At 39.9% G+C, this 72,089-nt stretch overlaps 3 protein-coding genes across 3 annotated transcripts in view; 1 reads left to right on the forward strand and 2 right to left on the reverse strand.

The window, feature by feature from the left end:
* Window positions 1–8,078, reverse strand: part of LOC137286353 (ubiquitin carboxyl-terminal hydrolase 2-like) — a 23,662-nt gene extending 15,584 nt beyond the window's left edge. Inside the window, exons 1-2 of the mRNA XM_067818166.1 lie at window positions 8,015–8,078; window positions 2,498–3,394 (exon numbers count right to left, since the gene is read on the reverse strand). Coding sequence (XP_067674267.1) covers window positions 2,498–3,298 — 801 coding nt within the window. The 5' untranslated portion in view covers window positions 3,299–3,394; window positions 8,015–8,078. The remainder of the gene's footprint in view (window positions 1–2,497; window positions 3,395–8,014) is intronic.
* Window positions 8,079–13,835: 5,757 nt separating this feature from the next.
* LOC137286339 (uncharacterized) lies at window positions 13,836–18,916 on the forward strand. Its single transcript, XM_067818140.1, has 3 exons — window positions 13,836–13,906; window positions 14,599–14,727; window positions 15,397–18,916. Exons 2-3 carry the CDS (start codon window positions 14,612–14,614, stop codon window positions 15,668–15,670), a joined length of 390 nt encoding a protein of 129 aa, XP_067674241.1. The 5' UTR covers window positions 13,836–13,906; window positions 14,599–14,611; the 3' UTR covers window positions 15,671–18,916.
* Window positions 18,917–29,025: 10,109 nt separating this feature from the next.
* On the reverse strand, window positions 29,026–57,760 carry LOC137286345 (HMG box transcription factor BBX-like). Its single transcript, XM_067818153.1, has 9 exons — window positions 57,625–57,760; window positions 52,310–52,510; window positions 50,604–50,769; window positions 44,806–44,948; window positions 41,921–43,179; window positions 40,937–41,056; window positions 39,632–39,786; window positions 38,895–39,050; window positions 29,026–31,517 (listed from the first exon to the last, which is right to left on the reverse strand). The coding sequence occupies exons 2-9, from the start codon at window positions 52,508–52,510 to the stop codon at window positions 30,538–30,540; spliced, it is 3,180 nt and encodes a 1,059-aa protein (XP_067674254.1). The 5' UTR covers window positions 57,625–57,760; the 3' UTR covers window positions 29,026–30,537.
* Window positions 57,761–72,089: the final 14,329 nt, after the last annotated feature.

Consider the following 72,089-nt stretch of genomic DNA (forward strand, 5'->3'; position numbering starts at 1 on the left):
GTTGCTACACAAGAACAAGGCCAAGAGTAAATGAAAGTAAAGAGTAAGTAGCAACAACTTGCTACCTGTAATAATAAATGAAACCGCTTAAGTTCATCAGTTAGACATTATTTTCAAAGTACAGATCTCCAGTTGTGCACTTTCACTTGCAAACTTAACAATAGTGGTAATGGTATTGTAATTTTCAAAGAAATATTGCACATCGGAGCTTTTGTTGGTCACAAACATAATGTAAAACTCACATAATTGCTACAGAAAACTAGTAAAAATATACATGATATAACATTACTGCTTCCTATGTTTCATAACGGACATTCACCATAACATGAAGTTGTGCGGTGTAGTTATGTATGCATCTTCATTTTAAACGGTAAATCTGTACCAAGCAAAGTTCTATTTATTCATGAGTAAAATGTTCAATTATTTTATTTTACAATCAAAGTTCATGAATAAAAATTTTAGTTTGGTACATTTTGGTGGTGTTACAGACAATGACAGTTGCAATCAAAATGATCAGACTATTTCTTACTCAGTCACTAAAAAATAAAAATCTAATTCAATCTAACTTATGATGGATATCCAACATTCATGTATCTGAAAGTGGATGAATGGCAGGTTAAGGTAAAGGATTTTGCTACCTATTTTTAATTCAAGTAGCAAGTACTTGCAAATTGCCAAAAAAGTTAATTTCAAACACAGCAACTGTATACCCTATCCTTTAAAGATCACATATACCCTAGAGGGGTACAAATACTTAAATCATTCACTGACATTGTTATCAATGAAACACTATCATAAAAAACTATACACCTCAACATTTAATTACCTTCAATCAACCCACCATCTTGTCAACAGTGCACAAATCTCTCCCGCGAACGAAATTTCAACCAATGAGAGGGGCACACCTCCATGACGTAATATGAGGTCTACCTATGTGGTTGCTGTAGTATTCATGTACATTTCCAGGGTAGATTATCTTGTTTATAGGTTTGTCTAAAACTGCAATAGTGACAACTGTTTTGAAAAATGAAAGCTTTATGCTTACAATCTACAGCCATTTAATTTTTTCACCTGCTTTGCATATTTTCCAAGATATTTTCCAACTTGTTTTCAGAGACGATTCTATTAAAATCGCTTGATATCATAATGGTTATAAATCGTTCTGTTACAGGCAGTATCATGCAAAATCTGTTTGGTCATGATTCAAAAACATATTTAATTAAGAGTAGTAAGCAGTTTTGATCTTTTAACTTGATGAAAACAAACCGTAATCTAATCGATTCTCAAACTGACTTTAGATTGTGATGACATGGTTTCAAAAACTGGCTGCACCCTGTCATGAACATCCACCAGTCTGAGAATATATGCTATTTAGCACTGCTTTCACCAAGTTACAAAATCTAAACTACTCTCTACTAGTAGTAAAATATGTATTTGGTTGATAGACAACAGACTTTGCATGACATTGCTCACATAGTTACAACATAACAATTTCACTCTTGGAAGCGAGGTGGATGTTTACTACTTTCAAAATTATTGTTACTTCAAACAAAACCTTGATCGCTTCCGAGGATGAAATCCTTATGTTCCAGTTGGTGGCATGCAAAATCCTTTTGGTAATCAATCATGTACTAGTAACAAATTTCAATTTTTTTAACTTGATGAAGACAAATCTAAACAGCACCCTCTATCTTGAAAGCGAGGTAGGTGTCCAACCACCGAATTGAATACATACAGGCTTCCACAACGCTTGCTTCGCACTCACAAACATATTTAGCACAAACTGAAGGGTCCTGTGGAAATCTGTGCATGGTGACACCATCACCTGATATCTGGGAGCATCTGATGGCAAGCTAACAATCTGACATTTCTTTGTTGACTTAAAGATATCAGCAAATTGGCAATCTTATTACACATTTTAAACAAACTAACTGGAAAGCCTTCCTAACATGACATCACTGCAATTCGCTGCAGTGCTCTGATGACATCCACAACATGTCTGTGGTTTTGTTGGCGGACAAGAGTGAAGGAGGCAACTTTTGGGCAACTTTTAATTGCTCGGTATTAATTAACAACACTTTTTGCAATAAAAAAAATTGGTGTTCCTTACGACTAACCACAAGTCTTTCATATGTAATGGTTAAGAGAGTATGAAAATGCGAGTTCATTCATTCCTTAAGTCTGGCACTACACAGACACTGTAGTAGGTTGTACAAGCTGAATACAGATACCTCACTGGGAATAGTTTTACTGATTCCCTGGCAAACATCATTTACATGTATGGTCTTGGATGCACTAAACTTGTCTGAAAATGTATCTTTAGACACACAAAAGGAGGAATGGCTGCATTTTCAATATGCAACCATGGCACCATACTAAGCAATCTATCCTGTGACATGACAGATTCTGATCCTGGTAACCATGTCTATCTCAGGACCTATGTATTCAAATTACAGTTTCTATGAAATAAAAAAAAGAAATGTCTTCAGTTACTTACTGACAGAGAGTTATTTGAACTTTGCCTTGAGACAGATTTGGTGGCGGAAGGACTTTCACGAGCATCAGTGCTGTATCTTCTTGTTGGAGTTGATGCACGTTCCCGTACAGGGCTTGTATCACGTGACACATTCCGCGACAAAGTCCGTTGCACATATCCAGACGAATTCAAATTCTCCCGATCAACAGAAAGTGAAGCCCGGCTTGCTCTTGATGATGTCCGACTCGCCCCAGCAATGACATCTTCATCACGGTAATAGCTGCTACGTCTGGGAGTTGTAGCATAAGTGCTAGACGTATAGTCCCTTTCATTACGAGCATTATATTTACTTGTCTCACCAATATGCAAGTTTTCTATATCATTCAGATTGGCCAAGCTGGCAGACCTCCTTCCAGACAATCGACTCGATGTCCCAAACTCCTGGTTGGAATACCCTGTCCTCCGGTTTGACAGCGTACCGTACAAGTGGTCACTATCTCGAATAGTGCTGGGTGAATAATCAGCTTTGAGTGGACCATTTCGTGTGCTGGAAGGGGTTCGAGTCCGTACACTAAATTCCGACAATTTCCTTCCGGAGGTATCAAGTGGGCCTGGTCCAGCTGGAAGACGTCTCCTGTAGTTTGACGAGGATGAGGAGTCAAGGTTGAATGATGGTGTGCCATATTTGCGGGTGGTGCTTGGCGTCCTGGTGTAGGTGGAGGAGGAGGAGGAGGAGGTGGGACGGTAGGAAGAGGCATACGTGGAGACATATCCCTTGTTGGACACGCTCGGCATCCTGTCAACCAGAACGGAGGAACGCATTGGATACGTCAACAAGAGCAGCCTGTGCAAGCGACTGGGTGGAGGCTTGGACAGGCACAGGTGCTACATCCTTTCAAGATTCTCGTACCAGTTCATCTGGAAAGGCAAAAAATATCTTTAAGACATCTTTAAAATAGGTTGAGTATTTTCTTAAACCAAAGCTATGTACACTAATACAATGACATTTACTATGATCCATTGACTATTGGCATGAAAATCTTTGTTAGAGTTCAGTAAACACATCACAAACATTGTCAAAAAGGGGGCAGTGTCCTGAATGTTAGCATACCTCAGAACAATGAGCGAGGGGATGCTTATTAATACCACAGCAACTTAAATCTGTGGTATGTGAAATAGCGAATTTCAAACTTAAGAGGTATAAAATAATTGTCAGCAATAGTTACTTGGTAATTCTAAGACCCAAATGCTCACTGCTGGTTTATGGTACAACAACACCCATAAGAAAACATATGTTGCCGTGTAAACATTTTGCAACTATAGGAGAGGGTAGATGTATCTTGTGGTCAATCTATACGCCAGCCAAGGGGAGCCTGTAGGAGCATGCTGAAGCTGGGTGTGGGCCATGGCCTTTCTAGATAACACTGAAATCTATGATCCACAAACTGTCAAACAATTTAGCAAAAATCATCTACAATAGCTGTTCAACTGAAGACAGAAAAGATCATGTAAGTGTTGTCAAAGTGCTAGTTATAGTAGAGTAGGCCTTTCAGTATGTTCACTGTGAGTGACAGTGTGACCTTGACAATGGCAGGCTCGATTTCAGTCCCATGCTGTCATTTGACATACTTCAATAGTGCTGCAAGATGTTAACTCCTTGACCTTCAACAGGGATGGCAACCTTTCTTCACCATGTTCAGTAACATGCAAACATAAAACATAGGCTACAACCTGGTTTTAATGAGTCCCAAACTCATGAACACCACAAGCAAGAAAACGATGCCCAGATAAGAAAAACATCTCACTGTAGCTGGCAAATAAACCTTCACAACCATAACGATGACCTTGACCTCATAACCGCCATGAATAAAATTACAGGAAAATATTAACCCAGATTAAAATTGTCCTAAAACAATGTAATGTTGAAAAGAAAATGCACCTGCCAAACGGAAAGGTTGATCAGTTGTGCTAAAGTGTATTTTCAAGGTACTCAACGAATATCAAAGGAATGCAACACTTCTGAAACCAGGTTGTCAAGAACACCCAACAAGTCTTCTAGGTAATGCCTGGCTCAAGCCAAGCTGGGCAAAATCACATGTAGTTACTCTGAGGCTGTCGCCCTAATTATACTGTCCAGTCTGACGATGACCTGATGGTGTTAATGCCCAGCATAAGGAGCCGATCAGCATATGTACAGCTAAACTTCTGCAGATACATGAAATTTAGAATTAATAGTGTATCATGTACAGGATCATATACGTGTACAATAAAATTCAATAATCATGTAACAGCACAGTATATAATTACCCATTGTAGTCTTGTAGAATGATGACTACTACTGCAAGTATTTACTTACTGACTGATGCCCACATGTCAAGTATCCTGCACTGAATAACATACAGATGTAACCAGACATGCAACGTAGTTCTGAGGTTACGCTACATGTCACTCACCTGGGGCAGCACATGAACAACTTAATTACATATCACCTGAAACAGCTTGGAAGTAGAACCAGTTTTATATAAAATCCACTTTTGTAATCCGACTGACGAGATCCATGAGGGTAGAAACATACTTAATATAGGAAGAACTCTGTGATATGGCTCCTGCATTAAATGCATCCAATACAACCTGTGTACGTCTATAATATCTGACAGACTACTGGAGCCTCGGGACTCCTTCCTTCTATGTTTGTCAAGATTTCTTCTCTTATTTACCTACTTGGTCTGCAAAATCATTCTGCATTACTGACAAGACATAAGCCAAAGCCAAAACAATCACCCAAAGTAGACAATATACCTACATTGAAACATTATTTCATATGACTGTTTAGCAAACAAAACTCACCTTTGACAAGAAATAATTATCAAGACCATAAACTTGGTTAACAAAATTATTAACTGGCACAAGCTGCTAACATGCTGTCTGTTACCAAGTCATGAGGAAATTAGTAAACAATCTCACATTAAGGTGTGGCCTTGTTTCATCTGCCTGGTCACATGACATATCTGGCAAATCAGGACGTACAGCACATTTCATTTCATCTCCCACCCACCCCCTAGGTTTTGCATTCTTTCAAGTCAAAAATAAGTGTTTGGGATACAAATATATTAGACATGAACATTTCCAGGGCATTTAAGGACATACCATGTTCAATCCTCATTCAAACGTAAAAGCATTTTGTTCGTGTTGTCTATCTGATCAGGGGAAGTGAGCTGGCCCAACTGCAAAACTATCACATGGTACAGGTACACATGGTACAAGTACACATGGTACAAGTACATTCAACTATCCATGCAACTGGTGAAGCCCATTTCTGCTGTCTTTTCAGTATCTAGATATAGCTGAAAACCATATACATTATATGATTAAAAACTGAATTATTCCAGATCTTAGGCGAAAGAGCAGGTGAGTTCAGCTTCCAAGTCATATCATTAGTATTTGGGGCAATATTATGACTTAAACATCTATTACATAATATCCTGTTAAAAAATTATCGCAACCTTGGTAAAACAAGGACACAAGAAAAATTTGCCTTCAAACCAGCACCAAAGATACATCACCATATTTGATACCATTCATAGTAACCCAGTAAGATTTACACCACCTTTCTTGTTCTAGGCCACTGTTTTAAGCTAAGCCAAGATTACATACCAAAAAGAACTAGTTAAGCATGTACGAGGAAAACTATCAAGAGTTTAACCATATCAATACAATTCTTGTTTATCAGCTAACAGTTATCACTGTTATATCAAAATTGAATAAAATTTGAAAAGTATACCCTCTTCACTGGTCACTTTACACAAAACAACATAACAGTGGGACTAACTGTGGATTTGCTAGGCTAACAGTAACATACTATTTCCAGCATTATCAAGATAATGGCAATGTTTTTACACCAGGAAACAAATGATAAAAACTCATTATTTGCATGAAAAATATGAACACTCTTCCTCATTCCAAGTGGGCAGTTCTCATTTCCAGCTGGGTGGTACAATAGACAAGTGGTCTGAGCATTCACTCATCCCAGTGATAACCCTTGCTCTCTTCCTGACAAGACTACATGCGAATCCTATTTATTAAAATGTTCCCTGCAATATGTTACTGTAATATTCCTAAAAGAGTTGTAAAACCATGATCATTGACTCCTTTACCTGTTATTTTTACTAAAAATAAAATATTAAACTTAGGCACATGTACAGATCATCACATAAAATGTCAAAAATTACACGCTGTATGATCTTATTAGATAATTAATAATTCATTTGGATGGACTTTTTGGAACATGATATTCCATACACCAAACATGCATTCATTTCTTTACATGGAACATGCTACCTGTAAACACATGCCTTATCATATTACAATGTCAGTAGACAATGTTTGCAATACTTTAATTTAATAGCTGGCCATCAGGGCCTGCTTCCATCTGCAGGGTTTAAATCTACAAGCCCTGAATAAATTCTGCAACAGGTCCATTTTATTAAAGTCAATCCAATAAATACCTAAATAGACTACCTTGTGCACATTTTCACACTGTTCCTACAAAATTAAGTTAAGACTATGGCACACAGAGGAGTTTGTATTTGTTAGCCTGGTGTTGACATTCCTAAGCCAAAGTGTAAGTCATCATAACATGATGGATCGTGGCTGATTCCCGAACGTTAATAAAGAAACAACGGGAAACAGGCAACATTCCACATGAAATTGACCAATAATTTACTGAAAGCCATAAAGGCCTAAACATATTTGAAACTGCCGGCCCGATATGATAAAAACCAGCGCCGGGTCTCCAGGGTGGCGGTTATTTCAAACACTGTAAGTAGGAACATTTCAACTGGTTGTTGGGACCTTTATGTTTGAAATCTGACTGAAATCCAGTATCTCTCAATGCCATCTTTAGTGAATATCTTAACACTCAACAGTCAAACATCCGGTCACACTGTCACACTGTCGACTACTGGTTTGACATCCTTTTGAAAGGAAATCCCAGCAAGTGTATTTTAAGAGTATTCCTGAGGAACAGTTTACAATAGTTATTGTTATCATCTTTTATTTTCAGTGAATTTGCTCTAAATTTTGTACCAATTGACAGTTTGAGTCAGTGCCTTTATATCAGGGATGTTTAGACATCAGTGATGCGAACTAACGAAGGCCTGTATTTGACATTGGCACTGTCAGTTATAACAATCCATCTGCGAAGTTGAAATGTTTACAAATTTAACTACAAACTAAGACATAAAACAGAGGGTGTAGAACAGCAAATGTCGAGATTCAAATTTCTATGAAGTGAAACAAGGTTGTGAGGTGCACGAAACCACCTGCATTCCATGTTTGATTCGGTGCCAAATGTCAGAATTCGCTACCAGTACCACTTGGCACTTCTCAGCACTCGACAAGTTTGACGTTTCTTCTAATGTATCAACAACTACAACCTAGAAACGAACCACGGGACCAATATCTTTTCATCTTAAACGCAATACAAACACAAAACCGTGACTAAGGTTACATTTAAAAGCAGACATGATCCTTACTTACTAACAATTTTGGGTCGAATTCCATTTACCGAGTCCTTCTCTGTCAGTAATCTAACACCATCCCTGAGTACACTGCTTCACTACAACTTATGATTTATGGGAATAATCTAGACGGAGAGTTTAAGTCACATAACCATAAAACACATTTTGGGTCTAATTATCATCAAATGTATTATTTTGTACATATGTGGTTATCTTTGTTGAATTTCTTTCGACATTATACCTCAAAAGACAGACATAATTAATAATTGACCTGTTGGACGTCAATAGTGGTTACACAGATAGCATCTTAAGCGGCCATTTTGAATTTCTCCGCAGAATATTTTCCAAAGTAGCTATGGCAACGAGTTGCCATATAGGTTGCAAATAAAAATATAAAGACCTTCTATTCGAGTAGCTATAAATGACATTTCATTTAATTAGGCGAAAATGTACTTTTAGAAGTTGCGATTGATATATATATAGATTTATGCTTCTATACAAATTTCAACCAATCCACTCAATCGCTTAATTAACTGCAGTGTGAGACGCGACTAAAATGTTTTATTCTACAATTAATTGCAGTCTATGCACAGTTATAACAAAACGAACGTAAAATACTTGTATTGGAGCGTATATAAACATAAGCTCATGGCGGTTATGGTAAATGCCAAGAATTAACCGATTCTACAAGTATGACTCTTATGTTTGGATGTTATATAAATACGTACAGAGAGAGAGAGGAGAAGGGGGGGGAGAGTGAACAGAGTAAGAAAGAGAGAGAGATTTCCATATTTGTACCGAATTTAAAATTATATTGTTGGATTGGGAGGGGGGGCACCTGTCAACAAGCCCATGCTGAAAATGGATCGACCCTTTCTTTGTGAAAATATAATGTACATGTAAATCGTCAGAGGTTTGTTTCATTCATATGTCCGGACACAAAATAGACGAAGCGGTTAGGAATCAAAAATGGATCTATGGATCTTTGACCAGAGCTCACAATTGTCAAAGCTTCTGAAAGATGCCCATGACAATTAAACTGTATCAACCTGTATAAACTCTAAAGAGGCAACTGAAGGGATCTGGTGTTCAGACTCGCTGTTATATACATACAGTGTACTTGAATGACTTAAATGTGATCGCTGCTCAGTATTAGATAGCTGTTCACGAGGTCAACCACTGGATTGTTCGGTCCAGACTCAATGTATTCGTCATATATAGACGAAAACTTGCTGAGTGACAACATGTTGCGTATTTAATAACGAGGACTGGTGTATACAGATGCTGATAAAGTTCAACGGCGACCTGGGCCAGAAGTAGGGTCGATTTGCGCCCAATACACTGCCAACGACTGGACTGCCAACGATTTGAATTCATTTGCTGGACTGCCACTCAAGGAAGAAACAAAGCTAGATACATTGACAACAAAACTGTTGCTGGCTCCCACGGAACACCATACAATGTACAAGTCACTAGGCAACGTTCTTCTGGATAGGGAACTCTGTCAGCATATCTAAAAGATATTATGTCAATCAGCCAGTCCGCCGGTTTGTTACACATCTCAAGGAGAATATAACACCCAAGCTCCCACACACAGGTGACAAGCCCAGCCGCAACAGGGTTAACTCTCCCCCATAGTCTGGGACCATTGCACGTGTGCCAAACAGACCAAATGAAAACTGCCGGTCAAAACTACTCTCTCTCTCTCTCTCTCTCTCTCTCTCTCTCTCTCTCTCTCTCTCTCTCTCTCTCTCTCTCTCTCTCTCTCTCTCTCTCTCTCTCTCTCTCTCTCTCTCTCTCTCTCTCTCTCTCTCTCTCTCTCTCTCTCAACAGCTGATTACATTCGCTGAGTGTTGTCACAACTGAAAACCTATATGTAGAAGATAAGTTAACTATTTTGTCAAATAATTGTTATTACTGTCAGTACTGGGACAGTAGATTTGTAGTAAAGGGGCACTAATGCGGAGCGAATAACGTTTCCCGCCAACGGTCTAATTACGAAACCAAGCAGCAAATTTGTCTGCACCTGCTCCCTCGACAGTGACGGACAAAGGAACTGGGCTCCTGTCCACATTAGCAGAATTTCTTCACCCTAAAAAGTGAGGAGGCCGTTATTTAAAAATGTCCATGGTATTCCTTATCTGATTGTAACAAATTACCCCCTCAGTGTAGTTTTTTCCTGATGCCTGGATGGTATAGTGACTGATCCAATTTGATCCTATTTCTGTGTTTTTTACCTCGATATTTAATCATGTCATGTGAAAATATGATGTGTACATACACGTAGCAAGCCATTTGCTTCATAGAAGTCCGAAAGATTGCAAAGCTTTATATTTAGATAGTTTTGAGGGTTGGCCCAGCTGTCATAAGAAACATCATACGTAAAATGTGGTAGCTACGGCCCTGGTTTATTATCTACGATAATAAAAAACACACAGTTGATGTATCTGAATTTGTAAACTAATAACAACTCTGCCATTGGTAGAGAAATCTGAACATTTTCTTACGTAAAAAACCTGATTATACCCATATACCCAGCACACAGCAAAAACCTATATGCATTTCTTATGTAACAACGAAGTTCCGTTGGTATCCTCAAAATAATTGTGGCCCATAAGTGTTTTCAGGCTGCATGCGACACAGAGATTACATCTTCCTTGCTGTAACTCGCGTTTGACGGTATAAACCTACACGTGTTATTTGTCATCATTCACTTGATTGTCAGTTAATGAATTTATAACGGGTATAAATAGTGGTAACACCACTAAAATTATACGAGATAGGTTCCCATTAGGCATTTCTCCTGTCTGGAGTAAATACTCAACATTATTAATCAAGGTCTGCAGTGGCAAATGTATTGTATGTTATGTAATATGTGCATGTAAGTGATGCAAGAGGGTTTATCAGCTGAGTTACAAAAACAAACATCCACCGATCAAAGGATTAACCGATAACACACTGATTACTTCCACAGCGGATTTGTCAAAAAGGCAGTGTTTATGAGTGTAGATTTACGTAACTTATACTGAATACACCCTGTCGTAAAGTACGAATGTAAAAACAACATCCTTCCTACAAAGAATTAACCGCCACTGCCTTGATTGATTGATTGATTGATTGTTGCTCATTATTGGCTAACTAATGGCGGTCATCATACAGTTAGTTGTCAGGTGTGCTGTCCTGGGTGACCAGTGAGATTATGTATACACCAGTGTGAAAATGTCTCAAATTATGTCAGCTTTTCGCATGTTAGACTGTTGAAAGACACAAGATATAGAGCAGGATTATTTAGCAGCTCCAGGTGAATGGAATATCGTTCTTTTATGTGGATATTGATGGATACATTCCTGAACGAGGCAATAGACTGATATTGTTGCTATAACTTTCGTCTGTCTTAATTAAAGGGGCACTGATGCGGAGCGAATAATGCTTCTCGCCAACGGTCTAATTACGAAAGCAGACCGCAAATTGGTCAGCGCCCACTCCTTCGACCGTGACGGACAAAGGAACTGGGCTCCTGTCCATATTAGCAAAATTTCTTCACTTAAACAGTCAGGAGGCCGGATACCCATCACATGCCATTTGTTTAAAAATATCCATGGTATTCCTTGTCTGATCGTAACCATATATCCCAGCAGTGTAGTTCTTTTCGGATGCTTGGATGGTATACTTACTGATCCAATTTGATCCTATTTCTGTGTTTTTAACCTTGATATTTAATCATGTTACATGAAAATATGATGTCTACAAGCACGTAGCAAGCCATTTGTTTCAGTACGGAAGATTGCAAAGCTTTATATTTAGGTAGTTTTGAGTGTTGGTTGAGCTGTGATAGCAAATAGCATACGTAAATTTTGGTAGCTATGATAGCTACAATGGTTTATTATTTATGATAATAAAACACACAGTTGATTTATTTGAATTCGTAAACAAAAAAACGATGACCTTGGCTTTGGTAGAGAAATCTGAAAATTGTCTTACGTAAAAAACACCTTATTTCACTTATTTACCAAAGTACACAGCAAATGCCTGTGTGTATTCCTTATGTAACGAAATTCCGTCGGTATCCTCAAAACAGTTTCGGCCCATAAGTGTTTTCAGGCTGCATGCGACACAGATATTACATCTTCCTTGCTGTAACTCGCGTTTGATGGTGTAAACCTACACGTGTTATTTGTCATCATTCTCTTGATGGTCAATTCATGAATTTATAACAGGTATAATTAGTAGCAACACCACTCGGTTACTCAACAAAGGTTCCCATTAGGCATTTCTCCTGTCTGGAGTAAATACTCAACATTATAAATTAAGGTCTGTAATTGCAAATGTATTGTATGTTATGTAATATGTGCATGTAAGTGATGCAAGAGGGTTTATCAGCTGAGTTACAAAAACAAACATCGATCAAAGGATTAACCGATAACACACTGATTGATTAATTACTTTTATCTTCTAGCGGATTTGTCAAAAGGCAGTGTGTGTAGATGACTATACCCTGTCGTAAAGTGTGAGTGCAAAAACAACATCCTCCCTTCAAAGAATTAACCATCCTTGCGTTGATTGATTGATTGCTCAATATTGGTCAATTAAATTACTTAGAATAGTGGACATCATACAATTAGTTGCCAGGTGTGCTATCTTGGGAGACCAATGAGAGGTTTATCTAGTTTTCACCAACGAAAGACGTGAAACGATGTGTTACTTTTTCGCAAATGAGACAGTTGTAAGACACGCGACACAGAGCAGGATTATTTACCAGCTGCAGATGAATGGACTACGATTTCTTTTACGTGGATATTGATGGATACATTCCTGAACAAGGTAGTAGCCTGACACTGTTGCTATAAAATTAGTCTGTTTTACATTCATTATTTGCATTTTGTTTTAATTTATTTGTTGTAGCATTCAGCAGAATCTGTATGACAGAAAACACACACTAGATCGCGTATGTGTGTGAAATAGGATCCACATTGGCAATCTATACAATGTATAAATGTGGCTGTTATGTTAGAAATTTACTATGAGTATAAGCAAATCGTGTGTTCTTTTATTAATTTTCAGAATCATACAAATATGACAATAAACTAATTAGGGTTATGAGACAAAATATAGAGACGTACATTGGCTTCGTTATTTTTCCGTCCTAATAGTTTTTTACCATTTCTACCACTGGCAGATGATTAACCTTCAAAGTGTTTCATTTGTTTTCATAATACATTTGTAATGAAGTACAAATGACTTCACCTCAGTTGATCTGTCTATAATTAAACTATCAATTGCGCTTACGGACTGCGCAGCAGAGGTCACGAACCAGTCACGAATTCTGGGATATCATCCGGGTACTCACGGGAAAAAAACAATAACCAAAGTTTACACCAGTCCACGGAAATTGCTCCGCATCAGTGCCCCTTTAGATTGAATATTTGCGTTTTGTTTTAATTTATTTCTTGTAGCATTCAGCAGAACCTGTATTACAGAAAACATGCACTAGGTCGCGAATAGGGTGTGTGTGAAATATGATTCACGTTGGCAATCACTTTGGCAGATATGAAAATCATGTTAGAAATTCACTGTAAGTATAAGCAGACCGTGTGAGGCTTTTTTTAAAAATTAACTTGCAAACAAATGTGACAAGGAACTAATTAGGTTTATAAGACAATATATTTGTACCACTGGCAGATGAGTAAACTTGAAGATGTTTGATTTGTTTTCATAATAACGAAATAAAATGACTTTGTTGATCAGTCTACACATAAACTATCAATTGCGCACATGGGAGGCGCAGCAGAATCACGAACCAGTCACGAAATCTGGGATATCATCCGGGTACTCGCGGGAGAAAAACAATAACATTCGAAACCACCACGGAAACTTCTCCGCATCAGGGTATCTTTTTCATTAAAAGTTTCAGGTCGGTATGTTATAGGTCACTGGCTTCCATTCTCGATTCACCGCGAAGATAGACTAAATTAAGTCAATAAAAACTTCTTTCACACATTCGTTTAATTTTTAGAAGGAAAACATACCTTTATTTGTAAGGTATTTGTTGTTGATTATCCCTGTATGTATACAACGAGATTGTCTCCCGTAGTTTCTCAAGTACTGATTTTGCCGCAGCTAATGACTTAGTCCCTGGACCACATAATTTCGCCTGCTGCAAAGTCATCCCAGTAATGCAAAAGACCTAAATGAAGCAATTCTAGATTTCCTCTTCCTAAGAGCTCCTTTCAATATACATGGGTTTGCATGCTACTATCAAACTTATGCATATTCAGAGACTAAGCGCTAGTAATGAGTGCTCGACAGCAACAAAGAGTTGGAGTTGTTCCATTTGAACACGAGACAGACACTACAATGGCGAGGAAGACCGAGATATTCCTTTTTAGGAATTGTGGCATTTATTTAGATTCATCTTAACATAAATACTCAGACTGCAACATATGAAGGAAACCGAAAATAAGCCAACATTGGAAAAGGTCATGCATGCACACGCACGCACGCACGCACGCATGCACACACACACACACACACACACACACTGGACCGGTTCACTTTCAACTCTATATTCCTTGCTCGCATATTGCACGATTCCCAATTTTGTAGAAACCGAGAAAGAATGGCGGCGCGAAGTATTCCTTCACACGGCGAGCCTCTCTTTATCGAGGAAATACTGCAGGTGTTGTCGTCTGATAGTGCGTCGATTGATGGAAAATCTGCAAGAATTGTTGGGAGGTATATCTACAAAAAAACCCATCGATATTGGCATGCAATATTATTCTTAGCCCTACATTTTTGCAAAGCCGAAAGGTCCAAACTCAGAACTTGTGTGATGGGCATGATCTTGGTGCGACAGCGATAACATTATTCTGTACATAGCCACGCCTCTTTCCATCGCCATGATCATAGCAATGCATCTCTGGTTTAAGGATAGCATTATCTTTTATAAGACAGGGCCGTATGTTACAATTGTAAATTGATTCATCGAAACAACACTCAAGTGTCCGAAAATGATTCTTTTGCAAGGGTTAACAAAGTGAAAAATTCTTCTTGTCGTTTGCAAACGTATTCACAAAGAGGTCATAACATCCTGTGTTGTGATTTATGAAAACTTTTGCAAATCACTGGTGATACAGTGTTGCAAAACACTGATGAAACATCAGTCTGGTGTTGGGTCATTAAGTGTGAATATGCTCAACCAGAGACATTCTTGACTAGAGTCGGATTCATTTTTAGATTTAGGCTGGTGATCAGTGAGACTGACGAGTTGTTTGGATAGGAAGACATGTTGCTCATATACTTGATGGTTTGGCCCAAATTAGTTACAGGTTGTCATCATTTTGCTGTGGGTTGTTCCCAAAGAAACAATTCAAATGATATACTCTGCCTTGTTTTGTTTTTCAGACTAGATGAACACAACATCCACACTTGTACAGCACAAGTAGTAGACTCCAATAACAGACAACCACTCACCATAGACACCAGGCTGGTGGAACCATTCAATGCCAAGATTGGCTCTCTGTTTCAGTTCATTGGAGAACTAGAATGTTCTTCGAACAGTGTAACTCTGAAAGCAAGAGTGGTGCGTTGTGTGGATGGTTTGGACATGAAAATGTATCAGAAGGCTTTGATAGCACAGAGACAGTACTTAGTTTCCAGGAAGGAAGACTACAGTTAGTGAGCAGACAATCACACAGACAGTACTTAGCTTCCAGGAAGGAAGACTACAGTTAGTGAGAAGACAATCACACAGACAGTACTTAGCTTCCAGGAAGGAAGACTACAGTTAGTGAGCAGACAATCTGATATGATAAGATTCGTGTCACACAGACAGTACTTAGCTTCCAGGAAGGAAGACTACAGTGAGTGAGCAGACAATTTGATATGATAAGATTCGCGTCACACAGACAGTACTTAGCTTCCAGGAAGGAAGACTACAGTTAGTGAGAAGACAATCACACAGACAGTACTTAGCTTCCAGGAAGGAAGACTACAGTTAGTGAGCAGACAGTCTGATATGATAAGACTTATATCACGCAGACAGGACACAGTTTTCAGGAAGGAAGACTACAGTTAGTGAGAAGACTCTGATATGATTATCACAAACACTGAGCATTTAATATTAATATTAATCCTAATTCCTCATTAGCGTTGTTCTCAAACAAGTAGCATTAGATTTTGTTCATTGCTAGATTGTAACATACTTACTTTTATATTCTAACCAGTCTTAAGGAACCTTAGTGCCAGTGTTATTCGTTACACTCCACCACTGAGTCTAACAAACCCTAGTACAAGGTTGCGTCAGGTAACCTTTGAGCGACTTATGACTGTCCTATCAATAGCGAGACGGTTAAACAGATTTAACCAATCAGACAATGGCTACTGCTTAGGGATCGGAGGGACTTGAAAGATATTCAAGTCACTGACAGATCTCTCCTCAAACAAAAATCCGCATATATCACAGTTATTTGACCTGCAGTATGTATGTTTTGGGGTTTCTGTTGACACTGGTTACGATTGTCTAATATTTCCACAAGATGACATCCTTGAATATTGCCAAAAACACTGTTTTCAGGGACTGCTTACTCCCCATTGTCATGGTTGTAATGTGTGCCGTGTGCATCACCCGAAAACGATCGTACGCTTAATAGCATTCAAAATTGTTCGGGTACAAACCTTTTCGAGGTAAAAGGTTCAAAAGGTATCTGCAAATGTTCACTTTCGCGATTTGGTAAGCTGTGTTATGATTGGTTAATCTTGAAGGTTACCTGACACAACCTCCCATAAGGTTTTGTTAGACTCTATAGTGGAGTGTAACAAAAAGTACTGAGGCCAAGTTTACGTTACTTAGAGCCTAAGACTGATATTATAACAGTTTGGTGTCAATGTGTTTATGGCAACCTACTGACTTGGGTGGTGATCTCGACAGTCACATTATCTGCTTACACGACAAGCACCTGTTGCTGAATATTTCAGAAATTTTGACTGACACAATCCATACCAAAAAATTCTTATCCAGTCCATTTAAATCAGCCAGTTTTTACTTTATTTCAAAACAAAATGGATTGGAACCTTATCTGTGATTTAAATCAAATTAGTAAACTGAACAAAGGGTGTTGTTAAGCTGTTGTACAGGTTAATGTGCACATAGAATAGAACCAGATGTTGTTGGTGACTAGTGAGGGCATTCACCTCTCCAGGATGTGATGTTGTCCATCTGTCCATCTGTTCATACTTTCATTAATATGAAAGATGTCTTCTTCAAGACAGCTGAATGTATGTTAGTATATTTCTATAGTGTTTATTGTCTGACTGTTAGTTTGATTGTTGTTGTAATTCTGTGACAGTCAGTACTACAGATAGACACCATGCTGGCTGGTCCTTCATGTGAAAACCAGAACAACAGATTGCAGATTTCACCTATGTCTAATACTCCTGCAAACCAATAAGGTTTGTTGTCATGATAAACTGTTACTGCACTTTGTGAGACTATATTCTCAAAGAGGTTTTCCAAGCCATCATTAAAATAGTCTTTAATACACAGGCAGTTGATGTTTTTCAGTTCAGTGCATGATGTCATGGCAGCATTTAGTATATTCCATCCAGTCCAAAAGACAGAGAGATATACTCCTAAATGTCATATTACACAAGTTGACTGCCATACATTTCTCCCTTTCATTACTACTTCAAAATAATATTCAAAGACCTTAAGTGGTAAAATTTAGTAATTGTTCACCATTGTGGGTGGACTTGGGATCAGGAAAAGACGTATTATCATGGTACATTTACTAGCTTCCTGAAGCAAGGGATATCTGACTATAGAAGTCAAGTTTCCTTCTTTGTCAGACTTAACAGGAATTTCTTGTCAGCAGCAAATGAATGTCTTCACATTCCTGCATTGATATTTGACAACACTCTGGAATTGTCACATTCTGGATATGTTTAATGTATTTGGGCAACAAAGTCCATAAGTACAACACAGGGTCTTGAAAGGCAGGACTTCAAATCTGTTCACAGATGGGGTGTGGCCATGTTTCCTTGCAAAGCTATCCTCAGTTACATTCCATGTCAACTTACCAGTTCATGATATTCCCTTGTACAAAGGAAGAGGTATGCTAAGAGGACTCACTGCAGAAAGTATCTTCCACAAAACATCCATTTTGAAAATGTCATAGGCAGGTCCAGATGAGGGGTGTATACACCCCCTTGTCCTGACAGTTTACAAAATGACCACTGTAAGCGAGTGAAAATGAAGTGTGCAGTCCGTATTTCACAATAGTGTGCAATCCCCTTTCTCAAAAATCTGTATCCAGTTCTGTATGTATCTCTTTCTGAAGTTCGGATTCAAATTTCCCATGGTATGAGTTAGGTTGCCAGAGGGATGTTTTCATTCAGGGTTTCAAATTTCACTTTTCCGACTGGCAGTGAAAGCGACCCCGATGTGCAGACTTAATATATCCACTGATTTGATGTTGACATCAACATGCTGAACATTATATTCTCCCTAGATGACATGATATTTGTTTAGTTCTTGTGTTATCAAGACTTGAACCAGTAAAGGTTGGTGCTGTTATAGGTAAGCATGTGGATGGTGGTGTAGCAAAGTGGCATGCCGAACACTCATGGTTCAGTTTCCCTCATGGGAGGCCCATTTCTGGAGTCTTTTGCCATGATATTGCATGAATATTGCTAAAAACAGTGTGAAACCAAACTCACTCAGTAAATATTTATTGTAGTTCTTTATGATATCATAAAACTTTTAAGACCATAGGAATGTTATGCATCTCTGTACCTCATCAACGCTTATTGATGTACATGTATTATGATTGAAGTTTGTTGTGAACATCATTTAACTTATTAGAAACAGTTTTCAGAAAATATGTACATTCATTAATAAGTAAAATTTAAATGTCATATGAGTTTATGAAATGTGTTGGTCTTTTGTTTTCAAATATGAGGAAAAAGGGTTCGTGGACATTTGCTATTAGGCAAAAAAACTGGTGGTCAGACTCCCGGACTGGTTGATACATGTCATTGGTTCCCAGCTGCGTAGATGGATGCTCATGCTGACCACTGGTCCTGACTGGATCATTTCCAGACCGCCACCATTCTCTTCCCACAGTGGTTACTTGTCACATCTTCCTATGTAACCTCTGTTCTAATACAACCCTTTCGTGGTGCGAGTATTCAAGACTTGTGATTGGAGGAAATCAGATTTAGTAGTGCCATCAGCGACCTTGTTTAAAAAGTGATCATTTGCAAGATCTCGGTAATTTCCGGATGCATCGTGAAAACTAGAACCTTATCCCAAGCGCGATACTCAAAGGTTTCTTCTAGACAGAACTCAGTCATGTCATATTTGTTTCTCCATATTGCTTGCATTAGTCAAGTTGAATCTAAGTCAATGTAACACGTGTTCTGATTGGACAGAAAAAAGGGAGATAATTCTGCTGCCATTTTTTGACGATAGGGGATTTTATCAGAACCGCGAAATATGACCGTATTAGAACAGAGATTCGTAGGAAGATAAGACAAGTAACCTCTGTGGGAAGAGAATGGACCGCCATCAGATAGCTGGAATATTGCAGCGTAAGAAGTATATTAAATACACTCATTCACTCGTGCTAGTATGACTTGGTTGACACATGTCATCGGTTCCCCATTGCGCAGATCGCTGCTCATGTTGTTGATCACTGGATTGTCTGGTCCAGACTCGATTATTTACAGACCGTCGCCATATAGCTGGAATATTGCTAAGTGCGACGTAAAACTAAACTCACCCACTCATCACTCGTGCTAGTGTTCTGTCAGGGTGTTTTATGAGTGGTTGGATTGTGTCCTATGCAGCAGCTGAAATCCTGTGACTTTCTGCCCCCATCTTGCTCTTCAGTGTCTTCAGGAATATCTAACAGAACGTCTCTTAAGATTCTTCTTGGTCAAGTAACCAAAGCACAAGCAGGCTGTCAGGCTGGCATCAATTTTACAATATAAGGTCATTCTTTAAGACTTGCACTTTCTTTCATAAGTAGACACCCTCTTTGGACACAATAAAATGTTGAACAGGGACCAATTCACATGCACACACAATACGCACACACTAGTTAAGGGTTTTCTTTCTACAATAGACAAATTGCCGAAATCAAGGTGGTGCTCATAAACAACTCATAAACAACAGTTCTTGTAGTAATAAATGCTTTACTTGCAGGCTGATCTGAGTTCAAAGTCAGAACAAATTCTCATGATAAAAAATATACAGCTTTGTGGCAGGTTGCAGGTATTGCATGATGGGATACATGCCAACAGGTCACATGATCAACAAACAGCATTGCGACATTAACAGACTACGTACATTTGGCATTGGTTCAGTTCCAACAAGGCGACAACCAAACCACTGAAACGAATACTTGTACATGTTGGAATTAATGGATTGCATCTAATGGAATACAACAAAGACACAACATCAGTAAGAGTGGTGAACCGGTCAATAAGCACAGACTCAGTTGTGGCCCTCGGAATTCTTGGATGGAGCTTGACCATCTAGACTGAGGGCACTGAAGAACAACTTCAGTCTTGTTTCAACTGCACATTGAAAAATACCATTTTCATTGCTTTCAGATAGAAAATAAGAGCACTTGGTTCTGAGACAAAACCTTTAAAAAAAGGATTAAGCTAAAGTGAAACTCTTAAATTTCCTCCACAATCAGGGATGGCCATTTTCCTCTGATAGGTGGATTTCTGCCTATTTTGTTTCAAAATTGCTCACTGAACTTTCCTTTTTCTGCTGAAAATATATTATCATGTTGCTGAAAATCCATGTTTAGGATATCCAATGTTGTATTTAGGGCAGTAACGCCCAGTTAGCAGTCACATTCATCAGGAGACTGTCCTGTTGTATCTACTGGCACACTGACCATGCTAGAACTCTGTGTACAACTGAAGTCACAGCTGAGGGTTAACTTGACCACAGGCCTCGGTGCAAGCAGCAAACAGGGATGGCAATTTTCTGCTTATCATCCCATTTCTGTTGTCTTTATTTTAAATTCATCAAGTCTGTGAATCACTTAAATTCGTTGAGAAACTCTGAACCCTCCCTTTTCATGACACTATGAAGTTTTCAGTTGAAAACAGATTTTCCTGTTGCCATCCCTGAGCAAACAACAAAAACAATTCACCCGACTGAGCCTTGCAGCCATACTGGTGTTGCTTAGAACTTAGAAAAAACTTTCAACATTTGATTTTCAAGATCTAGCAGTCTAAAGAAGATTTCTTTTCATACCATGTACTAAGGTTGACATGTTCACAGAGACTGGAACAAGCTCACAGTAACAATCCACAAGTGGAAAGTGAAACAAAAAATAAATCTCCCTTCTGATAAAATTATTCAACCATTATTACCAGATATCCAATCTAATACACAGAATCAGGCATTAAAACCAACTATAAATCTCAAACAAGCAGAGACAACTTAAATGAAGTTCTAAGCAGGTGTTCTGGAGTGTCAGCTGACGTTTCACTCACTTACTCAGACAGGATGATGTTCCACAATATACAAAGACTGTGATGAAGCATAATACTATGAAATGTTCCGGCATGCAATCCAGAATTCCTGTTTTTCCTGAGCAGGGCCAATGAAAGGAAAATTAGATGTCCACAACACCGCCAGGTCATAAAAATTATGTTCCGTGACACTTCTTGTGACCAACCTACCAGGTACCCAGTCACTGCTAATCACATCTACCTTGTTATTGTTGCTACATGATCATATTATCGACCACTGTGTTGCCTGATAAAAGCCCACATCTCACATACAAACAACAGCTTGGCTATCTGTCTACTTCACTGCCCTACCGATACCTGATGCAATGCCAAACATAACCCCTAGCTATAACTCGCATCACCCTTACAGGAGGGCAATACACACTCATATCACCTTACCAACATCATCATAGACCGGTTCAGGATGAACGTAACAATTCTTACTGAACTACACTACTCCATGTAGTCAGATTGTTTTAATAACGGATAAGCCAATATAAAATAACACCATCATGTTGCTCTACACTGGTTCCCAGACAGTCACTTCCGAACTCTGACTTGTCCTAACTCTGCATCCAGCCACTCAGGTGCCGAGGGACTAAACAGACAAACTCAAAACCTTATCTGAAAGTCTATGACCAGCAATCTTTCCAGTTGTGATAAATATGCTTGCAATGATCTAACCAACATATATGCCAGATAGAATGAATCTGCTGCACTTAATGAAATCACCAACACCAGGCAGAAAATAAAATTCAAAGGATAAAATATCTGTCAAGACTACTATGCATTAAATACAAATCTCTTATGTACAGATCTTTAAAAATCCTCAACTTATAACTGACTCCTGAAGCACTAGATCTTATTTATAACAAGATATATATGTATATATTTGAAAAGATATATAACTAACCAGCCACTTGGTTGTGACATAGAATACATGCATGCATACAGGTGATTGGTAAAACAAATGCACACATATGATTGGTGAAAAAAACGTAAGCATGTGATTGCTGAAATAAATGCATGCATGTGACTGGTGAAAGCTAGGTACATCAAAAGCAAAATGTTGCATTTTTATTTTTCCTGAGAGGAAACATACGTAAAGGACAGAGACAGTTGGAAAACAAAACATTTGTGCAAGCAGAATACCTATCTGATATTGAGCGCCCAATCCAAACACAGTAACACAAACACCCTCTGTATTGAACAGTTGGAACCAGAGGTATTCAGGAAATGGAAAATTGTCAACATAAAGCCAGCACTGGTGGACAGACAGCTAATACATACCTAACATATTGAATGCAGTAGCATGTTTCATCCTGGCCATTGAGACCCCTGCAGCATCTTTGAGATAAAGTCAAGCAAGATGCTGCTGCTTATCACACCCATTTCCAAAGTCATTTTCCCTCATATGAATAAAGTATGACATCATATTGCCCGAAGGGCAAATAGTTTCTTGAAAGCAAATCACCTATATATAACACAACCCTATCCTACAGTATTCTGTCACCTACCCTTGCACGCCCTTACAACGAACTTCACCAAAGGCATACATCACTTACTTTTATCAATATGTTTATTTTTAATTTATGTATCTGCTTCTCACATAATAATAAAATTACTTTCACAATTTAAAAATGTTTATTTAATATTAGGCCAGACCAATTTTATTTCTTGTTTTAAGGATTCGCTTGCCATATATTTTCAAGAATCAGAAAAAAAATTAAAAATTAATTTTCCCCGCTGAAAAAATAAAATCCTCATGTTTTCATTGGCTAAAAATGTAACCTCACAAGAACATACTTTTTACGTTGTTTTTGACCCATATTCACTTCATAAATTGCCTAAAATAAAATACTTTGGAGCATTTAGAAGGAATATTACTTTGATTGGAAATTTTATTTTTATATATTTTCCCGTCTGCCTTTAGGTTTTCAGAGGACAAATATCTGTAAAACAAGAAAAAAACTGGTCTGGCCTTAGAAAGTAATAAGCTGAACATTATTTTAAAACTGATATATAAATCACTGAACTGTTGGTTCTAAACCAATGATTATAAATCATTTTTCATGAAAATATGTGAAACCTTTCTTTCCCTTGAGCATGTCCAAATTACTTTCTAAGTCTTAAGTCATTTTCCATAAGAGCTACACAATCAAACACCCCAATACTTTCCTTGATAGTACAAAACGAGTTACTTTCCTTGAGAACTACAAATAACATATATTTTCCCAGAGAGATTAACCTTCCCCTTGTCCAGGAGAGAAACAAATATCCCATTTCCCAGACGTTGGTGACACTGAAATATGCATAGGTATTCTCCATTATAGGGAAATATGTATATATAAATAATCAAATAAATTTACACATATTATAAAAATACCTGTACACATATGTTAAACCATGATAAAACACTTCACAACAATCAAGCTCCACAAAGCAATTACACACATTCACATACAATAAAATTTTGGCAGTGAAATATAAACAAAAAGTAACTGAAAGCATAAAATTCCTATAATACAATATAGCAGAAATACTTCCATGTGTGATGGTAAGACTGACTAAAACCAAGCGCAGTGATGAGTACTAAAGTGTGATGGCAGCACCCTGGATATAGCCTTTCTTCAATACATAACAGTGATATGAATACGAGTACACACATGCTGATTTGTGCTTTGTTTTCTGTGATACTGTCTGTATGTATAATATGGTATACAATCCACATATAACATGTCATACATACTGTATACACTATACAGTATACAATGCATGTATACCATGCCATGTATACCCGTATACAAAGGGTTACTACTGACTGTAAGGCAACTATAGCGTTAGTCTGCTGCAACACACTATTTCAATAGCAACAGTCTACTGCGGCCAGCTATGGCAATACTACAGCAGTGCTTTTCTACTTGACTTGTCGCATTTGAAGTCATTTCGAAAATGACGGTATAGCTTATATGAAATAAGAACAAGGTAAAGTACTATCATTCTCTAATCATTGATGGCCAGTAAATTGAGATCAAATAAACAGTCATGTTTGTTTAAGAAGTACCAGGGCCAATAACTCTAAATCAAAGTGAACAAATCTGGTACATCCTGTATTTGGCGTAGCACATTTATCAATGGAAGTTAACTACAAAACTATCCAAAGTCACATATTCTATCAATACATTGATCGTTTTTTGTTTCTTTTTCTGATTGTTATCGGAGACTAAACTACTGCCATCTATCAATAGTTTGATGCATCTTCCAGCTCTCGTGTGTACACTGTATACAATCCATATACAGAGTGTCACATACTCTGTATACACCATGTGGCACACACAATGTCATACAATCTGTATTGAGTTTTACACTATCTGTATACAGTGTGTGTTATACGCATTAAATACTGTCTCACACTTAACAAGACAGGTCCTCAACGTTGGCTCTCAAAGTAGGTTTTCAACACAGACCTGGGTCTCACAAACCAAGGAATATGATCATGGTCACCAGGTGATTCAAACCCCATTCCCTGTAACAATTTGAGGTCCACAGTTAAATATTTCAGCTGCAACTTTTTCACATCCAGTGTGAAATAATATTGTATATACTCAGGGCCAAGACCATTGCAAATGACAGATGTGGACTTAAACTGATACGTACCAACACTAAGAACCTGACATTAAATGACTTCAAATCAGCATGTTTGTCATAGTACTGCAGTTGACAGTATGTTTAAATCACTGCTTGAAGGAAAGCCATACACAGCCACATTACTTCATGCAAAGCACTAATACTTGGGCTGGGTGCAGGACATAATAGTTGCCAATTAAGAGAGTTTTTTGAGTATTGAGGCCTCATGCAGAGAACATAACTTCAAGATCAGTGACATTTATCTTCCTTTCCTCATTTAGTTTGCACTTATTTCTTGTGATAAAAAGATCAGAAAAATCTCCTACAGTAGTATTTGTTAATTTGTTATTTCATCCAAGATACATGAAAACATGTCTCAAACAAGCCAACATCAAATTTGTCTTTGATTAGTTGAATTACGCAAAGTATCTATTTCTAAATCAAATTTCATTCAGACATAAATAGCCTTTAAATGTCTTCAGAATATCTTGAAATCAATCCTTGAACGGACACAAGCAACATTACATTAAAAAATACAAAAGAAGAAATCTAAGAGCCAAAATATAGCAAATATGGTCGCATATTTCAGCAACAAAAAAGAATATCATATAACATGAAACAGAAGTGTAGGTCAAGGTCACCTACAAATTAAGGTCAAGGTCATTCATACCCATGGGGTTCATTCATGAACAACATATATACAGGAGATACTCTGAGCCTTTACAAATGGAGAGATTATGGCATCTAAAAATATCTGATACAGAGATTAATTGGAGGCATGTTATCACATTGTAATCAAATATGCAACAATAACAGACACAGACATGATTGGAAGCAAAATCTTTGAGAATATGCAAACCTAACATGTAACAATACCTGCGAATTCAGCAACAAACATGGAAAACTGTACAAAATCTAACGTGGGATATCTAGCCATAATTGTTCAAAAGTCTTCTTTGATAGGTCAGAAACAACCTAAGATATTAATAATCAGTGAGATACACTTGTTGCCTTAGTGATGAATTATTACTAATGCAATGAAGCATTTATAACAACATACTACATGTAATTCAAACTTGGGGAGCAACCACTGGATTTTCATGGGAAGAGAAATCTGGGTTAGGATCAGCAAGGGAAGTCTTTACATTTCAACGTAAAAAGGAGCTCAATTAAATGACCTTCAATTAAAAACAACTTGCCCTACTTGAAAAGCAATTAATTCACGAAGCACTTAATCAATCAATGCTCCCTTCTCATTCTCATCAAAATCATGCCTTTAGTGACGCAAGGAAGTGCTGCTCCAATCTCAATATAGTTTGAGAGATGCAGATTAATTGGGGTGTAACTTGTTGATCAGAATTAATGAAAGACAGCTTCCGATTTACATCAAGGACAACTAAAACAATCACAAGTCATCTCCCAATTTCCCAAAGACTTTTCTTACAAGCATGGCTAAGTATCCTTACACACTGCTTAACTTTAAATAAGGATAATTTTCATCTCATGACATATCAAATACTTGAATACCTGTAGAATGTACTTGAGTGTGAGTTTTGTTTAACATGTTTAATGATGCCAGTTAGTATTTCAATTACATGTCAGCATGTGTGCTTAACTGAACCATGTCACTCCTCATTTCACCCAGAGAGCATTGGCAGTGTATCATCAGCGCAAGCATACCACCTGCGGGAATCTGCCAGTAAATCAAGGACCTGACACAAAGATCTGTCACTATCTGGGGATCAAAACTCATTGTCCCTAAAGTACAATTATTCCTTTACTAAAAATGTACTTATTTTCTTTCATTTCGGAGGTATTTCAACATTGTATGCAATACTATGAGGATATGGGACCAAACATCTTCCTGCTATCAGTGCAATGCAGGCTGCCTCCACAAAGCCACATCATCAGTTATCAGTTATCACATGAATTGTGAAACATGACTCCGGGGTACTGACATTTGTTTCAGAACATCTGCCTCTGGGCAGGCATTGATGAACACTGTCTTTCCCATTGTCCAGGGCTGGCATTTCAGTAAACCTGCACAAACCCCCCCACTCGCCTGATAAATCTAACGTACCAGTTACACCATGAACTGGAAACCAGCCTCAATATTGGTGTTAACTAGACCTTGCGGCCATCTTGGTTTCTAGGTAATACAAGTCATTTCCACTGAACTTTAACCTCAACATCAGAGAGGTCAGTAAAAGGGAGGTAACCTTCCAGAAACCAGCCCCAGTGTTGGAATGGCAACAGTCCCTGATAATACTGGAGTCTTGGAATAGTCAACACTGAAAACACACTGGCAAGCAATCAAAATATTTCTGTTGGAAAGGAGTGAGCGAGTGAGTGAGTATGGTTCTGAGCCACTTTTGGCAACACCCTAGCAATATAACAGCAGAGCACACCAGAAATAAATTTCGCATATTTTATCCATGATGGAAAGCATCTGCAGAGGTCAATCAAAGGTGGCAGTAGTTTCTAGGTAGCACAAAGTCATTTCCTTTCCCTTCTCTATGGCAATGTTTGATCTGTTAATAAATGTTAATGAACTAAAAGGGAGGTAACCTGCGATCATAAATGCCACAGGAATGTGTCCAGAAGATGTTCCTTGACCTGAAGTGTGAGTCTGTAACACACCCAACTGATCTGTGAAACGTGCACATATCAAAGTATCCTTATCAAAAGTTGAGCTGTGTAGTTACAATCAGAATGTTCACATAGATCAACACATGTTCTCATCAACGTAAGCAATAACACGTAGGTATTTGTCCTGTGCAGAAAGTGGTCATACATAGACCCAAAATATGTTATAATTCTCAAATGATTATATGTCAGTAGTGATGATTACAAATTCATAACATAAACATGTTTCAAAGAGAAGATACAAAGTCCAATGCATTACATACAAATGATCAAGCATAATAATGAGTCTCTAGACTAGTAACACTATAGTCAATCAAATCTCATATGTTTGAAATATGCTGGTAGTTTCAATCAGTTCAGTATATATCAAACATGTGGCAGTTTCTTGACTGTTTGAACCTTTTCAAACGATACACAATGGAAACATCAAAGCTGTCATAAAATTGATTCAGGATCTCATCTGCATAGTTAATTCTGTGATGTCAAACAGAAAAACAGGCCACTGAAATCAAGGAGTTTCTATTTATATCCTACAATGCATGTCACTGTGTGGCATCATGGTGCCTTGCAAATCCGAGACATATTATTACCCAATGTTCATCATGACCATTGAAGTTGAATTGCTATAATGAACATGAATCACTTTAAACTTTTTTTCATGACCACTAAGGTCACAAGGTCATGGCCAAGGACACCACTCAGCAATGACCTTGACACAAGTCCCTTAACTCTATCCCTTTATTTCCACAGCCAATGTTACAGCTATGTGGCGATACTATCTACCACTGACCAGATTGAGATTCAAAAGTCATATAGTATGGCATGTTTGTGATGGAGAAATGAATGAAGTGACTGCAAACATTGAACTGATAGGTCCAAGAGAACCCATAAATGCTAATCTTACTTCAAGTTTCTGAATACCGCAGTACAAAATAAAAATGATAAAAAGGGAAGAAAATCTCTAAGTGCTATCTTACCAAAGGCATATGACGATTTGTATTGAAATTGTGGGTGATGAATGTGAATGTTAAATTCATTACCGTATTCACCATAGTAAGTAACCTTGGGGACAGCTAGCAACTATGAAAGTGGGTACATTTTACTTCAATGGTAACAATAAGTGCCCTATATCACCGAAAAATGCCAATGGCATCAACGTGTTAATACCGATATAACAGGGGAGACAACTCTTAAGGCTACACCACAGCACAAGGCAACAAATCATCAGTAGAAAACTGGTTTTATCACAATTGCCCTTCACAATAAACTTCAAATATATCATTAATATTTTCTCATCTCAACAAATGTGCAAAGTTCAACAATGTTGACAACCCATGTCAAACTATTGATAAATAACTGACGCATATATTTGCATATTTTGCTGATAGAAATAAGAAGGAACATTAACACATGCATGAACCACACCTACTTCTCCACAGACTTGTGGTTACAGATCAGTCAGTGAAGTGCTACTTTAAAGCCTGGGCTTTTTGTTTGACAAAATAGCTACTCAACATGAAACTGGGTCAATAAAGGGTGAATTTCCTAAAATACATCTTGAATAAAAGGATCAAACTTTACTTGTTTGATAAGCAAGGTAATAATGAGACTGACATTACACTCGAGTGAAAAACACTTTCAGTCCACCTTTGAGAAAATTGTGTCAGAAAATACACCATTAATCAACAGTTTGATTTTTCTTGTCAAATAACATCTCATCTGTCAACATCTGATCTCAAAACCATCTTCTGAAGCCAAAAGAGTTAACTGGTCATAAAATTCCAGTTTCTACCTGCGCTGAAATTGACGGGAATTTCGGCAATATTATGTTTGATGTAAGAAATTCTGTTTAGTCCATTTAAAACCCCTAAAACTGAATCTACATCAAGTTTATAAGCAATACGTCATCTGCAATTGTGATTCAAGTTGATGGCAAGATTATATGAAACACAATTACTGTCAAATGGGTGCAACTCCAGCCTGGATAAGCTGGACATGAACCTAACCTGTAGAGAGTTATCTCCCTTGCTCCACAAAGCCATCCTGTTACCCCCACAGGGGGATAGTTGTACTGTGCCACATAGAAAGGTAGCAATACTGCATACAATTGATGAGATAAAAAGCCATTTGACAAAACCAACCACTGCACTGTCCTTATTCTGCAAACTGTGACATTCACCTGGCATTCCAAATCTTGGTTTGACCAAATCATGGCATGTGTGATTCCACAGTCAAAAAACACATCTGATATTGCAGAAAGCCTACAGCTTCATTTACTATTGACATCTACATAATTGATAAAAAAATAACCTCATCCACAAAATTGTAATGTCAACAAATTTTCCTATTCTGTGAAAATCCATGCTGCTACGACAAAACAACCAGATAGCTGGGTGGAACGGTTTGTACTCAGTATCTTCTACCAATAAATTATACTTTTTACATAAAAATCCAACATTTAAAAATACAATTATGATGCCAAGATCGACAGCTGATGCGTGGGTATGTGGTGATTAAAGCTGGTCAACAGACTGAGGTGCACGGCTACCTACACAAATACGTGCAGCACCCTTAGAAATTACTTCAGATATCAACAGCTGACTCGAACTGTGACAATCGTGTGGCTCCAAAGATTACTGGAGCAAGGCGACATTAAATAGGCATCTACAATCTGACGAGGACTGCACATACATAAAATTGTCCACATCTAGAATGAATTATGACTTAAAACAGCTCTTAAGAATGTACAACGCCAACGGACGGCGACCCGGCAGCTAGTGGAGACTGTGCGATGCTGTTTGTAGGGCTGTCCTCCGGCCTCTCGGTTAGGACTTCCAAACTGACACCTTGGGTAACTGCAGACGTCGACAAGGTCACAAGGTCAACTGTAGAGGGAGCAGGGGCAGATGAGAACGTAACAATGTTGACCGAAGATGCAGGGGTGGTGTATGAGTCCGACCTAATAATATCTGATTCCTGTGGCAAAGGATCCTGGGTGTTTGAATGAAATGTTGAGACCAGATTTGTGTCACTGGGCTTATTAACATCACTGGAACCCTCACAGATAGACCTATCAGTCGTGGTCTCAACTGACGTCACACGTTCACTCCACTCCTTGTCTTCCTGAGAATGAATTTCTGTTGCTTTTGACTGGACTGAGGAATCAAGCACTTTGTCTGGACATATAGACTTGGAGTCATCACTCTGGGAATATTGAATATGTCCTTCCATAACTTGCGTAGTAACTGAGTCACCGAGATTTTCCTCTCCTGCACACTGCATCAGCATGCCACTAGTATTGCTTTGAATGGTATCACGTGTTTGTGACTTCATCGCTGCAGACACCTGACTACAGGCCTCTGTGCCCCCCGGAACATTTTCAGAAGTCCGAAAATCCAAGCCTTTTTCCTGGCTGTGTCTCGAGGTATCTGATTGGTCAGATTCAGCTGGATGAGCACAAGAGCTTCCAGCTGATTGGCTAGTTTCACAACCACTGGCATCTTCCTTGACTTCCTCTTCACCTTGTTCTCCTTCCTCTAGCTGAGGTTTCTTATCTGGATCTGATTGGCCAGTTGGGTCATGTGTCACATGACCCCCTTTTCCCTGAGATCCATTATCCCTGTCCACTGATTGGCTAGATTCTACTGACCTTTGATCTTCATCTTTGATAGATGCAGCATTTGGTGTGACGTTTTCACCAGTAGGTTGACTTCGGCCTGAAACAAAACAATTGTTAGTTGTGTTCAATAGCAACAGAAGAAGCACAGAGATAATTCCTGGACGAAAGAGCTGAGGCAATCAAGCCGAGTTCAATAAATATAGAATGGTGTTTGACGCCTTGTTTTAGTTCATTCTCTAGCATCTGGTACAGAGACTATGACTAGGAGAGATATATAATGTTCTAAATAAAACTGTTATTTTACACTTATCCTGACTCAAGCCTATTTGCTTGTCTCCTCAATCTAAGCAAAGATATTGGAACACTTGACATCTCTGGAAGTTCCCTTCTTTTAAAGCAAAGGTACAATCACATTTACTCACAAGAAGCCTCCCTGTTTCCTGCCACACTGGTCACATGGCCAGCCCCATTTGTCACTCTCTCTCTAATTCCATCAGCTTGACACAAGAATTGCAGAGACTTCAATGTGTCTGAGTGGGGTGACGCTATGACTCAGGATAAGTATAAAAATATCAATTTTCTTCAGAAAACCACATATTTTCACTCATCCCGTCTCATGCTTATTATGCTTACAGAATCCAACAGAAACGGCTGTGTGTCAGACCGCGATGGATTCTGTTGGTTTCCATTACATCTCCCTTTTCAGCAACTGTAACGTTGGTAATTCGGTCCTGATCTTCCAATATTCATCCGTCAAACAAGGCGTGGGGGAATCACATCCAGTCAACCTTCTCTTCTTGTGAAGCAAGTGCTGACTAGAAAGTGATGATATAAAAATCAGCTTGCATCCTTCTAGTGTCTAATGCAACTGTATGTCAAGGTTCCTATCAAGAAAAGTTACGGCCCTTCACATGTACAAATATCTCCATAACGACTGGATTCAGTTTTGTGGCTACTGCGTCTCGAGGGAGGTAAACCAAAGTACAAAATATTGCACTTTTGATTTGCAATTATACGCTTATAATTTTGTTCAATTGTTTTTTCTTAATCATCAATGCATTTTACATATCATGAATAAGTGATAACTGTGTTTTACTTGTGTTTGTTTTTTTATTGCATGTGACTTTTAATGTGGATTAGAGGCTCAAGTCCTGCTGCTTTGTAGGCCGTCAGTAGAACGGCTCTCACCCATACTGAGATAGTGTTGTGCGGGATACTTCCAGAGCAAGTATTTCTGACATCTGTGCTGCTGTAGCTATAGCGAGTGGAGACAGTGTTGTCTGTGTCAACAGCGTTGTCAACAGCTCGAAGGATGCCTGATCTAGAGACTCATAAGTGTCACTGGTGAGATGCTGAAGTACAACAGTCAAGTTCCAAGCTGGTGCTGTAAATCTGTGTTGTTGGTCTTCCAGCTTAAACAAGTGTAGTTGGGTAAATCCAGCACTTTGAGCTGAGTGCCGTTAAGTAGGTTGATAGCGCATCCAATTATTGTCGTATAAGGAGCAAGTAGATCTATGTAGAACTAAGGTAACTGCCATCGCCGCTCTGGCAGAATATCCTCTGTGTATTAAGCAGGCTTTGATACGATCCATATGTGTAGTTGGAACAATGTTCGAGCACTTGTTTGGTGTAGATGGACAAGTAGGTTCCTCCATTCTGCGAGTCTCATTGATGGCTGTAATAGTTTGTTGATGGGAACTGGCAGCCATCTTCTCCCTGGCCAGTAGGTGTGATGAAGTCAGTTGCAGCATCATTGTCTATTTCATTTTACCTTCTCTAGTACGACTGGAGGCAAGACGCGTAAGCAATCATTCCATCAAATTAGAAACAAAGAGTGACTGTTGCCCATGCAAATGGATCTGGTACTACAGATAGGAATGTTGGTATCTGTTGAACCTGGTGGCAAGTAGGTCTGTTGAACCCGGTGGCAAGTAGGTCTCTTGGCGTATCCGCTTTACTGGAGATAGGAATGTTGGTATCTGTTGAACCCGGTGGCAAGAAGGTCTCTTGACATATCCGCTCTACTGGAGATAGGAATGTTGGTATCTGTTGAACCCGGTGGTAAGTAGGTCTCTTGGCGTATCCGCTCTACTGGAGATAGGAATGTTGGTATCTGTTGAACCCGGTGGCAAGTAGGTCTCTTGGCGTATCTGCTTTACTGGAGATAGGAATGTTGGTATCTGTTGAACCCGGAGGCAAGTAGGTCTCTTGACGTATCCGCTTTACTGGAGATAGGAATGTTAGTATCTGTTGAACCTGGTGGCAAGTAGGTCTCTTGACGTATCCACTCTTCTGTAGATAGGAATGTTGGTATCTGTTGAACCTGGTGGCAAATAGGTCTCTTTGCAGTGATGTCTGACATAGGAGCCGAAATGTCTCTTGACGTATCCACTCTACTGGAGATGGTTGTGAAGGACGTGATATAGTGTCTGTAACAATGTTGCATTCACCTGTGATGTGGCATGCCTTTATGTAGAGATTCATGTCGAAGAGTTAAAAGGTTAGCTGTAGCAATGCATGAGATCATATTTACCCTTGCTATTTTATGAAGAACACTACTGTGGAGGCGTTGGACCATCAGTAGTCTGTTCCTAAATGCAGTCGACAATTGTCATACTCCGTTGACTACAACTTTCATCTCCAGTTGGCTGACATGCAGAGTGCGCTTGCTGCTCATAAAATTCCTGCTCCAACCTGGTTGTCTAGGTGGGCACCCCAGCCTTGTAGCGACGCACAGCGACATTGTAATGGGTGTAGTTGTAGTCTTCCCCTTTGGACCATATGCTGCTGTGAGCAGACCTAGCAGACACTGTCAAAGTGGCAATGGAGAGAGTGGAACTTTGAGTATGGCTTGAATCTTATCTCAACACTTTTGTGTTGCGAAGATTTTTCTTCCCGAAATGTAAAACTTCAGCTCAAATTCAGCTCTGACTTCATCAAATCTGGTAATGAGATACCATTCTGTGTACTCCATGCTTGTTGTTGCAGGAACATTTCAGTCAGCTGAATATTAATGACGACAGTCAGTGAGGTAGTGCAAATGGGTACACACTTTATCAGTAATGAAGATGTTGGTACCAGAATCGTCTTCAGATCATCAATACTGCAGGTCGTGAGCATGTGAAGTCTATTGAAAACCAATCAGATTGCAGATGTGACGTCACCGGTGTTGCAGCCAAATGATCATCATGAAATCTTGTGATTCCCTCACTAACATTCAGGCTTGTCCCGGCGATACACAAGCGAGCATGTGTACAGATGACAGAGTAGAAGCGTGACGAAGCTTTCTGCCGCTTAATACTGACATAGGTAGACTGTCCTCTTAGTAGTTGTTTCAGTGTTCTTCAACTGAAGACAATACCGTAGTTATCTTACACGGATGTTGCGAGGCCATTGCCACGTTTCCCCATGTTGGTACAGTTTGACTGTAGTAACAGGGTTCCACGAAGCATCAAAATTATCATGTTGAATTCCACACTGCTGGTGCACGACCTGATGTTAGTGCCAGATGCTTGGCGATGAACTGCTGATCTTCCTTCAAAGTAAGTAGAGTACATAAACAATCTTATCTTCTTTGAAGTTGGAAACTTCTGGCGTTAAACAGCAAATGTTGGTATGCTGATACCGCATGCTTTGGTCTAGTAGAATAGTTCACATTGCTTGAATGCTCCTGTGAAGGATGAAGATCCATCTTCAACGGTGAAGATGACCCATATCTGAAGCTGTAGAGTCCTGACGAAGCATTCAGGGAACCCTCCCTGCTGAAATGCTAAAAGTGCTTGAGTGCAGTCGCTGAGTCAGTAGTAGAGTAAATCTCAAAAAGATGAAGGACAGGATGTGCTGATGGTGATACTTCGTTGCAGTATGGGAAATCATTGACAAATAGTCCGGTACCATAGATATCAGCATAATCAGAGGGAAGGTCAAGATGTCAAGTCATCGTAGATCAACTTCTTAGGACTGGTGAATTGAGGTATAACCCAATCGTAATCCTGGATGTAATCTCTGAGTTCGAGAAGACAACATCTTTTCTTTTTTATGTAAGCCCACAACTCTCCAATGAGTCATCTCTATTCTTCCGCAAATGCATTTTGCAAGTGGTCCCAAGGGGTTCGCTTAACTTCGTCCCTGTGCCCAACATCGTAGTGATCTTTATGTCTGCATGCATCCCTGCAGTGGTTGTCATTCCGTGACTGCATCCACACAGGCCTGCATGTTGAGACTACATCCAGTGGAAATGACAAACAATGACGATATCCCTGCAGTGCACCCACACAGGCCTGCATGTTGAGACTACATCCAATGGAAATGACAAACAATGACGATATCCCTGCAGTGCACCCACACAGGCCTGCATGTTGAGACTACATCCAGTGGAAATGACAAACAATGACGATATCCCTGCAGTGCACCCACACAGGCCTGCATGTTGAGACTACATCCAATGGAAATGACAAACAATGACGATATCCCTGCAGTGCATCTACACAGGCCTGCATGTTGAGACTACATCCAGTGGAAATGACAAACAATGACGATATCCCTGCAGTGCACCCACACAGGCCTGCATGTTGAGACTACATCCAATGGAAATGACAAACAATGACGATATCCCTGCAGTGCATCGACACAGGCCTGCATGTTGAGACTACATCCAGTGGAAATGACAAACAATGACGATATCCCTGCAGTGCATCTACACAGGCCTGCATGTTGAGACTACATCCAGTGGAAATGACAAACAATGACGATATCCCTGCAGTGCATCTACACAGGCCTGCATGTTGAGACTACATCCAGTGGAAATGACAAACAATGACGATATCCCTGCAGTGCATCTACACAGGCCTGCATGTTGAAACTACATCCAATGGAAATGACAAACAATGACGATATCCCTGCAGTGCACCCACACAGGCCTGCATGTTGAGACTACATCCAATGGAAATGACAAACAATGACGATATCCCTGCAGTGCACCCACACAGGCCTGCATGTTGAGACTACATCCAGTGGAAATGACAAACAATGACGATATCCCTGCAGTGCATCTACACAGGCCTGCATGTTGAGACTACATCCAATGGAAATGACAAACAATGACGATATCCCTGCAGTGCATCTACACAGGCCTGCATGTTGAGACTACATCCAATGGAAATGACAAACAATGACGATATCCCTGCAGTGCACCCACACAGGCCTGCATGTTGAGACTACATCCAGTGGAAATGACAAACAATGACGATATCCCTGCAGTGCATCTACACAGGCCTGCATGTTGAGACTACATCCAATGGAAATGACAAACAATGACGATATCCCTGCAGTGCACCCACACAGGCCTGCATGTTGAGACTACATCCAATGGAAATGACAAACAATGACAATATCCCTGCAGTGCATCTACACAGGCCTGCATGTTGAGACTACATCCAGTGGAAATGACAAACAATGACGATATCCCTGCAGTGCATCTACACAGGCCTGCATGTTGAGACTACATCCAATGGAAATGACAAACAATGACGATATCCCTGCAGTGCACCCACACAGGCCTGCATGTTGAGACTACATCCAGTGGAAATGACAAACAATGACGATATCCCTGCAGTGCATCTACACAGGCCTGCATGTTGAGACTACATCCAGTGGAAATGACAAACAATGACGATATCCCTGCAGTGCATCTACACAGGCCTGCATGTTGAGACTACATCCAGTGGAAATGACAAACAATGACGATATCCCTGCAGTGCACCCACACAGGCCTGCATGTTGAGACTACATCCAGTGGAAATGACAAACAATGACGATATCCCTGCAGTGCACCCACACAGGCCTGCATGTTGAGACTACATCCAATGGAAATGACAAACAATGACGATATCCCTGCAGTGCACCCACACAGGCCTGCATGTTGAGACTACATCCAGTGGAAATGACAAACAATGACGATATCCCTGCAGTGCACCCACACAGGCCTGCATGTTGAGACTACATCCAGTGGAAATGACAAACAATGACGATATCCCTGCAGTGCATCTACACAGGCCTGCATGTTGAGACTACATCCAGTGGAAATGACCAACAATGACGATATCCCTGCAGTGCATCTACACAGGCCTGCATGTTGAGACTACATCCAGTGGAAATGACAAACAATGACGATATCCCTGCAGTGCACCCACACAGGCCTGCATGTTGAGACTACATCCAATGGAAATGACCAACAATGATGATATCTGTTATGATCTGATCAAAAGAAGGGAACTTCCAGGGACTTCAAGTGTTCCACTATCTTCGCATAGAGAGAGGAGATAAGCAAATAAGCATGAGTCAGGATAAGGAAAAGTAAACAGGGACAGAAGCTCACCTTTATTAAATGACACTTGATTATGATGTGTTGCTCAATGTAATACATCTCAAACTCAAAACTGTTTTGAGAAAAAATGTCTCCAAATCAAGCAGTTTGTCAAAGTTGAAAAGCATAGAGCATGTTTAATACACAAACTTGGTAAGTGTTTTTACATCAACACCTGTTACATTGATTAGCACAATTTCAGTTCACCATCTTAATAATTAGTGTGAGAAAATTGGACACTTGTCACTGGTATCTAGAATTCTACCATTGATGATAAGCAGGGTGAGCTTTTGTATAAAAGATATCACAAAACAATATTATCATCACTGTGGAAACAGGAAACCGCTTTTAAACTTCAAAAGATCTTCTGAGAGATCTCCTTGGGCATATTCCTGTAATGAAACTACATCACAATGCCTTGCAGGAATGACATCACAGTCAAATTACATCACTTATTTGTATGTCACTGAATCTATTTAGCTGGAATCTCTAGGGACTAGAGCTGCTCAATATACCCGGTCTACCGGTATTTACCTGGTTAAACATGTAAACAATACATATTGTGATATGCTTATTGAAAACCGTTATTTTGACATCATTCGGAAAATTTCATAACTTTCGGAAATCTTCAGATATTTCCATTTTTGACACCCAAATTCATGTGAATGTTGTTAAATGGTGACTCAACACAACAGACAATTTTTTGTGGTGCCAAATACAAGGGCAAAGGCTTCAGTATGGCAGCATTTGGTGTTGATGAAGTTCACAGTAAATGGAACTATAGACAAGAGCCATGATTAAAGGTTTGCAATAAAGCTTAATCAAGCATTGAGATTTTGTTGTGTTTTAGCTTTGCAAATCAATCTTTTCAACTCAAATGTAAGGAGAAGTTGGTGCAAAAAACCTGTTGAAATATATTGTCACATGAAAATTCTGTAATACACATCCCTACTTGTGACTGCTTACTAATGTTTACTAACTAAAACACCTTTAAGAATAATTTGAAAAGATTAATAGAATTACACCCCTGTACTTCTGATATGAGAAATACTAAACCTAAACGTTTCATGCCTGTTGATGTATTCTGCATCTACACACAGGTGAAACTACCTTGGTTTTCGCTTCTTGCATTGGCAGGAAGTAGATGATTGATGGAGTGTTTCCTCGCCTTCCGCTTCCGACTGCCACTGACAGGGACAGCCTGGACAGGTACCTGTTGCATCTTGAGGTGAGGAGGGAGAGTCAGCGTTGTCACATCACATATTGCTGCAGAACAAACAAAGGTCGACTTTCTTATCTTGATTGTCACTGTTGTCTCATTTCATAGAGGCAGTATTTTTCTCGTCATTTAAAAAATATAATGGATTGTGTTATAAACATACAAGACAATCCAATAAACTTGGTCACCTTCTGATTTAACAATTTCACTAAAACTGCAATGATTCCTGGTTATAAGTGTCATTAAATTTGATGAATGGAAGGTAAATGAAGCCTGAAATTGTCTGTAATCGACGAAAATATATGTTTTTGTGTACGATGCAAATTCTAATTTATTTTCTTCAATTTCTAGAGCAATTGGCATAATTTGAGTGTAAAATTCGTAGTGACTGCGATAAAAGCATACAGGTTGGCATCTCTGCAAAACTAGAGACTTAAACAAAGACATTATTTTGAACAATTTGGAAAACTTGAATAACACAAACACTTTTCATCTTCATTTTCGAAGTTATATGCTGAAAGACGTCCTTACGTGTCTGAAACTAGTATGTTCCAGGGCATGCATTGTTCTATGATCATGAGATTGAATTTGTCTGTTTGAGTCCATATCTTTCTGTTGCCATGGTTACCTGTAGTTGGGGAGGACACAATGGTGGCCTTCTTGGTGGAGCCTTCACTGTGGTGACGGATCTTAGTGGGGGTGTTTTTCTGGCGACTGCCACGTGACACAGGGTCAAGGCTACAGGCTGGCAAGGTTGCTATCTGGGCTTCCAAGTCAAAGTCTCTGTGGATGAGGAAATACACATGTAAGCATGTTGCACAAAACAGACAAGAAATACTAACGTCTCTCAGAGGCTCAAAACAACTTAACATGTTGTTGATGACAAAGTAGCCAGTCGACAGTAGTGATCATTAACTAGTAGCATACCAGGGCTATAATTCTCAATCCTCACCTGTGCTTCAAATCTGACCTGAATAACTGACAAAACATGCAAACTTAGCAACCAGTTTTGCCTTGTGTAAGCAGAACTAACCACAAACTAGTGGAGCATGACAAGTACTACCCATGGCATATTTCAAATTCCCTGCTCACTTGTACATAAGTCGTTCTCCATGGTTAGTCCCTGCAGTGTCCACCTTCCTTATATACAAGTCAACCTGCACCAACAGCTATCATGTCAGTGCCAACCTACAGCAACAGCTCTCATGTCAGTGCCAACCTTCACCAACAGCTATCATGTCAGTGCCAACCTTCACCAACAGCTATCATGTCAGTGCCAACCTACAGCAACAGCTATCATGTCAGTGCCAACCTTCACCAACAGCTATCATGTCAGTGCCAACCTACACCAACAGCTATCATGTCAGTGCCAACATACACCAACAGCTATCATGTCAGTGCCAACCTTCATCAACTGCTATCATGTCAGTGCCAACCTTCACCAACAGCTATCATGTCAGTGCCAACCTTCACCAACAGCTATCATGTCAGTGCCAACCTTCACCAACAGCTCTCATGTCAATGCCAACCTACACCAACAGCTATCATGTCAGTGCCAACCTTCACCAACAGCTATCATGTCAGTGCCAACCTACACCAACAGCTCTCATGTCAATGCCAACCTACACCAACAGCTATCATGTCAGTGCCAACCTTCACCAACAGCTCTCATGTCAGTGCCAACCTTCACCAACAGCTATCATGTCAGTGCCAACCTTCACCAACAGCTATCATGTCAGTGCCAACCTAACTTAAACAAATCTTATTCCTTTTAAGAACACCAACATACATAAACCTCTCACATTACTTTCTATCCCGAACAAAGCATAACCTGAGTAAATTTAATTGGTTATTTCTTATCCCCAACGCAGCATCAAGACGCATAAACATCCTACACTTTTGAAAACATCCTTCATTTGTTTTATCAACTTACCCAGTCTTGTATTTCTTTTCCTCAAGGTTTGCATCAGAGTCGGAACTGCAACGTTTTGTGGCTGGTCTCCGTACTTCCTGAACCTCATCCTCCAGCGCGAAGTCCTCGTACATCCACATTCTGTAGACACAACAAACCTTTACCATATGTACAACATACATTGTTGGGTTCAATAAACATCAGAAAATGTCATTGGAGAGAGGCTGTTCAATATGTGTTTGCTATTCAATGCTGTGGTTGGTGTTATGACTGTGATTAGCAGATCAGATACATCAGGTATGCTTTGGACACTGTGACACTGTGACACTGTGACACTGTGACCACTGATGAATGTTTAGGTTTCCATAGACATATATTCTCTTTACTAGATTCTTTCAGACAAAGTTTCGGTTCAAAGATACATTAATGAAAGTGACACAGATAGTGGTAGCTGCGGGCATAATCTACTCCACAAATCCTACCAGGATAAGATCAGTGAAATGAGGTCAGAGAATACTTTTGTACTGATTAGTTAGCTGCACTTCCTGTTTGTTTTTCATGTGACTCTCCACAGCAACTGGCCACTCACCATCCTCTTATCTTGTCTTTGTTATGCACTTCAGCTATATATTATATTCCAAAACAAACAAAAGACGGTAGTTTCAGCCATGTTATTGAATTGATTTGGACTGAACTTGAACAAACTCCACAACAGAGATTATCCATGTTGGTTGTGGGAACACGGGCAACTCAATATCTCCTACATGCACATGGTTGTCTTTACTTTGAATATAGCCTATTCAATAATGGCTGGCACAGATCCATACGTTCCAAAATAATCACCATTCACAGCATGAGTTCCTAGTTTCAAATTCCCATTTGGGTCAGATAACTTTGGCAACTACTTAATCCCACATTCCACAGACTTAATAACTAGAATTTATCTTCAGTGGATCTCTTCACTTCATGTGACTGCACACCTACAACACACATTCAGTGACTTACGTTTCGTCATCAGTTGACGTCTGCTCTGCACGTCTGGCCGCCAGCCTCTCCTTTGATGGCTGTATTATACCCTCATTGATCAGCTCCAAGTATCTCTGTCCCCGGTTTCGTCGCCGGGACTTACGGACCGGCTGGTAATTGCCATCCTCTCGGTCCTTGCCATCATCATCAAGCCCACCATAACAGTCTTGATCAGACTTATCTGCCCTTGACTCTGGAGTTGTACCCCCGACGTCTTCAGTGGGCTCTGGTTTTACTTCTTCTAGCGGCAGTGTCATCATTCGCTTCTTTGCCCGGACTACATCAGATGCTACGGCATCAGAAGAGCTTCGTTTCTGGTTCGCCTCCGTCTCTAGGAAACTTTTAAAATCAGGAACACGTAGAATTGGTGAGTACTCTTTCTTTACTTCTTCTTTTTCTTTGGTTTCTGTGGCACACTTCTCTTTGGGATATGCTTCTGTCACAAGGCGATCGATTCTGGACTGGGCTCCCTTCTTGTCAGGGTTTTCCTCCTGTGCAGTTAATTTGGACTCTCCAAATTCAGCACTTAGAAGTACTTTCCTTACTTCATCAATTGATGTCAAGCCTTTTAATTTCACTGCTGATCGTGACAATTCAGTGGATGAGAGACGATCAAAAATATGATCTACTACCAGCTTACCACATGACACAATGTCATTATCATTCTGATCAGACAGACAACCTGCCAGTGTCTCTGCCTGAGACTTCCGTCTCTCTGGAGTGTCATCTTTCCACCTGATGCTTGTATAATTTGAGTGGTCACCCATCCCTGAAACAAAGACATCTTGATCTTTGGCCGACTCCGACCAGCTTCTGGCCCTTGGACCTGGACGTTCTGGCATTCGTTTTCCAACTGCTTCCACTGGCAAAGGTCTATCTGCTGCATCAGTTGCATCTACCGTCCCAGAATTTTCTGGTTCATGTTGCACAACATCACTACCACTCATTTCCTTGCAAGCTTTCTTTTTCATTTCATGATCTTTCATTGACTGTAGTAGTTTCAAGATGTCCGACAATGATTGATCTGATTTCCATGGCAACCCTAAACTCCCTGCAGCTTCTGTATTGGAATCTGACTCTGATTTACTTCTACTTTTCCCTGAGGTTAGTTCACCCTCACCAGCCATGGCCTGCTTCTTCTGTCCAACTCTCACCTTCTTCCCACTTTCTGTTTTAGTGATCAGTTTCTTGGCATGAGGAACAGTTACCTCCCCTTGTTTCAGTTCATTTGCACACATCTGCAAATAAACATATGTTGCTTTAGAGAGTGTATATGATCTCATGTGCTCAAGAATCACAGGCATTTGACACTTTTTCATTTATTGTTTGACACTTTTTCAATTATTGTTTTCATAATTGATTTCTCTGGCAGGGGTTTGGGAATGGACAGGGAAATATGAATATCATTCCAATATACATTGTACATACAGTAGAATACTTTTATAACGAACATGGATATAACGAACTGACGGATATAGCGAACTGTTTTAAAAGTCCCGAACATAGCACTATATGTTATCATATAAAAAAGTCGTGAATAACGAATTCTCTACAACGAATTTACCGGCTATAGCAAACTGATTTGCAATCCCCGCGCGTCCCAGGTAACACTAATTAATGGTGTGAATAGCGAACTCAATCAGTGTCATTGCCAGTTAGCGTTGCTCACTTTGAAATCCTCGACAGTTCCAGTTAACACTAATTAATGGTGTGAATAGTTATTTGGGCAAATTCAATCAGTGTCAATTAGAGGCGCTCACTTTGAAATCTGACCAATAAGTTAGACGTCAAAACACACTCCAGTTTTTACACCTATGTGAAGTTGTAGTTTGCATTATTAACCAATCAGATTGCCGGAGGCCGTAGAGCCCGTCGCTGACAACCTAGTTTTGTATACTTCCAGCACAGCAACTCGGTCTCGGGCGATTTAATAGAAAACGATAAGTGCATCCCCTCAAAAGGCCTGTGTATATGCCTCCTACACACATCAAATATGTGGACAGAAGCTCTTGATACTCGTGAGACTTTTGAAATACGATATATTCAATGACGAGTGCGTAGTGACGAGTGACCTGTGTAAGATTACTGACTTTGTAGTGAAAAGAACGTAATATGAATGAATGAATGAATAAACTGAGTAGGAATGTGTTGTACTGTATAGTGTATTTTACTGTTCTTTCAATGGATTTTCGCGAATAACGAACTACGGATATAACAAACTAATTTCAGTGGTTCCTTGTAGTTCGTTATAAAAGTATTTTACTGTATATGGTCACAGAACAGGGTATGATATAGACTAAAGTTGATGCTGAAATACATGCACAAATGCACCAATCATACATGTTGATCCTCCTCATGTCACACAAGTAACATGTTTCAGATCAAACCAAAAGTTGCACAAAGATTTACAAAGATGTGGTTCAGGAAGATTATTTCAAGCAATACAGTGAGTGAATGAGTGAGTTTAGTTTTACGCAGCTCTCAGCAATATTCCAGCTATATGGCAGCGGTCTGTAAATAATCGAGTCTGGACCAGACAATCCAGTGATTAATAACATGAGCATCAATCTGCGCAAATGTGAACCGATGACGTGTCAACCAAGTCAGCGAGCCTGACCACCCGATCCCGTTAGTCGCCTCTTACGACAAGCATAGTCGCCTTTTATGGCAAGCATGGGTTGCTGAAGGCCTATTCTACCCCGGGACCTTCACGGGTCCTCAAGCGACACAGGGAACAGGAAAACTTACAATACGAACATTAGTCCGGTAACAAAAACTGATTTCAGACAAAACTTACCCAACAAAATAACAATTTGCAACATGTTAAAAGACAGCTAAATCATCCCATATGTGCAGAAACCTACCTCAGCCAGCTCCAACAAAGCTGATTTTGAAGGGCACTTGTCAGGGGAGGTAACTCTACGCTCAGCCTCGCCCGTCTGCCTAGGTGTCATGGACTGTTGCCCTGCCATCAGAAGCAGACTCAAGCCTCCCATCTTGGACGGATCTGAATCAGTTACAAATATATCACTTAACTAACAGTTGGATAAGCTGTCCGCTACTCATGGAGCATGTCCTGCTGGCGAAACAAACAGTTTTCATTGGCTAGAAACAGAGGGGTGAAAATGGGAATAAACATCCGATTTACACTACATCCAAATATGGAAACAATCGCACAGTTCAAGTTTGAACCAAATAAATTAATGCCCAGCGCCATTCATAACTACTCATCTCTTTCCCTGACCTAAAAGAAGACTTGTACCCCTCTGAAATGCCATTATTGCCAAGAATCATGGCAAACCAATCAAACTATGCGTAGTAAAACATATTTCAAAACATGAAAATGGTGGAACCACTTAACTTTGAAACTTCGCAAAACAATACAAAGCACAAGTTAAACATAAAATTTGAGCGAAAGGATGAACAACTTTAAACACTGAAATACATTTGCAAAGGGTATGACCATATTTATATACTTATCCTATCTCACATTATGTATCTCTCTTGCTCTCTTCGACCTAGTGTGGAAACGTGCTGTCAGCTAAGTTGAGTCAAAACTTCTTGGCCCCTTACCACCCAAACCCTGCCCCCACAATAGACGCCTGTCAATCATCCTGCACGTGCAGCGACCATGTGATGTCCTCTACTTGTTATTCTCTTCTTGGAGCTCCAAGTGATCTGTGATGTGGGAAAGGGAGGGTGGGCATCCATCGCGTGAGATAGGATAAGTATAAAAAAATATACAATTTATAGTTAAAATTTTCAAATTTATCCTATCCTATCTCACATTATGCATTGTGGTTTCAGCTGCAACTTTTGCTAAGCAAAAGGACACAGTTTGGCAAGGAATTAAAGCCACTGCCCCACGATTTATCAGGAGACCCCAATTATCTGGCACATCCCTGCTTTGAAACTACCCCCAACAGACACAAGCTGGACGGCGGTGAAAGGATGAAAAGCCCAGATGCTCAACTAGTCTAAAGTTTGGTAACGATCTCCCTACTTACCAAGGTGAGAAAGGACCTAGGAGCGAACGCTTCGAAAACCGTTAGGTAATCGGAATTCAATGCTTCACTGACATGATTGCTCAGAGAGCAGAGGTCAACAAACAAAGCGTCGATCATCTCTGCACATGCACAAAACTGCCCGCACAGTCTATCCAGCCATGGGTATGACAGTACACCATGCCCTAGTTCCCTAAGTGAGAACAATCTAGCCCATTTGAACAAAGTACATATGATATGGGTAACATCGATATTGTTATTATGTATATAGCAATACTGAGAACGCTGAGATGCTTATCTGCGTGGAGGGGTCGACGACACCTGCTGCACCAGGACCAATGGCCTTCGACGTCCGTGACTGATACATCCCGTAGACAATGAGCGGCAAACACAGTATCTGACTTCCAAAAGCATTCTTCCATAATGACTTGCAGTGAACAGTTCCTTTGGAGTGCCATGGTGGAAGCGAGCGCACGTGTCTCATTAGGATTTGCGGATGATGGTGGTGGCAACTTCACAAAGGCGTCCGCTCACAGAATCGTGAATCTCAACCAGAAAGCCAAGGTTGTACACGATACTTCTGCTTTGGAAGCCGTCGAAAGCGGGATGAAGAGCCTCTTGCGTAGTCTGCGGCGATCCTTAGAGGTGGCTAACTATATATCCTCAAAGCCCGAACTGGGCACAAGGATAAATCTTCAGTGTCTTCTGGACCCAGAATAGATGACGGCGGAGGGATACTGAAGGTACGATCCGGCTGTTCCGGTAACTGGTTCTTGACAAGGAAATCCCACCTTAAGCCTAGAAACACTCTAGCATGTCGAGACCTTTCAAAGCGTACCCGCAAAACATCCAATGCATGTAACTCGGATATACGCACGGCTGTAGCCAAGGCCAGAAGGAAGAAGGTCTTGAAAGTGACATGCTCAAAATCTTTCCCTGTCAATGGTTCATATTCATTTGATGTAAGATGAGCCAATACAACGGACAAATCCCAAGACAGGGCTCGAAACTTCTGTGACTGATCTGGCCAATTTATACGACCTCAACAGAGACTGGAGCTCAGGGACAGTAGACAACTTTACTCCCAACACAGCTGCAATAACTGTGTTAAGTGCATAATGTAGATAACGTAGCGCCCTTCAACTTCCGAGTAGACCATAGGTGTTGTGGCAATGCTGTCGTGGGAGACATAATGCCCTTCCCTCTACGACTCGAAATTCTTCCACTTGTCATCATAAAGCGACCTCGTGGATGTACGATGCACTGTAGTGATGGCAGTAGCGACACATTTAGAATAAACCTTGGCTGTTAATGACTGATGCAAATGCACCATTGGGTATTATTTAACAGATGCAAATGCGCCAAACGTGCAAATGATCAGAGTGAGGATGCAGCAGTAGATCTGACCAAATGGGAAGTGGCACTGGATCTGGATCGGCTAGCTCCAGAAGATCTATGAACTAATTCCTACTTCGCCAAAAGGGTGCGACCAAAAGCAGTGTCATCTGTCGAGTCGAACATAACTTTAGAAGTATACATGGAAGAAGGGCCGCTGGTGGAAACACACAAGCGTTGAGACCGTCCAAAGGTATTGCAAGGACGTCTAGTCCCGAGGCTAACGGATCCGGAATCTGAGACACAAATAGCAGCAGTTGATGATTGAATCTGGTGGTGAACAGTCTATAGTCAGCTCTGTCAGCGGGAGGCAAACAGCCCTGAACACCTCTGGATGCAGCTTCCATTCCGTTGGGGCCGGACACTTTGGGCGTGACAGAGTTCGCAATAACATTCTTTACCCCTGGAATGTGTACCCCTTAACGAGTCTACCAGGTTGAAAAACTGTTGAGTCCACCTCAGAAGTTGGGTCGAACCTCGTCGATCCCATTCGATTGATGTACCAACTACCGCTGCATTGTCCGACCTGATCATGAGAGGCAAACCTCTTAGTTGCTCTCACCAATGAGTGATCGCCAAAATTACTGCCCTGAGTTGCAAGACATTGATGTGGCACGCGCAATCTGTGGGAGACGACTGCCCTGCCACTTGCTGATCGAGAAGGTGACCTCCCCACCCATGTAGAGACGCATCCACATACAGGTGGTGAAATGACACCAACAGCTCTAAACAAACTCCACCACAAATGTTCGATTCTTGCATCCACCATAGTAGATGAGAATGAAGCTCCCTGGGTAACATGATCAATGCGGACAGGTCGCCCTTCCTGATATGAGGACCAAGAAACATTTGCAAGGGTCAAAGCTGAAGTTGACCCCTGAGAGTGAGAGTAACCCCAAAAGCTCCTGCCATTGCCTCAGCGTCCTGGGCTGAGACAAGGCAAGGGGAATCAGATGTAACATCTTGCACAAAAAGTTTGAGTGTCGAATACCGCCCCAAAGAACTGCAGATGGCATGTAGGGATCAGTTCCGAGCCACGAACACTATCCCCCGTCGATGCAGAAATTTGGTGATCGGCCTCGTGACCCGTATGAATAACCACGGGGCCAAAGAAATTCCAAACGTGAGCACACGCCATTGGTAGTGAATGCCAGGAAAATCGGAATGTGCAAGTAGGCGTCATGCAAATCCAGACTGACCATAAAATCTCCCGGTTGGATAATAGCCTTGAGCAACAATAAAGACACCATTCGAAAGTGAGGAAGAATCTCACTGAAGCGGTGATTCCACTCGGCACACCCGTAAACAAAGTACTACTTGCCATCGCTGAATCGAAACACGCCAATGCACTGGAATGAATCAGTTGGGGAATCACTGGAATATGATCGACACAAGGAAGTGCTGAAACATGCTGGTGAAACGATGCCCAAGAACAGGTTGTCAATTCACCCAACGGAGCTAAGGTGTACGCTGTCGCATTGTGAATCACCATCGATTCCAAGAGGTTCAGCGAATGCCACATCATGTTGTTGAAACGCTTCCCTATGAATCGAATCACTACCACGCAGAGGATTGGATAACGCTCTCAAACAATTCCCTTTGTCCCCTTTGTAGAGGACGTCACATGGTCGCTGCACGTGCAGGATGATTGACAGGCGTCAATTGTGGGGGCAGAGGTTAGGTGGTCAAAGGCCAAGAAGATTTGATTCCACTTAGCTGACAGCACATTTCCACACTGAGTCGAAGAGAGGAAGAGAGATGCATAACGTGAGACAGGATAAGTTTAAAAATTTACTGTTTTGCGCACAGGATGTAGGATATTCTTAGTGTCATGTTTGGAAATTCAGAGTTTAATTCTTTCATTGATAGAAGTACTGGACTGTTTTCATCTTTGCGTTTAGACAGAGCTCAGTCATAAACATGGCCACAAGAGTAGTACGAGACGCCATCCAGCTTGCTGAAATTACACAGTAGTTACGAATGGCCCAGTGCCAGAGTGGTTGACAAGTACAATCTATTAACGTCTTCATTTATCAGGACAGCAGGGAATCAAAGTGATGCCTTCCTCTCACAAGACAGAGGCTTTAAAAGACTACCTAACCTGACAAACAATATGAAATAGCACAAATTTGACAAACAAGGTTATTTCCAAACCTTTTCTGACACACAGTCGAATCATGAAATAGCAATAGCTATGCTCTAATTTGTAACAACCAATCAAATTTGGGAAGAACATGTATCACCACCTGGCGATGCGCAGTATATCATCCTGTACTTACATAATGCCCTTACACAGAAAACCTGTGTATTTGACACACAAATTATCTCATATATACAGTAAATTTAAAAGCTTACGCCCATTATTGATGCAATCCTACTGGGTCTTAATTTCAAATAACCTAAGCTTGTACCCTGATGTTTTTCAAACTACTGTTTGCCAGTTAACTCCTCAGTGCTTTATCAAACAATAATAGATAATGTCTTGATGAAGGTTCCATACTGAAGTTCACTCCAAGCATGTCCATGACTCTCATTCAGAACGTATCATCCTGTACGTATCATCATGAGCGTATCATTCTGTACATATCATCCTGCACGTATCATCCTGTACGTATCATCCTTTACGTATCATCATAATCGTATCATTCTGTACATATCATCCTGCACGTATCATCATGATCGTATCATCCTGTACGTATCATCCTGTACGTATCATCATGATCGTATCATTCTGTACATATCGTCCTGTACGTATCATCATGAGCGTATCATTCTGTACATATCATCCTGCACGTATCATCCTGTACGTATCATCCTTTACGTATCATCATAATCGTATCATTCTGTACATATCATCCTGTACTTATCATGATCGTAGCATTCTGTACATATCATCCTGCACATATCATCATGATCGTATCATTCTGTACATATCATCCTGTACGTATCATCATGATCGTATCATTCTGTACATATCATCCTGCACGTATCATCATGATCGTATCATTCTGTACATATCGTCCTGTACGTATCATCATGAGCGTATCGTTCTGTACATATCATCCTGTACGTATCATCATGAACTCATGAGCGTATCGTTCTGTACATATCATCCTGTACGTATCATCATGAACTCATGAATGTATCGTTCTGTACATATCATCCTGTACATATCTCCTAAGGATGTACCAAACAAGATCATACACACCTGAAATGCACAACTGCGACTTGATGTAACATTCCTGACTGTAAAACCAACTCACCTGCCAATTTACCTGGCATAATGGAACCATGCAGGTGGATCTCTTGAACCGATTTGACCACTCTGGCGTTAGTGGGACGGGTGGTCATCTTGGTGGGCGTCTGATGAGTCTTGTCAGGGTTGTGCCACTTGTAATCTGGGTTCGCCTTCATAAATGCATCCTTGTACTGCAAGAAAACACCTCATGTAGGCCTGGTTGTCATTACATGACTAAACGTTTAAACATTCAGTAGTATCCCTGGTTAGAACAGGTCCCAGGCAAGACTCCATGATTTGTTTGGCTACATGTCTTCTTACCTGATGGAGTGAATCACTGCACAAGAGATCACTGGATTGTCTGGTGCTCACTTGATGATTCACAGGCTGCCATGATATGTACACACAATTGCTGGGGACCACATCAACCTTGTGAGTGGTCAAACATCATCAGCCTCATGCAACTTAGACAAACCCTTGGTCTCAAAATATATATAATTTTGAGAGAAACAAAAATTCCTTTAAATTAAAAAGGACCTTAAGTGAGATTAGGATAGGAGATTTCTTAACCTAGGAAAACCTTGATTTGCGTCATTGAAGATTTTAGCATTGCAGAAGAAAGGGAAAAAGATGTGACTGCACATCCCTACTATTTCTAGGGTATATGTTCCAATAAAACTCCACTTCACTACACCCTGATGGATGTTCATCGGAACATCTACCTTTGAGATTTTGAGGATGGTGAACATGTACCTTTCAGATATTGAGGATGGTGAACATCTACTTTTGAGATACTGAGGATGGTGAACATCTACCTTTGAGATACTGAGGATGGTGAACAACTACATTTGAGATATTGAGGATGGTGACTGAGGGATTGGAGAGAGACTATGTGGCTACATTCTGTCCCTTGGCTACCTGTACATCGTGTGGGCTGTTGTTATGAGTGAGTGAGTATGGTTTTACACAGCTTTCAGCAACACTCCAGTATAAGCAGGGGACACTAGAAATGGACTTCACACATTGTACCCAATTAAGGAATCAAACCTGGTCTTTGGCAGGATGAACAAACACTTTAACCACTGGGCTACCTCACCAGTCATTCACTTCTTCATGAATACGTTTTGTAATTTAACCCCGCCGCGACACATAATAATTTTTGCGTTTTCAATTATGAGTTTCTTAAACGACTTGTTTGGTGGAGTCCGGAAAATGTTCAAATATCAGAAAGCTGTTGGGTATTAGAAAATGATAAATATGGGTACTTTTTATATTTATGTGGCAATTTTGTACGATGATAAAATTTGCAATTCATCGGTCCATTTCTGACTCAAACAGACAGTAATGGATGACAGCATCACTCCCTGCTGTAAACAAGAAGTTGTCAACAGTATGTGGACTTTTTTCCCGGTGTCCCCTACCTTGACAATACTCAAATAGTACTATAAAAGACATAAAACCTCACTCACTCACTCATTCATTTCAGGTGCAGAACAGAAGGCACATTACAAAATGACCATTTCATAACCACAGTCTGTCTGACACCCTTTTCAAATCACATTTTCCACTTTCCAGACACACATAAGCCTCTCCTCTCAAACTTCACAATGTCACATCATAACAATCCCAGACACCATTATCAGTGTTCATGAAGCATCATTGAAAGTCCACAGTGCTGTCGGAACAATTTACACTCACTCACTCAAATCCTGTATCCACACTGTCACTAACCTGTTTTGCCAAACTTGTGTATACCGACTTCTCTGTGTCACCAAGATTTGCCCACAAATCTCCCAGAATCCTTGTAACACTACGGTTGTCCAAGTCTGGGTTCTTCTCACGTACCATGCTGCGATGTCGCTTGCAGAAGATGAGGAACGCATTCATTGGACGGCGGACATCCGCCTTCTTCTCATGTTCAGGAGAATCCATCTGTAACCATGACAACATAAAGAGTAAGTGAGTAATGTTAGAGAGATGTTGGCAAGTGGTGGTCACTTGAGTAGGAAGATGGTTGATGTCTGGTTGGGTGGATGCTGGTGGTAGAGGGAGAGGCTGGTTCAGGTACAGGGGTAGGTGGGTGGGTGTGTGAATGAGTGGCTATGTAGATGGAGGGTAGAAGGGTACTATAAACATAGGAATAGCCAACTAATCAACATGATATATATTTTTAAACAATGGATAGAATAGTTAAGACTATAAGTGCCTGGAAAGTGGAAAATGTCATTTGAAAAGGGTATCAAACAGTCTCTGGCTATGAAATGGTCATTTGTAATGTGCCTTCTGTTCTGCACCTGAAATGAATGAGTGAGTGAGGTTTTTTGTCTTTTTAGTAGTATTTGAGTATTGTCATAGTAGGGCACACCGGAAAAAAATGAGTGAGTGAGTGAGTGAGTGAGTGAGTGAGTGAGTTTACACCACACTCAGCAATAATCCTGCTATGATGGTGGTCTGTAAATAATCGATTCTGGACCAGTCAATCCAGTGATCAATAGCACGAGCATCAATCTGTGCAAATGGGAACCGATGACATGTGTGAACCAAGTCAGTGAGCCTGACCATACAAACCTGTTAGTCACCTCTTATGACAAGCTTAGTCGCCGTTTGTGGCAAGCATGGGTTGCTGAAGACCTTCAAGACTATCAATATGACAAAGAGAACTTTAATTGTGAGTATTATTTGTAATAGTTAATAACTACCTGTGACAATATTTCGAAAATAAAGCTCCATTCCAACGTATTTATATACACATGTGTGCATATATGTCCTGTGAAGGTTTATTCCTGAATATATACTTACACTAGCTAGGAGCAAGTTTCTCCATGATGGGTGTAAGGGATTACTCTCCGACTCAGATGTTTTCGTAGACGAGGTATACAGAAAACATTTGAAGAAGATTGAGTGGACCAATCAGATGTGAGTATTTCAACAAGGAGGTGACATAACCTTTGTTACAGCCATATCCTCTGTATCTGGCATATATAGCTCCTTTATCAGCCATATAGATGTAACTTCCACAAAGTCACAACAATGAGTGAGTGAGTTTAGTTTCACGCCACTTTTAACAATGTTTCTACAATATCACAGTAGGTGACAGGAAATGGTAATGTTATCAACTTTAGACATTACATTTTCATGATGTTATCAACTTTAGACAGGACATTTTCATAATGTTATCAACTTTAGACATTACACTTTCATGATGTTATCAACTTTAGAGAGGACATTTTCGTAATGTTATCAAATTTAGACATTACATTTTCATGATGTTATCAACTTTAGAGATGACATTTTCGTGATGTTATCAACTTTAGAGAGGGCATTTTCATGATGTTATCAACTTTAGAGAGGACATTTTCGTAATGTTATCAACTTTAGAGAGGACATTTTCGTGATGTTATCAACTTTAGAGAGGGCATTTTCATGATGTTGTCAACTTTAGAGAGGACATTTTCGTAATGTTATCAACTTTAGAGAGGACATTTCCGTGATGTTATCAACTTTAGAGTGGGCATTTTCATGATGTTATCAACTTTAGAGAGGACACTTTCGTGATGTTATCAACTTTAGAGAGGACATTTTCGTGATGTTATCAACTTTAGAGAGGACATTTTCGTAATGTTATCAACTTTAGATGGGATATTTTCAGCATCACATCACTTTAAACAGGGCATTTTCATAAAGGATATTTCCGTGATTTTATCAACTTCAGACAGAACATCTCCATGACGTTATCAACTTTACATAGAACATTTTCATGATGTTATCAACTTTTGACAGGACATGTTCATGATGTTTTCAACTTTAGAAAGGATATTATTTTTGTGATCTTTTCAACTTTAGACAGAAGATTTTTGTGATCAAACTAAAATGCTTCATGGTTCAACTTCTTTATCATACAAGGTCACAACGTTTCGAGACAGTTTTTTGTGATGTTATCAACTTTATATCTTAAATACAGCCAAAGACAGGAGATGTTGCAGAACACTGTGCCTATGTCCAAATGAATCATCATGACACACATGACATAATGTTTGACCATTTTCCACTTGCAACACATAGGTGAGTTTAGTTTTACACAGGCAAGTTTAGGTGAGTTTAGTTTTACACAGGCGAGTTTAGGTGAGTTTAGTTTTACACAGGCGAGTTTAGGTGAGTTTAGTTTTACACAGGCGAGTTTAGGTGAGTTTAGTTTTACACAGGCGAGTTTAGGTGAGTTTAGTTTTACACAGGTGAGTTTAGGTGAGTTTAGTTTTACACAGGCGAGTTTAGGTGAGTTTAGTTTTACACGGGCGAGTTTAGGTGAGTTTAGTTTTACACAGCCCTTAGCAATACTCCAGGAACATCAGAAACGGGCTTCACACATTGTGTGGAGTATCCATGTGGATAATCAAACCCAGGTCTTCGGTGTGACCAGCAAAACGTCATAACCTCTAGGCTACTCCACCATCCACAACAACAAGTCAAGCCCATAACACTGCTGGAATATTGCTAAAGTGGCATAAAACTAAGGTCATTAACTACCTCCACAGAGGCTGTTTCCCCTTCACTGTCAAAACAGGTCAACTTTAGAAATCTGATACTATCTTTTTCCTTAAAGAACAAATAAACTCACATTTTTTGCACTCTTTTAACCATTGTATAGATAGATAGATATTTTATTGCGTATCACTCTATCAAGAAACAGTAGCAATATTCTATAAACTACAAATATGAACGTTACAGTAGTCACAGACATATAGAAATACAGATACATAAATGATATATATTACAACAGTTTATCATATGCAGTAAGGTCAAATGGAAGCAATATGTGGCAATACACAGGATTCATTTGAAATTATAAATATCATGACATATTTTAGAAATAGTTTCAGGATTTCTGTTTGAAAAAATTGTTAAAAATTGTTCTTTTCTTGAAAGTGTAGCAAAGTTTTGATTATGAAAAAGCAATGTTTGTAGAAGTGACTCCCTTTCTTTCCTATACTTAGAACAGGATATTATATAGTGTTATTCATCTTCTAAGATATGGCATGTTTCACATAGACGATGTTCTAGTGGGATTGCAGGTTTAGTATATCTTCCAGTTTCAATTTTGAGTTTATGATTTCTTAAACATAATTTGGAAAAATGTGACTTATGGGCCTTGTTTTTACAATGAGATAGATAGGTTCTCAAGATTTATGGATGACTTGACCAATCTGTAGGTTCTTAATTTGTTGTTTGATGTGGGAGAATCACTTAATGACAGTCTGAACATGTCTTCACATTTGGACGGAGTTTTATTATTTAGGACTTTATTCATTGTAAATTTATTGAATTTAGTTGTGTTAATTATTTCAAAAGTTTGCTTTATTTTATTAAATTTATCAGCCCAGCCTATATTGTGGTTACAGAGATTGATATTTGTTTCTAAGGCATCCTCAAGTATTATACTTGTTGTGCTATGTATATGGATCTTATAGTTAATTATCTTTTTGATGATAGGTACTAATAATGGCTGTATGAAAGACTTGTGGCTACTCTTAAGCGGAACACCAATTCTTCTAACAAAAACCTGTGGTTAATTAATAGTGTCATCATGCACAGATTTCCATCGGACCCCTCAGTTTGTGTTAAATATGTTGTTTGTGGTTGCGAAGTGAGTGTTGTGGAAGCCTGTACGTGTTAAATCAGTTGACTTGGTAAAACTTTATCCAAACACATGAACATCGATGAAACGATATATGAAGAAAGTATCATCATACATTTAAAACAACCTTGAAAAAACAGTTGTAAACAATCTATATCACAAACACCCATATCCAGGTTTTTTTCAAGACTGCAGAAACCCTGAACCATTATTTCACCATTTCGCCTCACTTTCTGTGAAAATGCTATGTCCAGTGAAGGGAGAGTTACTTCTGTCTTCAGGTGAATAAATCAGTAAAGTCAATGTCCCATCTAATACCTATGCATAACACTGCCATGAGCTACATACCTAATGTTAAATGTAGGTTATTTTTGTTTTGAAACGATCTTTGTAAGCATGTATTTCCCTAACGTCAACAAAAAGCCTTATGTGTTAACCTGTGTAGCTTCCCCTTCCGCCACACTGAAATACATTGTTGCAACGGTCACGTGGTATTGTCAATGTCACGAGCGATTCAACCGAAACCTCATCTCATATGTTTACAAACATACAAACCATACCTGACAAACATCACAGTTTCAACCATACGCTTTTAAATGGTATTTAATAGATTTTCTAGAGGGGCACCGTGGAAATGTAAACACCACGACCCAGAGACGATTTGAAACTGATTACGTTGTTGATTGACAGCCCAGCGAGCACCTGCTGTAGGTACTATCACAACACTTGTCGATTTCATCAGGCCATGACGCCTGCGATTTCAAACGAAAATATGTCAATATTTGGTCATATTATCAAATAAACACGACTAGAGTCATGTTAACACAAGCAAATGGGTACAGCTGAAGCACAATTCTAGTTCCGTTTCGTGCCATCACGGTGGGTCAGATTGAAATCGGGGATGCATGTCGTTTTCATACATTCTGTCAGCTGATTTCGCGTGTCGGTGACGCGATCAGAAACGACTGACTGACAACTAGGGGTATTTTGAAAGCTAAATAATCCCAGACTTTTATTTTAAACCATTCGCAAGTTGTAGCTGTGAATCAATGAGTTTTGAGTATGTTGACTGCGTGAAGCTCTCGGTGACCCCTCGAACCAACGCTCACAGACGCCTGTCGTGTCAAACTCAAAAATACGTTTTTACACAGAGACACCCGGCATATGTAACTTAAACAAGGTTCATTTTATCAAATAAACCACTTTAGTAAATCGACTGGTCATTGTTAACGTCTAGATTTGCTTATTTTGATCAAAACAGAAAGCTAATTACATATGCAAGCTTCAATGTTTCGCCTCTTTTTCTGTCAGCCAGCTCGCCCGGCCGAAACATGCGGCGACTCAATCTTCAATGAAAACAAGAGTTTTCACGGACCTGTAAGTGGAGAAAAAATAGAAATTCATGTAGACTTACCACTGTCTGTGATTGTGTGGCGTTACATCTGCTGTGATTGTTGATTTTCAATTTCAACAAGATCGGACACTTTCTGAACGGTGATGAGACAAAGTGGGCTCCTATGTCGGCCCTTGTAGCCGGGACAAACTGCTTTCCGTGCAACTAGTGTTAACTGTTATTTTCACATAGCGGTCTTCTGGCGCAGCGTGTAATATGTTTTTGTTGATATGTTAACTTTGATAGTACGGCAGTTTGATGTTTCGAAAGTGGAAGTTTTAGACATGCGCTGAACTGAGCATGCCAAACATAGATTACAATCATGTCATGACTAAGAGATCGACAGTCTGCCTGTCTGTCTGACAAGGGGAACATCCAGACAACCTGGACAATGAAGGGCAGACATCACTGGCGAGGAGAACAGACATGACGACACACACACTCATACACAAGAAGGCAGAACGGCACGTGGGACAGACACGAAGACAGAAGAACAGACAGGCAAGAGGTGCCTTAAATTGAAAATTCCCAGGGCTAAATACGAAGCTGTTTTAAAAACAAAGTAACGCGAACTCAGAGACAAAGTATTTTTGGACATAATAACTTTTACAAAAATAATATCTTAAATATTGTATATTCATAACTTTCACAGTTTATGAGTTATATGTATCATTGTATTTTCCTTTCAGTTTGTGACCCCCTGAAGATTCGTGTTAGAATTTATCTTCAGCAACACATGAATGTCGTAAGAGGCGACAAACGGGATCGGTAGGTCAGACCAACTGACATGGTTGACAAAATTAATATGCACCGGTTCCAATTTCTGATGGATGCTCATGGTGTTGATCACTGGATTGCCTGGTCCAAACTCTATTGCGTGGGGGCGCGGTGGGCGAGTTGTCTAAGGTGCCAGGCTACTAATCCAGCGAGTTTGGAGGTGCCGGGATTGAGCCCACCTGTGACCGGGTGTAAAAAAACCTTGGAGTCACATTTTGTGTGCAGACTCTTTCAGTGTTGGCACAACCCCAAGTGTACAGTACACAACCCTGTGTACTTAAAAGAACCCACGAATCCGTTGGTAGATGACCAGATGGTGGCCACACGAATACGTGCAAACACCTATACTTGCGGGTACAGCAACGTGCAGTAAACATGGACAAAGTACTGTGACTATCTGTCCTAGTCCTAGAGGGAAACAAATACCAGTGTCTTGAGCAAGCACTAGTGGTGTGGATATGTGCGATACATAAATATCCAATAATAATAATGAAATAATAATAAATAATAATTAAACAAAATCACTCACTCAGTTACATGATTTCTGATGTTTTTCTTAATCACTGTTTATATCAGAATATAACACAGAATATTATCGAAATCGAAACCAACGATCTCATCTTTCAGACTGCCATTGACAATTGTGTCCAACCATGAAATATGAGGCCTTCCCATATCATATCGCTGCAGATTCAATTCTGTCGACATTGAACCTAGCACGCGTCAGCATGCCAGTCACCCGGCAGACGGTACTCCCTTGCCACGAGCTGTCCAGGTGAAATCCTGACGTCAGCATGCCATTCACCCGGCAGACGGTCCTCCCTTGCCACGAGCTGTCCAGGTGAAATCCTGACGTCAGCATGCCAGTCACCCGGCAGACGGTACTCCCTTGCCACGAGCTGTCCAGGTGAAATCCTGACGTCAGCATGCCATTCACCCGGCAGACGGTCCTCCCTTGCCACGAGCTGTCCAGGTGAAATCCTGACTCGTCGGTGGACACAACGCCATTCCGATCTTGTCTCCTGGGCCGTAGATGTTATGTCAGACTGGCAAGACGTGACTGTCGGTGACTTTGGAGCAAACTTGCACGTTCTGTAGCAGGGTGGAGTGTCTCCTCAGTCGGTTCCCTGCACGTAGTCCTAGAACTGATTGGACCTCAGCCAGGAATGGTCCGAGCAGTCAAACTAGCAGTCTGCAGTCGACACCTTTGATTGGATATCCGAAAGTGGTTGTCCTGCTGACGTGACGTCACACGAGGACGTCGATTCGAGGCAAATCTTTCCCATTAGGTTGAAGGCGTCTACAAAGAGATGAGAGAAAGACTACCGCACGTATCCCACCTCTAGATAGCCAAATCAAGTCATATTTTTCCTCATCGTTAAAATTTAGGGGGATATGGGCGGAAGTGTTACCAAATGCACTCGTCCTTACCTATAAACAGGGGTGGTACACGAAGCCGGCTTCGTGCTTTGAGTGTTTTCTTCGTTTAGGAATGAGTGTGTGAGTTTAGTTTTACGTTGCACTCAGCAATATTCCAGCTATATGGTCGCGGTCTGTAAATCATCGAGTCTGGACCAGACAATCCAGTGATCAACAACATGAGCATCGATCTGCGCAATTGGGAACCGATGACATGTGTCAACCAAGTCAGCGAGCCTGACCACCCGGTCTTCAGACAAGCATACTCGCCTTTTATGGCAAGCATGGGTTGCTGAAGGCCTATTCTACCCGGGACCTTCACGGGTCTCTTCGTTTAGGAAGGCAGGATCCCGTGGAATCATTCGGCAAAACTGTTGTATTCGCATTTAACTTTTCCTGGATTCTGAAATGGAACTATTCACCAAGCATAAGATGACGCCTTGTTTATCGATAGTCCACAGATTGCTAATCTCTCCAGCATGCAATGCAAGTGCAAAAGCAATTTCACGCCTCCAACCCACACACGTGTACGGAGGAAACACACACTGTAAGAGGTGAAATTACATGGGGGAGTCCTACACGTGCTGTCCTACTTTCACTGCCCAATATTTGCTTGCCGGAGTTTATGTGGCAGATATTTGATATTGTATTTTCTTACAATTATGTACATATTAGTTTTAAGTCATTTAACAATGTTATGAATGTTTGTATATTAATAGCCTATTGCAGTTGCAAAGATATCACTTCATGTTTGAATATTTATTGATTTATTAACTATAGCTCTGTACTCCATTCTCATTCACCTGATGAAGGAGTAAGCATTAAATCCGAAACGTTGTGTTCTCATAATAAAGAAGTTGATATCCATAAAAATCTTCATTCTTATACTCAACATATTCTGTCAGAAACATATCTTTAACAGCCATGAGGTCAGCATTATTCTAGTTTCATTAAGGGTGATTAGGTAGGGTCATTACACTATTATGTGCCCTTAATTGACCCAGTCTGATTGGATCATTCAAACTCTTGTCTTCACTCCACTCTCATTGCTGGCACTGACAAGACATTTGCCTGTGCTGGAATATAACATTTTATAACATCACCAAAGGTCAGTTTAATCTTTATATCAATCAATCAGTGTGTATACCTTTAAATGCTATATTGTGGATGTTTATGTATTAATATAAGCTGTAACGTATGCGTAAATATAAACTATAACTAGTTAGGGCCACACTAATAATTCAATAATGTTTTAGTGTATAATATTTAATATGAATTCAAATAAGTTACCTATTTCATTGAAGTGTTTTCAGTCTTCCACGAGTAAAGGTTGCACTTTTGGATGGTTGATACGAGAGAATGTATAGTGTGTAAGTGAATGTTAGTATGAATGTGATATAAGTTTGAACTAGTTACCTATATTATATCCTAGGCACTGAAATGGTAGAGTATGGCTTACCTTATCCTAACTTTAACGTTAGGACAGATTACACAGATTATACGTGCGATTGACTGGCTTGACGACTTGGCGGCTTGGTGGGCTTGTACTTTGTACCCTAGTGCCATACACCGGTTAGGAATTGCACGTAGCATGATTGTATATATTTATGTTGTATTGTGTACTTTATATGCTTTATCTGGGCATGTTTACTGTATCACTCACTAACTTAATATTTATGACAATTACACAAGGAGTGATCGCCCCTTGTAGTCTATTTGTCCAGAGTATGTGTAATAATAGTATTTCATCTAAATGTTGTGATAGCTGATTTTACATCTCATGTGTATATTATAGCTTATGTAATAATTGAATCATGTATTGTTTTAGGGTGACGTTGTCAGTATGGAATAAACATTCTCACACACGTAACCAGTGTCCGATCACAATTCCGGTGACACTAAGAAAGGTATGCTAGTGGAACAGGGTGACAAGTTTATGTGACTTTACTACTGGCATGAAGCAACTGTGTATATTAAAAAATATATCTTGTATTATTTTATGCAAAACAGATAACATTATTTCTGGTGTTTTCCCTAACCATTGTTTAACTTATGACAGGGTAAAATGGAAATCTGCACGATTTGACTCTTGGCATCGTGACACGCCCTTAAAGATAAAATAAAATATAGCTGCGAGCAGCGATGAGGGCTTCTTGGATTTTATGCAATACAGCCATTTGCATCTGTGACGTACCTCCAATTGTAGTCATGGCTACAGCTAATATAAATACATATTACTGTCAGTAATGGGAAATGTGTCATTCTTTAACTTTGAATTCTGGCTTTGAAAAAGATGCTATCTGTATTAGAACATGAAAGAAACAAACATAATTTTTGTCTATTCAGTAATCAAAGAATGCATACGGTACAACGATCTGTTCAAAATGCCTAAAACATAAAACTTGGTGTCACAAGCTGAATGTGATTCACGCAATGTGAGTCACTTAAATATATATATTAAGTAAATCTATCTCAGGCAGCATAACCAACACTTTCGCTGATCTAAATTCAAAAATAAACAGGAAAATTTACCATTGATGTTAATGACATACGTGAACTTGAATTGTTCCTTAGCTTGCGATGAATCTTGTAAATTCACTCTACTAGCACAAACATAGAACCAGTTCAGATGGATTCAGTGTGTTCACTTTCGTGGTTAAACCGATGTAGATTCGACTTAAAATATTCATACCATCATACCAGTATCATTTGAATGCTCAACACCATAGGACGATAGTACATTCCTTTAGTCCAAATCATATTGGTTGTGACTTTATAAATTTAAAAACAAATTAACAGCAGCTTTTCCTGCTTCAATGACAATATTTCGCTAGATCATCAGCACGAGATACATCATTTGGTAGATATAATAAATCACACAGAGTATCTTAAATGACTAATAAAACTTGAACAAAATGACTATTTAAAGGGGCACTGATGCGGAGGAAATAGGGTTGGCCCTGCTGTCATTGCAAAAATCATAAGTAAATTTTACCGTGGTTTACTATATGTGATAATAAAAACACACAACTGATTTGTTTGCATTCGTAATCTAAAAACAACGACTGTGCCATTGGTAGAGAAATCTGAAAAATTTCTTACTTAAAAAAAAAATGGTTACACTTATCTACCCAAGTATACAACAAATGCTTATATGTATTTCTTATGTAACAACGAAGTTCCGTTAGTATCCTCAAAACAGTTTCGACCTGTAAGTCTTTTCAGGCTGCATGCGACACAGAGATTACATCTTCCTTGCTGTAACTCGAGTTTGATGGTATAAACCTACACGTTATTTGTCACCATTCACTTGGTGGTTTGTTAATGAATTTATAACAGGTATTATTGGTGGTGACACCACTCATATTCCTCAACAAAGGTTCCCAATTGGCAATTCTTCTATATGGAGTAAGTACTCAACATTAATTATTAATTAAGATCTGATGTGGCAAATGTATTACATGTTATCTAATATGTGCATGTAAGGGTTTATCAGCTGAGTTACAAAACCTAACATCGATCAAAGGATTAACCGATAACACGATGATTGATTAATTACATTTATCTTCAACAGCGGATTTGTCAAAAGGCAGTGTGTATAGATGTACTAATCTATGCTGACAACACCCTGTCATAAAGTGTGAGTGTAAAAACAACATCCTCCCTTCAAAGAATTAACCACCATCGCGTTGACTGATTGATTGCTCATTATTGGTTAACTAAATTACTTAGAATGGCGGATATCATACAATTAGTTGCCAGGTGTGCTATCTTAGGTGACCTTTGTGAAAGACCTGAAACGATGTGTCATTTTTTCGCAAATTAGACTGTTGTAAGACACACGACATAGAGCAGGATTATTTACCATCTACAGATGAATGGAATATCGTTCTTTCGTGTGGATATTGATGGATACATTCCTGAACAAGGTAGTAGCCTGGCATTGTTGCTATAACATTAGTCTGTTTTAAATTCATTATTTGCATTTTGTTTTAATTTAGTCGTTGTAGCATCCAGCAGAATCTATATGACAGAAAACATACACAAGATCGCGCATAGGGTGTGTGAAACATAGGATCCACATTGGCAGTCTATACAATGTTTAAATGTTATAGTCATGTTAGAAATTTACTATAAGTATAAGCAGATCGCTTGCTCTTTTATCAATTTCAGTGTCAACACGATGCCATTTGTGATTAATTATTTCAAATGACACCAGCATATCGCACCGGTACCTCGCGAGACGCTCCCGATTTGTTTACTCGCGGCCTGGAATGAATTTCACGTGCATTACATGTTCAAGCAGAGATAATGAGGGTGGAAAGGAGAGAGATGCAAGGAAATAGATTTTTAATTGATCTTGATCTTGAAATCCATTCAAATGCATGTAAATTTATTTATAATATTGAAAGAATACGGGAGCTCGACCGAAAATATAGTATAAGTAATTATAAGTTACATTCATGGTTTCCTCGCTGCATTGGTAAATATCCACACTGTTTTAGGCGTGGAGATTTATCGGGAGCCCCACGCCTAAAACAGAAGGGATACTGACATATACACTTCGGTTTTTGCTTGATAGATTTTGTATGTATAAATGGACGCATAACGTACACAACACACCAAAAAGCTGTCCGTGGTTTCGGATTTTGTCTTTGTTGTCTCATATGTATGTAAGTCTATAAGAGGAGTTTCTCTAAACAACTCATTTCATTTGAAGCTCAGGTAAAATTTATCGGGTCAGCGGTAGTGCTTTTGACATACACAAAGAGACGTGATATTTATACATACAGGACATCAACATATCGCCAAATTTGAAAGGAACCGTTGAACATAAAAACTGCAGTCAATGATGGTGTGTATTCCCAGACGCTCGCAATCCTCCACACGTTTTCTTTCAGATTCTCGTGCCCTTTGCCAGTGAAATGACTTGAAAATGTCGGAGGACCCTTTGGCACATTCCGCCGCGTATTCATGGGCCGTCGGTGATAAAAAGAAGTGCCTATTTCCTTAATAAGCCGAAACTTGGGGATTTTGATGGCTGGCATTGTTCATGGTGATGTGTGCGTAGAAGCAAGCACTTTCGATAGATATTTAAAGCGGTCTAAGCAGAAATATTAGTAAATTTGCTTCGCACTCTTTCCTTTCATTAGGGGGCACGTCTCAAACGTTGTGTCTTCGTTTTAGCTAATACAGTCTGTATCACCGTCAAAAGGGAGCATTTCAACAATGATGTAAGTGCGTAGGGAGGTGCCTGGAGACAAAGTATGGCAAGTTTGAAAGCGGTAGCTGTTGTAGTTGTAGTGCAGCAGATTTTGGGAGCAAAGTAGTCAGAATTTGGCTGAAAAACAGCAGCAAAAACTTCAATCCCAAATAGCGGCCAAACGGTGCATTTTAGCGACTCGGCCTATACAGATGAAATTGTAGACATTTTGATTGCGCATCTGCTCAAGAAGTTTGGTAGTCATTGCAGCAGTAGTTTCGGAGATAATTGCATTTGAAATTGAAAATTTTGAATTAATTTTGATTTATCTGCCCTTTGCTATTGGGCCCACAGCCTAGAGATTTTAATGGGGAATATCTACACCTCGGTGCGCATCTCCCTGATTTTTTTCAAGCGATTCTGTCCACTGGTGCTCTTTGTAGCGCTGGAACAAAATACGGCGGAAAAATAAATAATAATAATAAAAACATCAGTAATTACAATAGGTCTTTTGCCTTATGGCAAGAAGCCCTAATTATGGTGCCAAAGAGAGTTCCCAAATTCTGCATATCGAGTGTGTCCCTAATTGGCGTTGGTGCAGGCTTGACAACGATGACGCATAGGCGACACTAAGCTACGTAAGAAAGCTTTGGGACTGTTGTTCCCTGTCTGAACCAAAGCTTGTTCCAATTCAATGATTGATTCTTGGTTGGACGTGAACGTTTCTCCAGTTCATCCCTGATGTTTTCGATAGGGGGCAGGTCCGGAGAAACAGCTGGCGAGGGGAGTACCGAAATGTTCTGCTGCCCCAGGAACTCTGTCACGACACGAGATGCGATGTCTCTCCATACTATAACGCTTACCGTCACCAAACTGACCACGATGGCGTCAGCACGGCGTTCTCCTTGCCGTCTGTACAACGTCGCCGTGTCATCTGAGCTGTCAAGATGAAATCTCGACTAGTCAGTGAAAAAAACTAGACGTGACTGTCTCTGATGTTGAGGCAACTTGGGACGTATTGCAGACCGTCGGGACTGGATGCTGTGTTCCCTCTGTCCATGAAACTGATTTGACATAAGACAGGAATGTTCCGAGCAATCAGACTCGATTCCTTAGATGGGTCAATCGAATGTCGACGTCTTGCTGACGTGACGTCACGCGTGGACGGCCAGTCCAAGTCAAATCTCTCTCGTTCCCTTTGTGTTTGAACGTCACCAAAGAGATGAGATTGTGTTTCGATGAATACCAAACTGTCTGGCCACCTCATTGTTTACCACTCCAGTCTCCAGCATACCTAAGGCGCGGATACACGGACATGACGTACTCTCAGTTTAGGTTGAAATTTGATATACGTAGGACGTGACATCAAATTTGATGCAAATTGCTTTTAATCATGTCTTTTGAGGGTTATGTTTCAATTATATTTTATATTATACGGTTTTATGTTATACACAGTTACTTTTTACGTAGTAAGGGGAGACTGGGGTCAGTTGCAGCACTTTTTACTTAACATCTTGTAATTCGATACTAAACGACCGCTCACACAAATTAAACGGTACTAACTAGTACAATCGCATCTTGAGTTTAAGCGACGGCGTTATTTAAAGTTCACTATCATGTCGTTACAAAGGTATTACGTATCAAATGCAATGAGTGCCAGTGTTACAGCTGACCCTTAGCACGTCGCAACTGTAACAAAGAAGGTTCATATATAACAATATGTTTATTTTCGAAATAAAATCAAAATAAAACTTGATCTGTTGAGGTGGAAATGGACTAACATTAAACCTTTATCACCATCGACATTCAAATTGTTTTGGGTATAATATTCTTTTATTGGTATGCACAAATATTATACAACGACTAACACCAAGAACTTTTGCCCGAGTGTTACAATTGCCCCATTCGGTAGTAGCCATGTTTCATGCCACGTCATATGTTAACAACTTCGGACTTATCAAATATTTCTACTTCAAAATATGGCATAATACCTAAATACTACGCTTGAAAAGTTTCTTCCATACCAAGCAACATTTATTGCAGTAAGAAAGTTTTATTACGTTTTGTTAAAAAAGAACTTACTGATGGGAAAGACGACTGTTCGTCAACTGTATCTCGCCATGAGCGAGTAGCTGAAATACGCCTGGATGTATGCCGCAGACAGGCAAAGGGAAATAACTCTACTCACCTACACTATACTTGAACGAAACCGTTTACAGTAATAGCCCTTGCTACAATTGCCCCGTGTTGCAATTGACCCCGGTCTCACCTACATGTTCTGTTGAGCAGAAGCGAAACAGTTACGCTCGCACCGCCTTTGCTCACTTCCATACGAGGGAGAGTGAGTTAGTTAAGTTTTACACTCCTTTTAGCAAAATACCACGACCAGAAATGGGCTTCAGACATTGTGCCCATGTGGGGAATCGAACAAGGCTACACCACCGCCCTTATTTGTAGGAGGGACATTAGCCTTAAATATTGTTACAAGCTTGGGTGAAGCTTTGGGCAATTAAAATGGCATGCACAATTATATTATTCCAGTAGTATATATTGAAATAATTCGAGAAGCCATAACTTAATCAATTGTGTTATTGGTTTTGATATATAGTTTGTTACGTGTGGTTCTAGTCAAAATGATTGGCCTGCTTCAAAAGGGGACCGGTTACCCCCAGTAACCCCCGTGGGTCAACCTGTGGGCGACATTAACAACTGAGGTAGTGTATTGGTTAGCACGTCTGCTCGAGTTCGATTCCATTGAGTGCAGTGTGAATCATGTTCATGGTGTCTCCACTACGATGTTGCTCATGTGTGTTGCTAAAAGCGACTTGAAGCCAAAATCACGACCTTATTCACGGTATGACAATGGTTAAAGAGCCGTAGAAAGGTTGTTTCAATGAACATTAAATCACGCAGCAAGTCAGTATTTAGCCGAGAGCTGCCACGACTTGAAACAATCTGCCCCCAGTTGACCGACCTAAGAGATTTTAAGGATTGTATCCGTGTAAGATTAGCTTGGTTATGAAAGCTATGGTGTAAAAGAGATAGAATCCTTTAGGCAATACGTTGACATTAACGTCGTGCAGGAATTCTTGAACAGTTCTGGCTTTGTGAGACCTTGCGTTTGTCGTGCTGCAAGATTACCCGTCTTAGCAGATGGCGTATAAAGAGCACCACAAAATGCCCCAGGTTCCCTCGTATGATAACCAGTCTTGTTCTCTGGCCACAAATGTCGCCCCATACCGTCACGGCTTCCCCATGGAACGGATGAAATTCTTGAACGCAGTTTGGCGCCAGTCGCTCTCCTCAACGAAGAAAAGCTCTAACTTTCCTATCGTTTCTGAACCGACTGCACCGACTTTCATCTGTAAACTCTCACAGTCATCGATGTTCAGTTCATGCCCACTGCAGTCTGCGTTGGCGATGTAGACGGATCAAGATCATTCCACGGAAAGAGCCTTGGCTCGTACACAGCCATGCCAAGTCGTTACTGTTAGTCTGCTCATGGTGTGTCACGAATCTGTTGCTGAACTCCAATATGACCGGTTCTCTGGCCGGTGTCGTGACACTAGGGTTTGGCCAGTTTGCTGGTAGCAGTTTATCAATTTGTTGATGATGACATGGCTCCAGCTGAAGGTTCTTCCCACCTGTCGTTGTGGAGATTCCAGGTGAAGGAAGGTGTAACGTGAAACAGTAGTTGAGGGAAGATGTAACGTGAAACAATAATTAAGGGAAGGTGTAACATGAAACAGTAGGTGAGGGGACGGTGTAACGTGAAACAGGAGGTGAGAGAAGGTGTAACATGAATGAGTAGGCGAGGGGAGGTATAACGTGAAACAGTAGTTGAGGCAAGCTGTAAAGTGAAACAATAGTTGAGGGAAGGTGTAACGTGAAACAGTCGGCGAGGGAACGTGTAACATGAAACAGTTGACGGAAGGTTAACGTGAAACAATAAGTGAGGGAAGGTGTAACCTGAAACATTATGTGAGGGAAGGTGTGACGTGAAACAGTAGGTAAGGATAAGTGTAACGTGAAACAGTAGGTGAGAGAAGGTGTGACGTGAAACAGTAGGTAAGGTTAGGGGAACGTGAAACAGTTGGTGGGAGAAGGTGTGATATGAAACAGTAGGTGGGAGAAGGTGTGACATGAAACAGTAGGTGGGAGAAGGTGTGACGTCAAACAGTAGGTGAGAGAAGGTGAGACGTGAAACAGTAGGTGAGAGAAGGTGTGACGTGAAACAGTAGGTGGGAGAAGGTGTGACATGAAACAGTAGGTGGGAGAAGGTGTGACATGAAACAGTAGGTGGGAGAAGGTGTGACATGAAACAGTAGGTGGGAGAAGGTGTAACATGAAGCAGTAGGTAAGGATAAGCGTAACGTGAAACAGTAGGTGAGGGGAAGTGTAAAGTGAATGAGTAGGTAAGGGAAGGTGTAACGTGAAACAGTAGGTGAGGGGAAGTGTAAAGTGAATGAGTAGGAAAGGGAAGGTGTAACGTGAGTGGAGCTACATGAAGATGGGTGACATTATCATTCACATCAGCGAGCCTGACCACCCGATCCATCAGTCGCCACCTACGTAGTGCAACTTCGCTCTTCCCTGAAAGGCGTGGACGGAATAATCAGACTGCGTCGAAATGTCAAAATAAGACGTCATGAAATAGTTTTCGAATGTTCGGTTAATGGGTCATTGCATAGCACTACCGGGACAACATACTGAAGCCCGGTGTTGTCCTGTTTCCAGGACATGTGGGTGTACGGTTTGTCCCTCCTAAACACCGTGCATGCATCGCCAGTATTCGCCTCCAGCTCCACAATACACGTACAATGCCACGACCAGAAATGAACCGGAAATGATAATGAGAAGGCCCTGGTCTCCCACTACTCTGCGGAACTTGGCAAGGTGCTATAAGAGGGGTGAGACAATGTGCCTCAAATCGCCATAATGAGATTAATACACACTTTGCCTCATCAAGTTAATGAATCTTTCACAAATTCTTACGCTATTTCTGATTTACGGTATAACTGATTACTTTAACTGATTGCGAAAAATCAACATTGAAGGTCCCCATCTTTCCCATATCGTCCTTTAAGAACCCATGAAGATCCGGGCTAGATCTTCATTATGACATTGGTCTGGCTAGATGACTTGGTTGATACATGTTTGTAACATAGACGGGTGCTCATGATGTTGATCACTGGATTGTCTGGACTAGGCCTGGGTTTTTTACTGACCGCCTCTGTGTAACTAGAATATTGCTGAGTGTGACGCAAAACTAACTCACTCACTCGTCCTTTAAGATCGTTAGTAATCATAACATCTGTTGAATTTCAGTCTTAATGTGTTCGAGGTTCGGGCAGTTGTCATGCAACTATTACAAGGAACTAATATCTCTTGCAAGTTTGAATATATTTATTTCCGAGTATCCTATACTTTATGTGTGCAGTATATAAGGTGATATTTGTAGTACATTGTCAAGTAAATCACTTTTATTTACACTATCATACATGTGTATAGAGGATAACATGTACAAAATACTTACGTGATTCAACACAAGGTTAATATCAGTTACATGTGTGGAAGGTGCCGATTACATATAACATAGTATGCATAACACACACGTATGAATATTAGCAGATTCACATTAGCTGATTCACATTAGCAGATTCACATTACCTATTGTGTAACAACAGATGTATTTAGTGCTATATCATGTTCGCTCGGTTGCCTTTTATGGCAAGCATGGGTTGCTGAAGGCCTATTCTACCTTGTATGGCAAGCATGGGTTGCTGAAGGCCTATTCTACCTCGGACCTCCAGGGATCTCTTTAATGAAGAGAAATGAAACCCAGACCCATTTGATTTATATGAATGTAGAAAGACATACATGAATGCAATCACATAGATATTATCTATACACATGATTTAGATTAAAATTGACGTTTTCATATTCCGGTGTAGAGGTGTATCAGTCATCTGACTGTGACCACAAGTAACGCTACATCAGAATGCACCAGGTGGGACTCACATCATACGAGTGTCATGACATATGAGTGAGCAAAGAAAGTCAATCTTCTTTTCCTGTCTAACCATTGTACAGTACAAACAATACTTCACGTGTAATATGAACACATATGTGAACAGTGTATGTATGGAATATATGTCAAACGTTGTATTTCATTATAACTGTGTAAATAATCTGTCAATACTCAGCTATACTCTAATGTATTTACTTCATGATATCCGATCATGCTTTGTCCTAAATGCACCAATATTTTTATGACTTTTAGTAGAATTCAGTTTGCTATAATCCTCGCACAAAGGTACGTTTCTAGCTGTCAAAAGTGCGTAATATAGAAGAAATAGCAAAATTTGCCATTGTGTAAGTACTTATTACGATAATGAGTTCACTTGTAACCGAACATGCTCAACGCTAATTTGCTCATCACTCTATGTTTGTTTGTTTGAGCCTTATGTTTTATTATTTGTGTAATAAACTACCTTTGCAAAATAACGTATGACACTCTTATATATCGTAAACTATTGTACATCAAAATCGTTAAATGGTATCGTAAAGTTCACGTTGTCAACGCAACAGCAGAAGCCCGTTCCGCTCAAAATCTGCCATAATAAGTTGTGCGGGCAGTAGTCTCTCTTTACTTGCAGAAAAGTAGGTCAAGGATAGCTCGCTTTGACCCAGGGAAGAGAAACAACTGGGAGAAAGACGGATTTTCCACCCAAATTATGACTGATGAATCAAATCAAGGACACGGTGAACTCAAACTGCTTCTTTTGCATATATTTGTGAACAACACCGCGACACCTGTCATCGGCCGTAACTCCACCTTTCACTTCCAACACGTGTAAACAACAATGGCGCGAAAGTGCACGTGGACACTTGGAACGCTGCATACTGTAAATATGACAGATATCTGTACCCAGTGAACACGGGGAAGTGTTGTCGACGCCCTAACAACAGAATTTTTGTAATAATTCTTCTGTTTTACATGCCACCCCTTTGAAATGACTGCGCAATAATGTGGCCAATCTGGGCAGCGCATCTGACAGTCGGAGGTGCGTGATAACACTAGACT

This window comes from Haliotis asinina, chromosome 1 (genome assembly GCF_037392515.1).
Source record: "Haliotis asinina isolate JCU_RB_2024 chromosome 1, JCU_Hal_asi_v2, whole genome shotgun sequence".
Classification (NCBI taxonomy): Eukaryota; Metazoa; Mollusca; class Gastropoda; order Lepetellida; family Haliotidae; genus Haliotis; species Haliotis asinina.

Excerpts from the sequence above, each read along its gene's own strand:
- LOC137286345 (XM_067818153.1), bottom strand. The coding sequence starts at position 52,510 with ATGGATTCTCCTGAACATGAGAAGAAGGCGGATGTCCGCCGTCCAATG. Across the intron at positions 43,180-44,805 it reads CTTTGTTGGAGCTGGCTGAG|ATGTGTGCAAATGAACTGAA; the intron begins GTAGGTTTCTGC and ends GTTTATTTGCAG. Across the intron at positions 39,787-40,936 it reads GAAAAGAAATACAAGACTGG|AGACTTTGACTTGGAAGCCC; the intron begins GTAAGTTGATAA and ends CCTCATCCACAG.
- LOC137286339 (XM_067818140.1), top strand. The coding sequence starts at position 14,612 with ATGGCGGCGCGAAGTATTCCTTCACACGGCGAGCCTCTCTTTATCGAG. Across the intron at positions 14,728-15,396 it reads TCTGCAAGAATTGTTGGGAG|ACTAGATGAACACAACATCC; the intron begins GTATATCTACAA and ends TTTGTTTTTCAG.